The sequence below is a fragment of the Lygodium microphyllum genome, chromosome 27 (genome assembly GCF_053477565.2).
Source record: "Lygodium microphyllum isolate KBCC chromosome 27, Lygodium_microphyllum_v1.1.10, whole genome shotgun sequence".
NCBI lineage: Eukaryota > Viridiplantae > Streptophyta > Polypodiopsida > Schizaeales > Lygodiaceae > Lygodium > Lygodium microphyllum.
This window is the reverse complement of record NC_141161.1, coordinates 7,649,066-7,721,154: the sequence shown is the minus strand read 5'-3', so window position 1 is coordinate 7,721,154 and position 72,089 is coordinate 7,649,066.

Here is a 72,089-nt window from a genome sequence, read left to right as displayed (position 1 = left end):
GAATACCTAGCAGTCTTCAACTACAAAATAATTAAATAGATTGGAACTCTGTCTCCTAACCTTAATTTAATTTGAGTGCATACTTTAAACTTGTAAATGTCCATTAATTTAATATGTATTTTACGAAATCACCCACTATAGAATCATCCACGTGCACATTAAATTAATTTGACACCCGAAAAGGATAGATCTCCCCGTCAGCTTCTCGCACAAGGAGTCCACCTTGTGTATGAGCCCTGGCAATAAATAGTTTTACAGAATCCACCGTGGTCACGGAATCCACCATGAAATATGCCTTTTGGCATCATATCCCTAGTGTGGGATAGCAATTGTCCTCAATTTCTATTAGCTCAATGTGGAGTTTGTAGTGAGGGGTAAGCACTTAGGTTGCAAGCGTGCATCCATTGGGCCTCTTCAACATGATGATTTTTAAACTTAACCAAATACCTAGAATATCTATAGCCATTTCTAGTGGTCATAAAGTCAGTGTCTAGAATAGTTTTAGGTTCAAGGATTTCAATTTGTTCTTCTAATAAAGGAGGGTTTTTATAGACAGGGTGGACAAGTAATTGGCCTCTAAAAGGTTGTAACAAAAAGATATGAAAAGTATTATGGATCTTCCAATGTTTGGGTAGTTCTAATTTAAATGCATTGTTATTTATATTGTGAATTATTTTGAAAGGTCCATTAAACCTAGGTGCTAATTTAACAACAAGGTGTTTCTCAACACTTTTCAATTTTCTCTTTTCAATGCATAACCAAACATAATCACCAACATTGAAACTCATGGCTTTTCTTTTTTTATTAACTTGTTTAGTGTATGATTGCTGGGCTTTCACAATCATATCTTTAACTTGAGCAAAAATAGTGACATGTATATTGGCAATATCATTAGCAGCTTTAACTTTATTCAACAGTGATGTAATAGGTGTAGGCAATCTATGTCCATAAATGATTTCAAAAGGTGCTTTGTGAGTAGCTGTGTGTGGTGTATTATTGTATGAAAATTAAAGTAGATAGAAATGTGTGTCCCATGTTTGTAGTTTTGAAATTGTGTATGTATGCAAAAGATCTATAATTGTACAATTAGTAGCTTTTATTTGCGCACTCGTTTCCAGATGGAATACAAATGAGAAATCAATCTTAGTATCCAAATTAGTAAACAAAGTAGTCCAAAAATTATTACAAAATCTAAAATCACAATAAAAAATAATAACTTATGGCAAACCATGATTAGTGAAAACAATTGTGCAGCTTGAGATGCAATTAATATTTTCTTGCATGGTAGAAAATATGCTTGTTTACTAAATCGATCTACTATAGTCCAAATCATATTATGATTAGCTTGTGTATTAGGAAAACCAATTATAAAATCCATTGAAATATAATGCCATGGACGGTTAGTAATTGGTAAATGCGTTAACAAACCATATTTCTTACCATGGTGTTGCTTGACTCTTTGACAAATTAAACACTCATAAACAAAGTTAGAAACATCAGGTTCCATTTGTGGCTAGTAAAAATATTCAACCAATGTTCTTAAAAGTGGAAATAATACCTCAATGACCTTGATATGAAGGTCAATGAATTTCATGCAACACAATGATCTAAATTGAACAGTGACATACAATCTTTTGTCATAAAACATAAATCCATCAGAATAAGACAAAGAATCAATTAGAATCCAATTATTAGCAACTAATTTGTTCCAATCAGCTTGAAAAATGGGATCATGGTCATAGGTATCATTCATAGGAGTAAGGAAATCAAAGAATAGAATGGAAATATTATGGATACTTGGTCTTATACTCAATGCATTGGCAACAACATTTTCTCTTCCTAGCTGATATTGGATAAGTGGATAAAAACTTTGAATGAAATCAACCCATTTAATATGGCGGTCAGAAATTTGTGGCTGACTAAGGAGATGTTTAATACTTTGCTAGTTAGTTTCAATCATAAAGTCAGATCCCATCAAATAGTGTTTCCATTGACATAAGACTTGAACTACGGCTAACAATTATTTATCATAGTTGGAATACTTCAACTCAGAAAATTTAAGTTTGCAACTAGAATAGGCGATGGGATGTGAATCTTGCATGAGGAGATCTCTTGTTCTTGATCCACTAGCATCAGTGACTACTAGGAAGAATTGTAGATTAAAATCAAGTAATTGTAGAACAGGTGCATGTGTTAAAGCACGTTTCAACAAATCAAAATACTTTTGCAGGTTGTTAGACCAATGATACATAACATGTTTAACAATTTCATCAAAGGCAATGCAAGCAATGAAAAAATTCTCACAAATTTTCTATAAAAGCTGGCAAGGCCTAAGAAAGAACGTAACTCATGCACATTTTTAGGGATTGGCCAATTCAAAATTTCCTCTATCTTTTTAGGATCAATGTGAATACCATTAGAAGAAACAATGTGACCTAAGTATTCATTCTGGGTTTGTAAAAATTCACTCTTGTCAGGGTTACTATACAATTGATTCTCTTTCAACAATTTGAAAACTAAAGATAGATGTTCATAATGCTCATTCTCATCCTTACTGAAAACCAATATATCATCAAAGAAAACAATCACACAATTTTGATACATAAAAAATATACGATTCATCATACGACTAAATGTAGCCGGTGCATTGGTCAACCGAAAGGCATAACAAAAAATTCATAATTACCAAACTGAGTTCTAACTATAGACTTAAAAATGTCAAGTGTATCCAAGCCTACTTGACGATATCTTGACTTGAGATCTATCTTACCAAAAATAGTGGCCCCTTGTAGTTTATCCATGAGGTCTTCTACCCTAGGGATAAGATATCTATTCTTAATAGTGATTTTGTTTAGGATACGATATCGCAACACATAGAGTTAGAGGTCACCACAGGGGTTTGGCAAGAAAACTGGACAAGATAGATAGAGATGTGTCTTCAAGACATAAGTAGATTATAGTGAATGTTTAAAGGTTCAAGAGGTACTTCACGGTCAATCACAGGGGTTTGAGAGAGAAGAATGTATGGGGATTCAAGAGCTTAGACTTTGGAGATGGTAGAGATAAGAGAAGGGTTGAAGGTTTCAAGCCAAGTTCTTAAAGATGTTGATAGAGCTTTCAACTGCATGTTCTTAGCAAAGATCACAAGAGTATTATCTCATAAGTTCTAACTCAAATCAAGCTTGTTTTCTTGACTGTAAGAGCAATCACAAATTATAAAATCAAGTACAATATGCTATCATGTATCATAAACGACTCGGCATCCCATCATTCATACATGATGCCATAGCATGAATCAATTTTGCATGATTACATTCAATGTAGACTGTTAGGGACAAAAGCTTATGAGTCAATTACAAGGCTTGTAGGGCAAAGAGACTTGCTTTAAGAGAGCTTCAAATTGAGTTCCTAATAAGGATAAGTTACCATAGCCAAGAAATAAGAGAAAAAACTCCTCTTAATTCAACTCAAAGCATCTATGAATGATCTACAAACATTGCTGTGCTATAGGGGAACATAATACTTGCATATTTTGACAATATGTCTTCCATAGAGTAAGAAATGAATTAAAAGAATAATGCTGTAGTTGATTCTTTGAATATGGCTAAAGATATCAGCCCAAAATCAGCCCAAATATCTTTCGAAATTCACCTTTGATGATAGCATAAACTTACCCTAACATGATGGTGGAAGAATACTAACAAAGATGAAGCCTGTCAGTTTCTTTCAGCATTATGAGAAGATATACCTCTAATAGACAAAAATGTGTATAAAAAAAAACCTTCCTCTATGCTACTCAGATTGCTAATCCAATGCCTCCATTAGCTCCAAAAGGGGATAAAATACGAGAACACCTGACCAAAATTCCGCCAGATCACTCCTTCTTCATCTCCCACTTTGGAGTGTTGTTCTCACTGCCTGAAAACAGTGATCGTGTGTCGCGCAATTTTTCCAATCTCTCTTTTTACATAAAATCCTCTCAAATTAGCTGAAAGCTACATGTTTTCTTTTACATGTTATCATAATCTAGAAGTTTTCTACAGTTGTATGGATTTTTATAAAAGATAATATCTAAAATATCAAAAATAGGCTAAAATCTAATATTTTTGAACCATGGACACTAACACGAATGTGTAAAATGGCATGGGCTTTCTAAATTAATAAGAAAGCCACACTTTAGATTTTTTTACACGGTGTACAGGTGTACGCGTAGCAGCACGACATCCACCCCCTCCTAACCTGCACATCCTCTGGCATATGCCAAAGTCTTATGGATCTGTAGTGTCAGAAGAAGTATATTCTGCCATGTCAATGTCTTCATCTTTTGCCTCTTCTTCTTCCTCTATGTCTTCATGCTCTTAAATTATATCCAAGTCTTCTAACTCATATGTTGAACTTTCTCTTCGTTTGAAAAGCTTGATTCTTTTTCCAGCTATGGGTATCTTCATGCTTGTTCCATCCAATTCAGCCAATGAATATGTGGCATTGTCATGAACGACCTTTACCGTATACGGGCCAAACCAATGCTTTACCATCTTCCTAGAAGCACTATATTGATTGTCTAGGCTGTTGTCATAGACAAGCACCCAATCATTTTCTCAAATTTCTCTTGGCTGAAGTCAATGTCGCTTATCAAATCTTCTTTTTTTATTTAGTCTTGCTATCTTTAGCTTCTCAATAGTAGCTGCTTGAACATCTTCAAGCCTTCTTTCTAGTTGCCATATGTGCAAAGTCAGTAACTCTTCTCTACTGATGCCTTCCTCCCGAGGTAGAAGACTCCATGTGAGAATAGATTCTTGAATTGGCATAATTGGTTGTTCTCCATGCATAAGTTCAACTCGCATATAGCCACTCACTGTATTGTGAGTAGTCTGGTCAGCCCATAATGCAAAAGATAGCATTTTAGGCCATTCTTTGATCTTTTCTCTACAAGACTTTGCTAGGGCTTTGAGAATAGATTGATGTCCTCTCTCACTCTTTCCATTGCCTTCAATATTGTAGGCTGATGTAAAAGCCAACTTGATACCCAATTGAGTAAAGAAGTTGCGTGCCTCATCGGCATCCAATTCTCCTCTATTTGCAATTACCTTGCCAACACAGCCATATATGCAAAATACTTCTTCAAGCAAAAAGTGACAAAAAAAAACAGCTTGAGTGGTCTTGGTTATTAAAGCTTTATCTTCAACTTGATTGGTTAGATCTTCTCTTGCAAGAATTAAATATCGCATATTCCATGTCCTTGTAGGCATGGTTACAAGATCAATAACCCATCTATAATGTAAAGACAAGGGATAAGTTTGTTGTAACCCATCTCGATGCTTGACCATAGAATACATCTAACACACATAATAGGTTTCAATAAAATGTGCTATGTCCTCTTACATGTTTTGCCACCAATATTTTTCTTTGACTTTACTAAAGGTTCCCCATATGCCTCTATGGCCAACCCACAAGCTTTCATGAAATTCCTTCATTACTTATTATTGCAATATTTTGTTATCTAAAACTCGGACAAGCACTCCTTTCTTTTTCTTTTTGTGCTTCCATAGATGCCCTTCTTTAAGAAAAAAGCCATAAGCTTTCCTCTTAATATGCTTGAACTCTTCATTAGTCCAAGACTCCTCCTTCTTCATTGTGCTCAAATATTGGATGATCTTCAGCCAATCTTCTTCAAGGAAATGAACTAGAACTTGAGCAATGCAATGAGCATGCTAGCTTCTAGTTGACCACCCTTCTTCCATAGATAAATCTTTGCTCTTTGTTGTTATATGTTGATTTAAAGCAGTACTTTTTCCTGTTATTTTTTGTACTTAATGCTATACCATTAAAAAGATTAGCTTCAGCTATTGCAATATTCAGCTTTGGGTTTGTATATGTAGCAACTGAAAAGTTACTTTCAGCAGCCATGGAATGAAATTCAGCAAGTATAGATTCTTTAGCTTCATCTTCTTCCATAAGCTCTTCTTCATTGTCATATCTTGCACATGATAGTGTGTTAGCAACTAGGTTCGCATTTCTTGCAATATGCTTTAATTCAAGGTTGAGAGATTTAATATATGAAATCCATCTTATCATAGCAATGTTGGGTGTAGAGAAGTTGGCAATCATGTCAAGAGTGGAAGACAATCAGTTTCTACCACTACGGAAGTACCTATAAAGTATTCACGATCACATTTTAATGTTGTTATAACTCCCCACAATTCCCTTTTTATTTGTGCATACCTTCTTTGTTGTTCATTGAGAACCTTTGCTCCAAAATGAATTGCATACCTGTTACCTTCAAGGTCTTCTTGGCCAATAGCCCATCCTATCCCAACGGGACTTGTATCCATAGTAAGGGTGATGCATTGACCATTTGAATAATCAGCCCTTTTGAGAGTGGGGGCTGAATTAACAACTTCTTTAGTTTTCATATAGTGAGAGTATGCTCTTTTTCCCAATAGAATCTTTGGCCTTTTCTTAATAATTGATAGAGATTTTCGGCTACATGAGAAAAATGTGGTATCCATATGATATAGAATACACATGCGCCAAGAAATCTTCTCACCTCTGAGATATTTGTGCATTTTTCTTGCATTCTGCTAATGGCATCTATCTTGATTGATGAAGGTTTACATCCATAGGGGCCACATAGATGTCCGACCATTAGGACTTCTTCTACTCCAAAAATCGACTTAGCTTCAGAAATGGTAAGATGTACCTCTTCTAGTCTTGTCAAAATCTTGTTACAAGCATGAATATGTTTAACTACAAATGTCCTGCAGCCATCTTTGTCAAGCTCCTCATTCTTTTCATTGACTTCACATCCCTTGATAAGTTACATCATCAAGAAATGGAAGAGTAAGTTGTGGAATAAAGTCCCCTAAGACTTTGTGCATGGCATTCATCATATGAGCCATGGAGTTTGTTGCACCTTGTGGTAGAGCGAACATGTGGACCAATCCAAGAGGTGTCTTCATTGTGGTAATGTCTCAGCTTTCTAATGAAAGCTAAAATTTTTCATATCTTAAATATAGGCCGCCCATAGAATAAATTGCTCTACATGCAAAAGCTTCAGCAAACTTGTCAACAATTGGACCCAAACCAACATTTCAGATTGTGACACAATTAACAAGCTATAGATCTTGGATGAATCATAAAGATCCATTTTTCTTGGGTAGGTAAACCATCGATTTGAGTAAGATGTTGAAGAAGCTTCTAAAATCTTCATTTTGATCATTTCATTTAGAAGTTCCAGTAATTTGGGCAAATACACCCTTGGAACAGGAATAGGCTTGAGGTTCCAAGGCACATGTGGAACCGTAAAAATGACCATAGGAGCAACAATATTTGGATCCACATAGCCTATTTCACTTGGTTGAAATGCAAAAGCTTTTCCATGTTTCATTAGCATTTGCATAAAGGAGTGTTTTTCAATCGATGAAAGGAAAGAAATTTCACCTATTTTGAGCCCTTTTATTGTGACCAATGTTGAAAGAATCATGAAGACTTGGCTGATTTGTTGCCCTATCAGCTAGCCCTTCTCTTTTAGGAGGTAGTGGGACTACCGCAGGCTTGACTTTCTTATCCACTGTCTTGTATTTTGTCTCCACTTGCACTTCAGCCTTGTTGAGTAAACCAATGCCTTTCTACTCAACAAATAATTGAATTGTTTGATAGAAATCCAATGTACATACTTCTATGGACTGATTTTTAGCTTGATTTTCTATATGATCAGCTGCATATATTTTGGCCAATGTGTTAGTAGTAATCAATCCAAAAAAATTGCCCGAAATATCTTCATTTTCAGCCATCATGTCATAAGTTTTTAGCACCCTTTTTACATGACATAAATATTTTCTTTAAGCTTTAGTCATGGCTACAAGATACTTATAATAGCCCATACTATTGGCTATATATACATATATATTTTCTAGAGACACAGTTCCTATAGCATAAGGAGGTTCAATATTTTTACATGACGCACTGCCATAGCCTCCTTTTATAGCAATGCAGCCCGAAAACTCTTGAATTCTCGGGTATTAGAAGGCACAAGATAATCACACATGGTCGATCTCTGATTTGATGATAGTTAACACACACAGTAAGAAATTTGACAACTCGTTCATTATCCTTGCTTTGGATTTGAGCATATGAAGAACCATCATCAAGAGCTTTTGTTTCCAAGCGGGCTTCAGAAATATAAGGTTGCCCAAGAATGATAGGGTAACTACAAGAGTCTTGAAAAAAAAAAGTGAAATTTTTATTTTATGTCTCCAATAGTTACCTACACATTAGGACATGCAGCATATAACTCTCCAGAAGAGTTCTTTGCAGCTCTCATTCGCCAACCTGGATCAACATCTATGGGCCATTCACCACTTTCATAGAGACACCTTGCCATGACGTTTATCTACGATCCATGGTCTAAGAGTGCAATACATGGTGTTTCTTTTTCTCCAATTTTGACAACTGTCTCCGTTGTTGCTCTTGCCCAATGCATACGGGAGTAGTGACTGCTTGGAATGAACCGAGTCTCTCCTTCACATGCATGTGCTATAGATAGCCTTCTTTTTGAGAGATGGGTTGCCCAACTCGTTTGGACCAGCCAATAATTACATTTTTAGCTTTCACTTCTTTAATTTTTGCATTCATGCTTTCTTTATCTCCAACTTCAATTGTTGTAATTAATTCTTTAACTATTTCAAGATGAATTCCTTGTGAAGTCAGCTTCTCTTCATCTTGCACAAAAACTCGAAGAACTTGCAAAAAAGCATGCATTGTTTCTTCATCTTCATCACCAACATATTGTCTTTTCATTTTAATTACGTTAATAATTACATCATGGAATTCACGTTTGGCAAATTTCAGAATTTTTCCTAAGGCGAATTCAATTTTGCTTCCTAGAATTCGTTCTTCTAGGACTCGTTTGAGATCGATTGCAGATTCTATGTCAGACTGCAATTTGTAGCCTGGCTACTTGCCTTTCTTCTTTCCTTCGGTCTTCTTTGTTTTTGGCACATCTTCCATCTCTTGATCTGGGGTTAGTATTTTCAACAAGATTTGGTTATTCAGGTGTTCTTCTAGTTACCCGTTTCGGAGGGCCAAAAGAGGAAGGCCCTGATTCATCTTCTCTTCTTCTCTTTTCTTCAATCAAGAATTCTTTATGATTGACGTCAGCCAAATGTGCAAAGGCGGAAAAAGAACCTACCAGTTCTTTCCAACCAGTAATTCCTCAAATGCACTGACTGGCATTAGCCAAATCTTCTTTAGCTGCTTTACCACGTTCCATTTGATCTAGTGCATGCATCCATACTTTAGATTGTACATTAACTTTACATGCTTTCAAATTTGATTTAGTTGGTTCAATTTGTAGCCCATAAGTAGTTGCGTCAATTGCTGCGTAGGCATTCTTCATAGCTAAATCTTCTAATCTTTTCTTCATTCCACCATTGCCAAAATTTGGCTCTAGTGGAAGACCAGTTTCAGCTGCATGAATTTTTTAATCTTTCCAAAAGACGAGCTTCTGTGCTTCAACCTCACGCAAGGAAGAACACTCCCTCTTGTCATGTTGTTGGCTATCACACCAAATATAGCCCCTCTTAAAGTCTTCTCTCATGGGTCTTTGAGTTGATGATCGTTCTCGTTCTTCAACTTTGACATCCAACTTCTCCACCTTGGAACTAATTTCTGTAAGATTCAGATGAAGGCTATGCATGCTTTTAATGAATTCATCCATGACATTATTTTTAGAAGGAACAAAAGAAGAAAGAGTTGATTGATTAGTCAAAGGAATAGGGGATTTTGAAAGTGGAACAAGCTCCATCAATGGAGTTGTGGAAGCTAAAGTAGAGCCCAATATTAGTCTCATCCGCTCTCTTTGAGCAATCATGTTAACTGCATCAGTAACATCTGTCCATGTAGTCTTGACTCTTGATTCGAAGGTAGCATCTTCTAGGTGATCAATAAGTTTCTCTTGGAGAGTGGGATCTATAGCCATAAGGAATAATTCAATATTCTGACCTTCCATAATTTATTGGTCTTCAGCATCAAGTTGTCCAAATGTACTTACAAACTCATGGTATAAAGCTATTGCAGCTAAACCTTTGTTGGATTTCTCAACCCAATTAGTGAAACTTTTCTTCGTTATTAGGCCAGAGTCTTCTAAGAAGAATTCTTCACATAGGGCTTTTTTGAATGCAGCCCACAATCCGCATCTTGATGAAAAAGACCATGGATTCTTCCTTGAAGACCATGCTTGGCTAGTCTAGCAAAATAGTGAATCCATGCATGTTGCGGTATACCAAAGAAGAGTATTTTTGTAATATTTCTATTGAAAAATATTACTAGCCCATGTGAGACTCAAGCAAATGACAATTCTGGCATTCAAGTTACCGACGGTACACGATGTATCATGACTCTCCACTGGCCAAACGAGACCAAGGTTTAAAAACCCGCATATCTACATGTGAACCTCCTCTTGGGAGGAGGTTAAAAGGATAATGTGGTGATAAAAATTAAAATTATTTTTATATTATATTACCCCTTCTTTTCCCCCCAGCCGAAGGCCATGCTGGAGGAGAGGGAGTGAGGCGCGGATGTGTAAGCACCATTGCTGGAGGTTGTGGGGGGAATATGGCCATGCAATAGGCCATGTGGGGGAGAGAGGTCTCCTCTCCCTTGTCCTATATAAACCCCCTCTATGGGGTGGAGGAGGAGAGGAGTCAGAGGCTGACAGACTGTGAGAGAGAGAGGAGAGCTATGTCGCTCCAAGTTGCACCATGAGGAGGGAGGAGTTGCCGCAGAAAAGCCGCCGTCTAGATTTGATGCCGCCTGAAGTTTGTGGCCGCCATCAAGCTCCCATCCTCTTCCCTCCATGCCACGTTCGCAGCCTAGAAGCTTCTTGGAAGCTTCTAAGGGGGCTCTCCAAGCCGTCCTTCCCGTGGATTCAAACTAGCCAGTTTTAAACCCCTTTTTTTTCCCACTGAATCTCCTTAAGTCCACTTTACCCCCCCGGTTTTCTTTTAAACCCCTTCCTATGGATTCCCCACACAAGTCCATATTAACCCGGGTTTTTAAAGCCCCTTTTCCATTGCGATTCCCACAAGCACATTTTACCCCCGGGTTTCCCTTAAACCCCCTTCCCATTGCGATTCCCATAAGTCCCTTTAGATTCTCAATAAGCCATCCCGGCTTTGAAGCAAAGGAGAAGTTTATAAATCCCCATTTTCGCAAAGCTATACAAACCTTCCTAGCCGGAATTTCAAGAGAAGAATCTCCCAAGCCTCCGTTTCCACAAGGCTTTTGCAAGAACCCACTCAGGAATCCCTCTTTTTGGAAAGAAAGAAGGCCCAAAGCTCCGAACCCTAAGGCCTTTCAAAGCACGATTCCACAAGTCAGTACTTCAGTCAAGGAGCTGTACCTCAAAGGGATTCGCGCGTACAAGGGAGAACGGGCCAAGGCAAGAAGGTCGAATTCAGGATGGCCCCTAAAAAGGCACAAGGTGCAACCGTAGGAGGATGATCTCCTAACATTCATGTGGACATTTCACCGAACCCACAAGTCCAGGTTTTCTTCCTAATTTTGGTTTATGTCGAAATATTGCCATTGTGCATGGATAATTTATGGAATTAGGATGCACTTTTACGATTAAAATACATTGGCTCTTTTAAAGGAAATAACTCACAAATGAATATTGGTCAATTGCATTTTTTTTAAAGGGAATGAACGAAAGATGTTTATGCATTTTTAGCAAGTGGCTTCTGTGCATTGCAAAGTAACGAATCTAGAACAACAACGATTATCATTACAAAGTCGGAATTATTGTAGTACACCTTCGACTATGCATGGAAAGATTAAATCGCATGTCGCATTATTAGACGAATCTTTCTTAGTAATGATTCATTAAAGAAGATTGCTAACAACCATAGGAATTTGCAAGGCATGGAAATGATTCTAGGGCTGCATGAAGTAGGTTAAACTCTAGTCAATTGGTATAAATCTCAATCAACTATGTAAGTAGTTAGGAAAGGTTGTGTAATGCTCATTCAGCGTACGAATATTTCATTTAGAAATGAAGTTAGGGAAAGGTTGCATGGTTCGTTTTAACATAAAACCCTAAAAGCTTAGTGGCATGAATCTTGAATGCATGTTCTAGAAGGATCAATAGAAGTTATGCCGTAACTTAACATACGCTTTGATCTTAACCAAGAAAGTTAGGGGTTGTAAATCTAATCATACGTAGAGGCAAAAAATCATGTGCTTACGAAAATAGTATCGTAATGCAACCAATTCCCCCCTCTTCGATCAAGACAATATCTTTAGAAATAGTTCATCCTTGTCGTAAGACAAGTAAATTGGCTTACCAAAACACCTAATCCGCAAAGGATTCTCTTAGGATGGTTAAATCGATACAAAGTTCTAAATAGGGTTTAGCACATTAAGAACTTGGCCTAGATGCACTTATTACCAAGATGAAACTCTCATATCCCTATAGTCCTGCCCATATTCACGGAATGTAGGGGCAATAGGACGTACTTGCAAGAAACAACTTAGGGTTTCTACCCTAAGGATCGCTCGTTAAAAGGATGAAACTCGGATTGAGTGGAACCCTAGGACCGATGCTGTTGGCCTAGTGCAATCGGAAGTGGATTGGATATGAAGACACCCTAACCCTGTTTCCTATCTGATCATGATTCTGATGGACTGCTAAGACATGTCCTGAAGGGAATAGGTGCACACGTTATAGTTGGTATCAGAGCAAACCAACAAAGGATTGTTTTTAAGAAATATTAATAGGAAGAAGTAAAGCAAATGTTGTTATTCAGAACATTTCCTTACTTTCGATGCTGTCTTGCAGAATTATGAAGCATGGAACAGGTTCTTAGTGTTCCGAGTCATGTTTATGACCGCGATGCATTCCCCAGATTATCGACAAAGGGTCAATATGATGAGCATCCAAGATCGTATTTATAATCCATCGCCTTTGTACATGGAACGAAGATGGACGGGTGACTCAGAAATCTACTATATAGCTGCCCATCGGTGTACATACCTTCAAACCAACCTAAAGAGGATCAAGTGGTTGGAAGACCTGAAGATCGTGAAGCTGTTCATTTTTGTGGAGGCTCACGTAAACTCAACTTTACATATTCAAGGTTGGAGGGTTGAATTGAACTCATATGTATACAAGGAAGTGACCCGTGTAATCCCCGCCGATAGGATCAAGGTGTTGGGGCGCTATGAGAAGAATGGGTTCCAAAGGAAAGGATACCCTAATCTTCCAATGACTTACCAATTCCTGAAGATCCATGACCCGAAACCATACTATTATCTAGCTCTTATAAATAAATGTAATACAGCATTATTCTCCCCAAACTAAATGTAACAGTTGCTCTCCAAAAGGGCTATGTCCATATAAATGCAATAAGACTTGTTTTTATCAATGTCTGTCTTGTCCATGAGAATTGATAAAAAGTTAAGTGGCTAGGATTCTTGGTTGATAGCTGAATTGGGTATGAAATATAAATCATAACGATTAGCGAGTTATAACGTTAAGAATCCTTTATTCAAGCACAATCCCAGGTATAGATTCCCAGCTCGCCTCCTACATCAAGTACGATCGTGATCCAGGAGAAGAAGTTTCTTCCTAAGTAGATTAAGCCGCTTGAATTTGACGGGAAAGGTAGAACTATCCAAGCGGATGCTGAAATTTGGATAGAGTCCATGGAGGATTTCTTTGAAGCAGCCGGTACTACACCCGCCAACCAGGCTATGCTCGCCAAGCTGAAGCACATCGACAAAGCTAGGCTTTCGCGGAAGCAATGGTGCAGAGATCAAGGGATCGCGGAAGGATCCGTTACCTGGGAAAAGCTGAAGAAAGCTGTGCAAGGAAGATACTTACCACCTACATATCGCACACAGAAAATGAATGAGTTCTACGAGCTAAAACAGCTCGGACTCACTCTTGACGCATATTACTCAAAATTCATCTCACTTCTTAAGTATGCGCCAAAGATGGACATGACACAGCACGTGTCAAAATTTTGTGCTGATTTAAACCCACCAAGTGAATACCCGTCTCGAATCAATGCGCCCAACAGATCTACATAATGCACTCATTCGAGCTGTGCCTATAATTTAGGAGGTGCAGGCTAGGCCAAGAAGTAACAAAACTTGGTCCTATAATGACTCGAACAGAGAAACATATAGGCCTGAAATGAAGAGAGTTCAAGGTCAGAATCAGAAACAAAGAAAGAAAGCAAGGACTAATAATTCCAACAGCTTTGTCCCTACCCAAAGCAATGGTCGAAACCTCCATTGTTTCCACTGCAATGAGCCCGGTCATTTCAAGAGGCAATGTCCCAAGCTTGGCGGAGGACATCACCAAGAACCTTTCCAAGGAACTGGTCATGGCCAGGGATCCGCTACCCGAGGCAGGGGAAGAACGCCTGCGTTGCCAACATGGAAATGTGTGAAGAAGAAGATCCGACCATGGAAGTAGAGTTTGAAAGGGTGATAGTCCATGCCGCTCTTCACAAGAAAGGGCCAAATCTCCAGTTTTCGGTGATTCAGACACCGTCAGACTATCAAGGTAAAGGTTTCAAGACCTTGATTGATTGTGGCAGTACACATTCCTTTATCTCACCAGCTTGTGCAAGAAGATTAGAAATAGCCACAATAGAAGCACCTACCTTACTTGTGGAATTAGCAAATGGTCGTGAGGTCACTTGTACCAGGCAAACTGCTAAGGTGGAATTCTTTCTAGGAGGAAAGATGACTTCGGTCAAATTCTGGTGCACAGATCGGTCATCGTATGCGCGCGTAGTGAGAGTCAGAAGGTCCCCAAGAACACAAGAACTCTACTTTTTACACAAAAACCAATGAAGAAAGCTTGCACGACATGAACAAGAGACCAATTGGGTGCAATCTCCCCCCATGCCTTGTGTGAGCGCTCCACAAAGCATGTATTTTATATATTATTCATCTTCAAGCTCAAATAATAGCCCAATTTACAAAATAGCATGCTTTTGATTTTGAGTTTGCTTTTGTGCCACTTAAAGAATTAAAGCTATTGGGCGCCCAAGAAGTCAGGCGGTACCCAAATACAATATTCAATGCAAATATTTAAATCGTACGTCCATGTGCATACAAAATAATAATAAATAAATATCAAGTGCTTTAATAAATAAGCGCGACAAAATATAGGTGTCATGCCTAATATACGCGCCCATAAAAAATTGATGATAATTTGAATACACGCTATCCTCCAATGCTTCCCAATCCCACCGCTGCTCACTCTACACATCAATTGAAGCATTCACAATTGTTAGAAAAATAATACAATTAAACTGACAAAAGTGAATACCTAACAGTCTTTAGCTACATAAAATAAATTGGTTAGAAATCAATCCTAACCTTAATTTATTACAAGTGCGCACTCTAAACTCATAAACATTTATTAATTTAAATATGTATTTTACGGAATCACCCGCTATGGAATCACCCACTTACACATTAAATTAACAAAACGCCCGAAAAGGATAGGCGTCCCCATCGGCTTTTCGCACAAAGAATCCACTTTGTGTATGAGACCAGATAATAATAAAATTTTACGGAATCCACTGCAAAACCTCACGGAATCCACTGTGGAATATGCGTCCTGGCATCATACCCCCGGGGGTGGGATAGCAATTGTCCTCAATTGCTATTAGCTCAATGTGGAGCTAATAGAGTGGGGAAAGCATTTAAGTCTCTAGCGTGCATCCATTGGGCCTCTTCAACAAGATGATTTTTAAACTTGATCAAATATCTAGAATATCTACTGGCCAGCTCTAGTGGTCATAAAATCAGTAACTATAATAGTTTCAGGCTCAAGGATTTCAGTTTCATCATCTAACAAAGGAGGGTTTTCATAGACAGGGTGTACAGGTAGTTGGCCTCTAAAAGGTCGTAACAAACTGATATGGAAGGTGTTGTGGATTTTCCAATGTTATGGTAATTCTAGTTTAAATGCATTGTCATTGATTTTGTGTATGATCTTGAATGGTCCATAAAATTGTAGTATTCCCACTCGTGAATATTGACTTCCCGCACACTGCGTAAACCTCGTGCAAAGGTTATCTTTCATATTGGAATTGCCGGCAGTGTAATCTGTAACCTGCACGCGAGAAATCGAGACCTCCGCATTGGCAAAGCAAGCCCGAGGGTTCAAATCCGCAAATCACACGTAAACACCCTCTTGGGAGGGGCAAAATGGATATTATTAAAGCAAATTTTTTTATATTTATCCCTTTCCCCCAGCCGATGCACGGCTAGAGGAGAGGGAGTGTGGGGGGATGGGCTTAGTGGAGTTGTGGGCTACATGAGGAGGGGGAAGCCATGCAGTGGCCACGTGGTGGAGCTCTCCTCTCCCCCCCTTAGACTATAAACCCCCCCCCCCCCCCAGGGGGTAAGAGGGAGGGGGGGGAAAGCAGAGGACGCCATGCTGAGGAGGGAGGAGAGGCCAGACGTGCTCGGAGATACTGCCGTGCTTCACAACTTGAAGGAGACGAACGGAGAGAGAAGAGGGAAACGGCTGCTGCCATCGCCGTGCTGAGGAGGAGGAGAGGCGTGGGAGTAGAGGGGCCATGAGGCTGCTGTGCCGAGGTCGTGCTGGAGAAGGCTGTGTGGAGGAAAGGAGGATAGGCTGCCATAGCTGCTGCTGTGCTACATGAGGGCTGCCACCTATCGTGGAGGAGCAACGTGATGCCGTGCTACAGCCGCTAGAAGACGCTACCTTGCCACATCCCACCACGCCTAGACCTGTCGGCCGCTACTGCCATTGCAACTCTGCTACCGCCATTGCAGCATTGCTGACGCTGGGCTCCACGTTGCCCCTATCAAGACAAGTATCATCTCCTCGTCATCTCTCCACCTTATTATTACTCCCGCTCCCTCTTCCACATTGACTTTGATTATAATCAGAAGCTTCTTAAGAAGCTTCTTAGAAGCTTCTTAGGATAAGGGATATAGGCCTTGTTCCTGCGTGCCTTCTCGGGTTATCAATCGAGCTCATAAAAGCTCCTTCTCACAAGCCTATTCGTAATAAGCCAAATCCTACAAGCCTTCTCGTAAAGCTCCATTCCCACAAGCCCTCTCACAAAGCTCCTTCCCACAAGCCCTCCCGTAAGCCCAAATCCCACAAGCCCCAGTATTTTGAAAGATCCACATTCGGTGAAGGAATCTCCGACATACGAGGGGGAAGGCACATCTTGAGGCTGTTTAGAGAACGCGTAGAAGCAAGGGAATCCGCGGAGATCAAGTCCTCAATGATGGCTCCGAAGAAGTCGCAAGGCATGCCTGCGGGAGATTCTTCTCCTAACATTTACGTGGACATCTCCCCGAGCCCACAGGCCCAGGTTTTATGATTTTGATTCTACGCAAAAGTAATGCATTAGGTATGATAACTTTCATGGAATAGAAAGCACCTATGCATGTTCAAATTCACCAAGCCTAATTAAAATGCAATTGAGGAAAATTTGCCTATTTGATCGATTACTAGAATTATTTCATGACATGCAATTGAGTTATTAACATTTTCAATGTGATGAACGCAAATTGTCTATCCATCTTACGACCTTAGTAGTATGTTGCCTTGTCATGCATTTCAAAGTGACGAGCCTAGAACACCTATTGCCTATCATTATAAGGTTGAAGTTATTAAGTGCACTTTTGACTAGACATGGAAAGAATAAGCATATGTCGCATATTAGAAAAAATCTTTATTGTAATGGTTCATGGGAAAAAGTCGTTAACTCCCGTAGGAGGTTAGCCGAAAAGTAATTGTAGAGTATCAAAAATGAATCTATGGATTGGCATGTGGCATGTGCTTGCAAGAAAGAATATACCAACACTAATCCTACAATATTCACTTTGCATGAACCTCATTTAACTACGTTGTAGTTACGAAAGGGTTGCATGTTGCACTTTCATCGTGCATAAAATTCATTCATCAAGAGTTGCATTTGGGAAAGGTTGCATGGTTTATTAAAGCGTGAAATCCTAAAGCTTAGAAAAAGGTTATAGTCCTAGTAGGCTCTATGAAAGTTATTCTGCAAATTATCATGCCTTTGTTTTTAACAAGAAATGTTAGGGTTATTGCGAATCTAGTGGTACATATAGAAGTAATGAATCGCGTTTTTACGTGTATTGTGACATGTTGCAACTAGTTATCTCCTTTAGATCAAGTTTATCATCTCTAGGAATGGCTCGTGCTTGTCGCGAGACAAGCATATTGAATTATCTAAATCACCTAACCCGCAAGGGATTCGTATAGGCATGGTTCAGTCGATACGATAAATACCCCAAGCACTAACTAGGGCTTAGCACGTTAAGGATTCGGCCAAGTTTAACACTTGTTGCTAAGTCGAAACCCTCATACCCAATGGTCCTACCCACATTCCCGAAATGTTGAGTCAATTGGATGCTCATGCAAATAATGATCTAGGGTTTCTACCCTAAGGATCATTCGACCTTATGCTAGAACTTGGATTGAGTTGGAATCCCTAGGACCGAACGTTGTCGGCCTAGTGCAATTAGGATTGGGTTGGGTAAGAAGACACCCTAAACCCTGCTTCTCGGCTGGAGATAATTCCGTGACCAGAAAACGCCATTCAATGGGTGAAATGATCCCGTGGAATAGATGCAACACTTGTGCAAAAAGTTGCAACATCGCATAGACTTGTGATTTGTTCACAAGAGAGTTTTGCCATTTCTTGAAATGAGGTTGGCAAGTTATTGCGCAAATTTAACTTACAAGAGGATGAGTAATCATCCTGTTACATCACCTTTCTTGGGGAATAATTGCCAAGAAAAAGGAGAGTTAAGTATTTGCCTAGAAGCAAATGATCAATCAATAAATTGGAGCGACATGGTCGCCAGGATTTACTATTAATAAAACCTAAGGTATTGGTTAAGTTGGGTTAACAGGGTATGGCCCTAACTCAAGGACAAAAGGGTGAACGAACAAACCCTTGGGGATCTTGCCAAGTCGCAATTGATCCCAGATCGAATGCTGGATGCATTCGGAGAGAAGTATTCACTCCTTAACAGTTGGCCAAATAAATGACCACTGGAATTGATTGTGCTTGTAATAGTTTAGAAAGCACTGTTTGCATTGTTTGCTCAAGGAACTAAAGGATGAAAAGATATCTAAATGCTTCAGGTTGAAGGCCTGAAGGGAGAGGCAGCTTCAGTTACCCCCGACTGCCTGCCTGACCCTAACCAAGGGGGTTGTTGACCGCGCCGGGAACGTGGACCGAACCCGCCGCGAGAGGTCTTTCCGTTGAGCTCTACTTGGAGCAGGAGGACGCTTGGGTGCCAGGGGGGGCTCTGGCCGTAAATCCCTCGCCTTCCGGGTCCTGCACAAGAGGCTAACGTGACTCGGGATTGGATCTCGAGGCCCGCATACTAGTCTACGGGCAGAAGCTTGGAATAGTGATCCCTGGCGGATTACTGGATAGCCTTCGGGCGGATTATGGACAAGCCTACGGGCGGAACTCCTTGTATTTCAAAGATAAAATGATGAAATGATAATAAAGAAGTTGTTTGATATTGTTTTTCTATGTCATGTGATAAGATTACGTGAAGGAACCAGTGCTTAACAGGGTTAATTAAAGAAGCTGATTGTTATATGTCAAATTAATGTGTTAGATAATTACATAACTAAAACAAACCGAGGAAAGTGCAGAGGATGGACCATGGGTCCGTCCTACGGATGGGTGGTCCCGGTTAGCCGGGAAATTTTCTCAAAAATCTCGAAGAATAGCGGGATGATCATCATCATCAAAACGAATAACGAGAACGATGACCTAGAGTTATATCTTACCCAATTTACGTTGTTTTAGGGGAACGGAATGGGACTATGCCTTATGGCAGAGAGGTTGAGCCTTGCATCCCTCTCGTTTCCCATTCTCCTTGAACCAAGTGCAGCGTGAATCCGCTTCGGACCTGGCGTTTCTGCGTAAAGTAGTTCGCTTGGGTCTGACGCTAGTTGCTGTTAGCTAATGACCAATCAGGATAACCCAAATTCCGATCGATCCTAAGTGGGAAACGGCCAGGATACTTCCGCTACGTGGCAGACACGGGAAGACCTAGATTGCAAAACCCGTAACATTCCATGGGAGTGCCGGGTGGAGTTTTCTAGACATCCTTTCCGATGGACTGCTAAGACGTGTCCTGGATGATTCTAGTGGACACGTTACAAAAATCTAGGTGCTAATTTGACAATAGGGTGTTTATCTACACTTTGTAATCTACGTTTTTCAATTCGTAACCAAACATAATCATCAACTTTAAAATTCATAGTCTGTCTTTTCTTGTTTGCTTGTTTTGTGTATGATTGCTGGGCTTTGGCAATCATATCTTTAACTTCATCAAAAATAGTAGCATGCATGTTAGCAATATCATTAGTAGTTTGAATTTTGTTTGATAAGGATGCAACAGGTGTAGGCAATTGATATCCATAAATAACTTCAAATGGTGCTTTCTTTGTAGCTGTATGTGGTGTGTCATTATATGCAAACTGAAGTAAATGTAGATATGTATCCCATGTGTGTGGTTTTGAAATGGTGTAAGCACGCAAAAGATCTAAAATATTACTATTGGTAGCTTTTGTTTGACCATTTGTTTCAGGATGAAATGCAGATGAAAAATCAATCTTTGTTCCTAAGTTAGAAAACAAAGTAATCCAAAAATTATTGCAAAATCTAGAATCACGATCAGAAATAATGACTTTTAGTAAACCATGATTAGTGAAAACATTTTTCAAAAACAATTGAGCAGCTTGAGATGCAGTTAAAGTTTTCTTGCATAAAATAAAATATGCTTGTTTGCTAAACCTATCTACAACAGTCCAAATCATATCATGGTTAGCTTTAGTGTTAGGTAGACCAGTGATAAAATCCATTGAAATCTGTTCCCATGGTCGTGATGGAATAGATAATGGCATTAGTAAACCATATTGTTTACCATGGTGTCTTTTAACTCATTGACAAATTAGGCATTCAAATACAAAGTTAGATACATCAGTGTCCATGTGTGGCCAATAAAAATCTTCAGCCAATGTACGCAAAGTAGATATAATTCCTCTATGACCTTGATATGGAGGACAATGAATTTCATGCAAAACAAATGATCGAAATGGAATAGTCACACATAATCTTTTTTCATAAAACATGAATCCATTAGTATAAGACAATGAATCAATAGGAATCCAATTATTTGCAACTAGTTTATTCCAATCAGCTTGAAAAGTAGGATCCTGATGATAAGTATCTTTCATAGGGATAAGGGAATCAAATGATATCACAAAAACATTTTGAATTATCGGTCTTCTACTTAAAGCATCAGCTACAACATTCTCTTTTCCAGGTTGATATTGTATAAGGGGATGAAAACTTTGAATAAAAGCGGCCCATTTAATGTGTTAGTCAGATATTTGTGGTTGACTAAGGAGATGTCTAATGCTTTGTTGGTCAATTTTGATCACAAATTCAGATTCCATTAAATAATGTTTCCATTGATGTAAGGCTTGTACTACAGCTAACAATTCTTTGTCATAGGTAGAATATTTAAGTTCAAATGGTTTGAGTTTGCAACTAGAGTAGGCTATGGGATGAGAATCTTGCATAAGGACTGCTCCTATTCTAGATCCACTAGCATCAGTAACTACTAAGAAGAATGGTCTATTGAAGTCAGGTAGTTGTAATACAAGAGCATGAGTTAAAGTATGTTTCAACAAATCAAAGGACTTTTGTTGATTGTCAGACCAGTTATAGACAATACCCTTCTTTAAAAGCTTTGTCAAAGGTAATGCAAGTAATGAGAAATTCCTCACAAACTTTCTGTAAAAGCTAGCAAGACCTAGAAAAGAACATAATTCATGCACATTTTTGGGTATGTGCCAATTTAAAATTGCTTCTATCTTTTTAGGGTCGACTTTAATACCTTCTGATGAAATAATATGTTCTAGATATTCAATTTCTGTTTGAAAGAATTCTAACAACTTAAAAACTAAAGACAAATGTTCATAATGCTCATTCTCATTTTTACTGAATACTAATATGTCATCAAAGAAAACAATGACACAATACTGATGTTTCAAAAATATGTGATTCATCATGCGACTGAATGTGGCTGGTGCATTAGTTAGACCGAAAGGCATAACTAGAAATTCATAATGTCCAAATTGTGTTCTAAATGCAGTTTTGAATATATCAGATTTGTCCAATCTTACTTGATGATATCCAGATCTAAGATCTATCTTACTGAATATGGCAGATCCTTGTAGTTTATCCATAAGATCATCTACCCTAGGAATCAGATATCTATTCTTAATAGTAATTTTATTTAGAGCACGATAATCAATGCACATGCGATAGGTATTATTTTTCTTTTCCACTAATAAGACAGGTGCACCAAATGGAGAACTACTAGGTCGAATTAATCCTCTCTTAAGCAAATTTTCTATTTAGATTTGAATTTCTTTCTGTTCAATTTGGTTATGTCTATATGGTGCTTTACATAGTGGTTGTGTTCCAAGAATTAAATATATCTTATGATCTTCAGGACGTGAAGGTGGTAATCTAGGTGGTAAATCAACAGCAAAACAATCTTGAAATTGGGCAACAAATTGTGTATGCCTAGGATGCATCTATTTTTCTTTAGATTGAATTTCATTCACCCATATTAAATAGGATTTGCTACTCTTACGTAATGCACGTTTAGCCTGAGTATAAGTAAGCAATGGAAATTTATTGGAAGCATGCATACCATGCAGTGTGATTTGTTTTCCTTGAAAATAAATTTTAATTGAATGCGTAGAATAATCTATATCAGGATTGTATTGATGACGCCAAGGCATTCCTAAGATAATGTCACTAGACTGCAAAGGTACAACTAAGAAATTTCTTCGTTTAGTATATTCACCAATTTTAATTTCTAAATTATGCACCTTTTGTGTTCCATTATATCTCGTACCTAAGAATACAGCCTTGATGCGATAATGTGTAGAAACAGTTTGTAAATTCAATTCTTTGACCAATTTTGTGGAAATAAAGTCATGTGTGCTGCCATCATTATGTAAAATAGTCTTTTCTTTACCATGCACATAACATTTCATTGTTAATAAAGAATGGGGAGTTGGCATACCTGGCAAAGTATCCGAAGTAGTACCAATGTCATCATCAGCTTCCGTAAAGTTTGGCATTTCCTCACGTTCTTCATCTTCTATTGCTCCCAGATAATTGATATGAACAGATGGCTTTTTGGATTGACAATTGACTGCTAGATGTCCAGGTTGATGGCATTTGTAACAAACTATGGGTTTTTCTTTAGTTACATTATTGGTAATGGCAGGAAGTTTAGGAATGTTGGGATTTGATTGTGGGGATGGCTTAGGGTTTGGATTGGTGTTTGATGGCAAGGCAGGTGGTCGTGTCCAAGATTTACGGAATGAAGGTGGAAGAAAACGAATTTGATTGAATCTTTGAAAATTTGAATTGATCAATTGTTTGGAACCATAGTTACCATTAGTTGGAAATTATTGTGGTCGCTTGTCTCGTCCGCGAATTTTGTCTTCAGTGTCATGGGCCAAGGAAATTGCATCTTCAAGTGTTGTTGGCTTGAACATATTGACTTCCACATAGAAATGTCCAAGTAGGCCAGACATAAACTTGCATTTATGAGTTGCTTTAGGTACATCTTCGAGCATTCGTAATTGTAGTAGAGCATTCTAGAAACGTTCAGTGTATTGAGAAATAGGTTCACGATCCCTTTGTTGTAGAAAATCCCATTGCTTGATGGCTTTTTCATGGAATTGAGGAGGAAGGAAATTCTGCAAAAATTTCTTTTGGAAAGTCTCCCAGGTAGTGGGACAATCAACACTCTTGTGGACCACAGTCCACCATAAGGATGCTCAGTTAGTGACACATTTAATTTTGTCTTTCTCAGCATATGTTTCTTCATGGAAGTAATCATCAAATTGACTGATAAAAGCAAGTACAGTATTTCCATCGCGTGATCCATTGAAAGTACAAAATTTGAAGTTTCTTTTACTTATCTTTGTTTCTTTGCAAATGGATTGGGCTTCAAGTATTGCATCGATGGTACGTCCTATAAGATCTTCGAGTTGCGATCCATCTTGGTTGGTGGTAGATCGTTGCAGATTGGCCAATTGAACTTGCAAAGCTTGTTGGGCTCTTCATTCCTCTTAAAGCTGCATCATAATCAAATCCAACTTTTGCTCCATTGTTGGTTTGGGTAGATCACCTTCAACCATAAGATCGTCCATGTTTTGATCGGTCATCTTGCAAAATCCCAAAAGACCTCACACACTCGAAACCTTGTTAGTGGGATGAGCGTAGCTCAAAGGCAGGTGGCTTGTATATTTTGGTTTCACTTTTGTAGTATCTCTCCTTTACGATTGCAGAATTCGTTGTCACAACTGTCTTTCAAGAGAATAGTGTTGTGTATAGACTGCATATCAACTGCGTATAGCCTGCGTATGAACTTTTGTTTTTGCTGAAACTAGTTTAGCAAGTCTGCAAGTGTGAACAGGGACTTCTTGAAAGTAGTACGGTGAATCGTATGCTTCTAAGTATGAACTGCCTCTTAAGTAGTTGTTGAAGAAGACTTTAGTGACTTTGGTGACTTGAATTGCTTAGAAGACTTGGAGTACTTGGAATCTTTAGTGGTTAAAACTAATCGTGATTTTGAGGACCTCAGTAGCTTTTTGGCAGAATCGACGGTAGCCAATATATACTCCCACCGCAGGCATAATAAATCGATTAAAGAAGCTTTTTATAAGCTTATTATAAAGCTTAATAAGCTTAATCTTAAAGCTTTGAGAGATACGGAGGACTTCTTATCTGTATATTTCACAACTTGATGAAGAAGCTTTGTCACTGGTCCTTCGCCTATTGAGAGAGGTCCTTTGCGATCAGAGGGTACAGAAGGGGGTTCTTGACTACCAGGAACTCACTGGTATCGACAGTTCGCCACGAGATTGACTGTAGAGCTCGATCATTCCAAGAGCTCCGCCTTCGCGTGAGATGGTAAGCGATTGGAAGCTCTCGATCTCAGCTTCACTTTGATACCACTGGTGCAAATATCGGTCGCTGTATGCGCGTGTAATGAGCGTCAAAAGGTCCCCAATAACAAAAGAACTCTACTTTTTACACAAAAACCAATGAAGAAAGCTTGCACGACATGAACAAGAGACCAATTGGGTGCAATCTCCCCCCATGCCTTGTGTGAGCGCTCCACAAAGCATGTATTTTATATATTATTCATCTTCAAGCTCAAATAATAGCCCAATTTACAAAATAGCACGCTTTTGCTTTTGAGTTTACTTTTGTGCCACTTAAAGAATTAAAGCTATTGGGTGCCCAAGAAGTCAAGAGGTACCCAAATACAATATCCAATACAACTATTTAAATCGTGTGCCCATGTGCATACAAAATAATAATAAATAAATATCAAGAACTTTAATAAATAAGTGCGAAAAAATATAGGCGACATGCCTAAGATACACGCCCATCAAAAATTGATGAAAATTTGAATACATGCTATCCTCCAATTCTTCCCAATGCCATCGCTCCTCACTCTACACATCAACTGAAGCATTCACAATTGTTAGAAAAATAATACAATTAAACCGACAAAAGTGAATACCTAGTAGTCTTCAGCTACATAAAATAAATTGGTTAGAAATCAATCCTAACCTTAATTTATTACGAGTGCGCACTCTAAACTCATAAACGTTTATTAATTTCAATATGTATTTTACGGAATCACCCGCTATGGAATCACCCACTTACACATTAAATTAACAAAATGCCTGAAAAGGATAGGCATCCCCATCGACTTTTCGCACAAAGAATCCACTTTGTGTATGAGCCCCGGTAATAATAAAATTTTACGGAATCCACCGCAAAACCTCACTGAATCCACCGTGGAATATGCCTCCTAGCATCATAATTCAGAGTCATGAACCTAGATATCCATGAGTGTCTACTTGGAATGGATTGGCTTAAACTTAATGATGCCCACATTCATTGTGGAAAGGGCCAAATTTCCTTTTGAAACTCTGAAGGGGAATTGTTCATGACTCAAGGTGAGGCTGGAAAGCTGAAAATTCAATTGGCCAAAGCATCTCGGATTATAAAGGGAGTTAGAAAGGGACTACCTGTCTACTTGATCAAGCTCAATAAGTTAGATCAGAAGCAGGAGTCTAGTGAAGGAACTTCATGGCTAAAGGAGTACATGGACGTATTTCCTAAAGAGGTGACAAAACTCCCGCCTCAAAGAGAAGTGGATCATGAGATCAAGCTAGTGCTAGGAGCTGTGCCAATTGCAAAGAGACCTTATAGAATGTCCATCCCGAAAGCAATTGAGCTAAAGAAACAACTCAAGCAACTCCTAGATCAGGGCTACATCCGTCCTAACATTTCACCATGGGGAGCTCCAGTACTGTTCCAGAAAAAGAAAGATGGAACACTTCGACTATGTATTGATTATAGAGGGTTGAATCAATCAACTATCAAGAACAATGTAACGTTCTAAAAAAATATTTTTCGCGTGGACTACCTCTTGTTAGGAAATAAGGATAATGAAATTTTTTTAATTCCCCTTATCCCCCCCAGCCGACTGACGAGCTGGAGGGAGAGGGGAATAGAAGGAGTAATTAAGCTCCTTGGTGGAGCTTGGAGAGAAGGGGAAGGCATGCGTGATGCCACGCAGGGAGGAAGGATCCACCTCCCCTCCCCTATTTAAATCAGGGGCAGCAGGAATGTAAAGGGCCCACGGTAGATGAAGAGGACGCTGTTAGCCATGAGGGAGAGGGGAAGGAGATACGTGAGGACGAGGGAAGAGGGCGCTGCCGCTTGAAGACTGAGAAGGGACGAATCATTGTTGCTGGCCGCCTGGGGCTTGAAGATAAAAGATAGGGAAGGAAAGTAGAGGATAAGGAAGTGAAGTAAAATATAAGGAAGGGAAGTAAGGAGGAGTGAAGGAAAAAAGGGAGTAGTGTGAAAGAAGTAGAGGGTGAGGAAAAGATAAAGAAGAGAAAAAAAAAAGGAGTAAAAGAGTTAGAAAAGAGAAGGAATAGAGGAAGGGCAAGGAAGGAGAATAAGTGCCTTCTATTCCTTTTACCCCAAGTCTAAGTCCTCCAAGGGTTCTTGTGGTTGCAAAACCACACTCACCCATAAACTTTTTTTTCCAAAGAGACGGTGGAATTCCAAAAGAAAGAGGAAAAGGCTATCTCACATTCGAACTACGATGCCGCCTAAGAAAGTCCAAGGTGTAGCCGCGGGAGGGTCATCTCCCAGTATCCATGTGGATATCTCACCCCAAAACCAGGTTTTTCTTCTTGGCTTTAATTCGGTTTTAAGTCGATCATGCAAAGAGAAATTGTTAGGAATAGTATATATTTGTCCGAGTTATTTGTAATAAAGAAGTTTAGCTTATTTGAATGAATGATAATGAATAGAACTTAGTTTCCTTCGAGTTGCGTCAAGCATTATAAATTACGAGCGAGATTATCCATTTACTATAGTAGTATATTTTAGTTAAATCCTAAAGGTGTAGAAATTATATCTTGCACCATTAGTCTTATTCCTTTCGCAACGAATCATTGTAAATGGTTAAATTCATGAAAGGTTTCTTTCGATGCTCAAATTACTAGGAAGCTATCTTTGCTAATTGCACATCTTAGCAAGGCAAATGTTGTTATTTGGCATGAGTTCATCTGTAAGGAAAATGGAAGTTAAAATTAAACTGTATTGACTGGAAAGTAAATTGTCACAAGGATAGCAAAACCATGTACAAGACGATTAATATTACCTTCCAAAAGATAACTAAACCAATCTAAACATAGAAACATTCATACCCTAAGCACTTGACTACTTTCCTTACTGTAGGGACAATAAATTCATAAAGATAAGGAACTAGGGTTTGTCCCTAAGGTTCTTTAAAAAAAAAGAAACCCTAGGCCTGACATACGTAAGCTTAAAGGATCTAAAACGGATTACTCCATCGCAGGACTTGCGCAGCAAGTACGAAATCATTTAGTCTTGTGATTGATTCACAAGGAGAAAGGGTAAAAACCCTCAACAAGGATGGCAGATCTCTACGCAAGTTATCTTGCAAAAGGACGTAACTTTTGGATATCCTTCTAAATAAGGAAAGTTGTAAACCGGAAACGAGCATATCCAAGGAACGTTAGGGTTGACCAAGTTGGGTTAATAAGGTACGCCCTACACTGGAATGTAAATGATCTTGCCAAATTACAAGACACCTTGGGAACGAGTGCTGATACACTCAAAAGGAAAGAACACTTCCTTAGCAGTTTGCCAAACAACACGATTGATTAATAGAAATGTTTTTGCTTGATAGAGATTTTAGGTCTCTATTTGAATTATGAATTACAAATTAAATGAGTACCTATACTTCAGGTTAAAGGCCTGAAGGAAGAGGCAGTTTCAGTTACCCTTGACTACCTGCCTAACCCTAACCAAGGGGGTTGTTCGCCGCGTCGGGAACGTGGACCGAATCCACCGCGAGAGGTCTCTCCGTTGAGCTCTACTTGGAGTAGGAGGACGCTTGGGTGCCAGGGGGGGCTCTGGCCGTAAATCCCTCTCCTTCCGGGTCCTACACAAGAGGCTAACGTGACTCGGGATTGGATCTCGAGGCCCGCATACTAGTTTATGGGCGGAAGCTTGGAATAGTGATCCCTGAGGATCACTGGATAGCCTTCGGGCGGATTATGGACAAGCCTACGGGCGGAACTCCTTGTATTTCAAAGATAAAATGTTGAAAAGAACTTGCTTGATATTGTTTTTCTATGTCACGTGATAAGATTACGTGAAGGAACCAGTGCTTAACAGGATTAATTAAAGAAGCTGATTGTTATATGTCAAATTAATGTGTTAGATAATTACATAACTAAAACAAACCGAGGAAAGTGCGGAGGATGGGCCATGGGTCTGTCCTACGGTTGGGTGGTCCCAGTTAGCCGGGAACTTTTCTCAAAAATCTCGAAGAACAGCGGGATGATGATCATCATCAAAACGAATAACGAGAACGATGACCTAGAGTTACGTCTTACCTAATCTATGCTGTTTAAGGGGAACGGAATGGGACTATGCCTTATGGCAGAGAGGTTGAGCTTTGCATCCCTCTCGTTTCCCATTCTCCTTGAACCAAGTGCAGCGTGAATCCGCTTCGGACCTGGCGTTTCTGCATAAAGTAGTTCGCTGGGGTCTGACGCTAGTTGCTGTTAGCTAATGACCAATCAGGAAAACCCTAATTCCGATCGATCCTAAGTGGGAACGGCCAGGATATTCTGCTACATGGCAGACGCGGAAAGACCTAGATCGCAAAACCTGTAGCATTCGATGGGAGTGTCGGGCAGAGTTTTCTAGACATCCTTTCCGATGGACTGCTAAGACGTGTCCTGGATGATACTAGGGGACACGTTACAAACAAGTACCCTATTCCTAGAATAGATGAGCTTCTTGATCGTCTTCAGGATGCGAAGATCTTCTCGAAGATTCATCTCAGGTCTGGTTACTATTAGATAAGGATCAAGGAAGAAGATATCCCAAAGATGGCCTTCAACACAAGATATGGACACTTTGAGTTCCTAGTTATGTCATTTTTTTGGCTGCTGCATTGTTAATTGGTTTTTTTTTTTGAAAGTTGGTCATTTTAGCCTTATTTTTGAAAGTTATTATTAATGTGCCTTCTTCGTTGAGGCTCATCTTCTGCTCCACTCTACCTCTCTCTCTCTCTTCCAACATGGTATCAAAGCCTGAACGATTCCGGCTCACGAATGCACCTACCACCTTCAACAGGTTAATGTAGGATATCTTTAGGCCATATCTTGATGACTTCGTGCGCGTCTTCTTCGACAACACTTTAGTCTATTCTAAACAAGAAGAAGATCATGAGCCCCAACTTCGGATTGTCCTTGAGACAATGAGAGCACATAAGCTCTATGCTAAGATGAAGAAGTATGCATTCTTCAAGCATTAGATTGAATATCTAGGATTCATCGTATCAGCGCAAGGAATCTCAGTGGATCCGGTAGAGATGTTCTACAATGGCCAATACCAACAACTATCAAAAAAATACACAGTTTTCTTGGATTGACAGTATGGTATAGGGTCTTCATAAAAAAATATGCTTTGATTGCAGCACCTCCGACGTATCTACTGAAGAAGCAAACATCCATTGCATGGTAAACTACCGAACAAACCAGCTTTGATAGATTGAAGCAAAGTTTGGTATCAGCACCTATCCTAAAACTTCCAGACCTCAGTAAGGAGTTCGAGGTAGTAACTGATGCTAGCACGCTTGCCTTAGGATGTGTGCTCATGCAAGTAGGTCATCCTATAGCATACTCTTCAAGGAAACTGAAGAGCCATGAGAAGAATAATGCTACCCATGATCTAGAACTGTTAGCTGTCATCCATGCTTTAAAGCTTTGGAGACACTACCTGTTAGGTAACAAGTTTACTCTAATGATTGATCATAGAAGTCTCAAGTGGATCTTTACCCAGAACGAGCTCAACATGAGGCAAAGTCGGTGGATTGAAGTGCTGGAGGAGTATGATTTTGAAATCAAGTACCGACCAGGAAAGGAAAATGTAGTTGCTGATACACTCAATCGCAAGGCATTCTTTAATTCTCTAATCTTGCAAAATCCATCAATAGCTAGATCTCTAGCCACAAAGGTGTCCATGCCAAACAACCCAATACTTGAATTAGCTAGAGAAGAAGCATTCCATGATCCAGCCTATCAAAAGAAGCTAAGGGATATCCCTATCAAGGACCAGGACCAACAACTACAGGCTAAGTATCATGAATTCTCTATCAATAGTGGACTTGTCTATTATAGAATGAGATTATGTATAGAGGCAAGCCAGTCACTTAAGCAGAAGATACTATGGGAAGCTCATGATTCCCCTTTATCAGGACATCCTGGCTATGCTAAGACTCTCAATGCAGTTAGGAAGAGCTACTATTGGAAGAGGCTTAAAGGTGACATTCTCAAATATGTCACTAAGTGTTTGTCTTGTCAGCGTATCAAAGCCGAACATTCCTATTTTTGGTTACATTTTGTGCATTGCCTCTTTCATTGATTTTGTGTCTTTCATTATTTGGCTATGTGTTTTTCTCTTCTAAAAGCTTATTCTTTTTTCTTCCGTGGAAAAAGGAAATGAAATTTTGGCTTTAGTCTTGCCTACCCACACCCTCTTTTCAAATTTATTGGAAATCATTTTTTTTCCGTATCCTTAAATATTTTTTTGTCATGCTAAACCTTAATATAAAAACACAAATTATACTTAGGAAACAAAGAAAAAATCCCCTTTGATTAATCATTAAATAAAGACAAATTCTCCCACTCGAAAATTATCTAATTGTTGAGAGGAGATTACTCTGGAAAGAGTCACGCTAGTCCACTTCTTCAGGGGACCCTATGGCTATGCTCTCTAGCAACAGCACACTAATTCTATTCATCAATGCATTGTAGCTCTCTCATGAGAAGAGGGCATGGGAAATCTTCGCTTGCATCCTTACTTCTCAGTTTGGGATGTCTGCCAAACTTATCCCATCCACCATCTGCACATCGTGCTTGTTCACTCCTAGCATGGCATATGCATCTCTTCGAGGGAAGTTTTCTTTTTGGGGGGCCAAGCCTAGGGCCTTCTCCACCATTACAACACTTATGGGTACCTCCACTTTGCATTCTTCTTCTCCTATCATGACTCTTACTATGCTGCAGTTTCTTTATCATCAAAGCTTCTTAGGAACTCTGCCCACATGTTGTAGTCAAATGCTTGCCCTAATTTCTCTGTGTACTTTCGGAGGGCACATTTTTCCACCAGCTACTTTACAGTCGGCTCCTCCAAGATGGCTTCATCCAAGTTCAATGTGTGTTTGAAGGTGAAATGGCTAAAGCCCCTTATCTCGACACTCAAGCCATACCTAGTTTGCTCTTCTTCTGTGAAAGGGAGCTTGCCACCTTTATCTTGCCTTGCCATTGTGGGTACCTATCATTCATCATAATCTAACATTATTATTCCTTAGATGACTTTTCGATAAATAGGAAATTGATTTTTTTTCCATGAAGAGAATGAACAAGTTGAATTAAAGACATGAAATTTTTGAACATCAATCTACTCATTCCAAAACATTTTTTACATTTTCCTTCGAACCCCCTTTTTTCTATTCTTTCCTGCTTTTAACTTTGATTAAGGATTTTTGTTTCCTGCTTGCCTATGTTTTCTTAATCACCGTATCCCCTCCCCCCTCGGGAAGTAATGAGAATCCTTCCTGGGACTGGACATGGGAGAGGTAAGGCATTTGAGCACAATCTGGTGCTATCTACTTTGGCATAAGCCAATCGTAGAAATCAGGGTTGTATTCCAAGTGGGCATGACAATCGAGATTACGAGGGCTAAGGCATACTTGGGTAATGTAAGTTAGGAAATCGATTAGAAAATCACCCGAGTTAATGTGGCTAGCCACATGTAGCTCCTCTTCCGTAATGATGCGATCAATGTAAGGGTGGGCCAAGACTTGGTCATCTAGGTGTTTGTTTCAAGTGATGGCCAAGACCTTGAAAGAGGTTAGTGCTACATAAGTTTGGTCATACTCAGTTGTTTTAATCTCACATCGCTACTCGGCATTAGTCATTACTTGGCAACCCTATTTCTCCCATTGGAGACGTAGGTTATACCATTTTCGTAAGAATGATGAGTCAGAGTCAGCAAGGTGAGTGAGTTCCTCAAGCTCAATGGGTGATGTAGGACTTTGGGGCTTGCACTATGATGTTATTAGCTGTCTAATGAGCATGTGCTCTTTTGAGATTTCACCATTATCGATCAACTCCTTTGCAACCTTGGGGAATTTTATGGTCATGAACTAGTATTCTTCCCAAGTGCAAGATAAAGAATGAACATCAGAGGCAAGGGGTTCATCAAGCAAGCTGGGGTCAAGGATTTCATAGCTCTTAGCGAACATGTTGAAAGTGTTGTCCAAGAGCTTAATGCAAGTCACCAAGTCATATCCCATTTTCTCAGCAAGGTCCTTGGCAACTAATAGAAATGAACTTCGCTCATAGGAAGGCCTAAGACTTGCTGGTTGTTGCGGGTGGAATTGGACTAGACAGTGATGGTTCTAGGGGTAGCGGCCCAGACAGTGGCGTTTCTAAGGGAAGCTCCATAGTCTGATCCGTGTGTCTAGTGTTGATTTGGGGTATTGAGGGTGGCTCTAGTGGCATAGACGATGCATTTTCCTCCTCTTCCATAGCCGCTGGGGTGATAAGGTCTTTGGACTTAGATGATTTTGAGGTATCAAGCTGCTATTTTGGTTGATATATTAGTTGGGGTTTGATGGCTGCAACTGTCGTGGGTTCTATGGGTCTTGCAGCTTGGGTTTCCTAGGTCATCACTGCCTTAGTGGGAGTGGGGCTTCCTAGAGATGGGGTAGCAAGCAATGGTCGTGGTTGGGCTATGCTTCTAGGATTTCCCTTCTTGGGCACCCATATCTAGGTTTTTCCCTTGTAGTATCCTTGGGCTCACAACGGATCTTTGGGGATCCATAGCGACTTGATTGTGTGACTATGTCGATAGCTTCAAGGTTTTCTCTCAGGTTTTGAATGATAGTTGCTAGCCTTGCGGGGTTGTGTTTGCTTGCGGAGTAGGTCACTTTTGGTGCCTTAGCACCCATTTAAGCATGGGCCTTGTGGCTTTGGTGATGGCCTTAGTTGGCGGTGGTTTTGTAGTCTGGGTGGATTGTGGGATGACTCACAACCCCCCTCCTTAGGCTTGGACTTAGGTAGCTCTATTGGTAGCATAGCAAGCATTGGTGAAGTCTTGTTTCCCTTGTTGGAAGCTATCACGACTCGAACGTTGCTAATGGCAAGGTGAATACACTATAGCTCATAATCTATGTTACAGTGTGCTTGCTTCTTGAAAGTGTGTACTAACATCGATTCTTGACCTACATCCTTCGTATTCGGCAATACATAGAAGAGGACTGGTAGGCTCTTCGACTCAATATAGGCTGCAATCTTGCACTTCCCTAAGAGAGCATATGACTTGCCCCCAAATAGGCTGAGTTTAGCCTTGGTGGGTTGTAACTTTGGTTGATCAATGAGGGTCCAATGAGCGTAAGTCAAGACATTGAAGTCAACTCCCTCATTGATCAAGGCATCAAATGCGTGTGTGCAGTGAGAAGTGGCCATGATGTGTAGGTATGCTAATGCTACTACCTCCTTATCCTCCTCCTCTAATTCGATGATGGTGGATACACAAAAATTCACAGGGGCTTTTAGCATAGCGGGCTCATGCAGTGGATGTGTGGGAGGATAGTACTTCTTCATGTGATTGCCATTAAAGAAGCTTATGCTCTCAACTTCAAGGGTTTTAAGTTCTACATTTCCCGTCGTCCTACTAATGGTGCGTACTCGAAAAGGTCCTAATCCTCGAAATTTCATTTTCTACTTATGGCCCTTTACCGAGTAGAGCAAAAAAAGGTCTCCTCGCTCAAGGTTGCATTGCTTGACGTGCTTGTCAAAGCACATCTTCCATCATGGTTTCTCACAAATTAGGGCATGGGTGGCAGTAGCCGAGTCTCAGTGAATCATTCCAATTCCATGAGATAGTCGGATCCAAGCTTCCTTCCCTTCCCATCTTTCCTATACTCCTATCCTCAAGCTAGGGACAAATAATTCTAGTTGCAAAATTGCCTCAGTCCCGTAGGTCAGCCTAAAGGGTGTCTATTCTACAACCATTTTACAGGCTATTTTGTAAGCCCATATAATGCTACCATAAGTTTGATGTCCCAGTCACTTTGTGAGGTGGAAACTACCTTCGTAAGGGCATTGATTAAAGATCTTGTTCGTGGATTCTACTTGATCATTAGCTTGAGGATAATCAAGTGAGGATTTCCTATGGATGATTAATAAGGTTGAGAGCAGGGGGGCAATCACCTCATTGATGAAGTGAGTGCCTTGGTCACTTACTAATTTAATAGGGCAACCAAATTGTGAGACAACTTGCTCCCATAAAAACTTCACTGTGGTCTTAACATCGTTCTTCCTGGTGGCTCGTGCCTTGTAACATGTCCACCTGTTATCTTCAGGACACATCTTAGTAGTCCATTGGAAAGGATGTCTAGAAAGCTCCGCTTGGCACTCCCATGGAATGTTACAGGGTTTGCAATCTAGGACTCTCCGCGTCTACCATGTAGCGGAAGTATTCCGGCCATTCCCACTTAGGACCAACCTGAATTAGGGTTTTTCCTATTGGTCATTTCCTAACGGCAACTAGCGTCGAACCCAAGCGAACTACTTTACGCAAAAACGCTAGGTTCGAAGTGGATTCATGCTGTACTTGGTTCAAGGAGAATGGGAAACGAGAGGGATGCGAAGCTCAACCTCTCTACCATAAGGCATAGTCCCATTCCGTTCCCCTAAAACAATGTAAATCGGGATCATTTATAATCTAAACTCTAGGTCAGCGCCCTTATTCTGTTCATATCCTTTGAACGATCTTCTCGCTGTCCATCATCATTGAGAAAAGTTCCCGGCCAACCGAGACCACCCATCCGTAGGACGGACCTATGGCCACATCCTCCACACTTTCCTTAGGTTGTTTTAGTTATTTAATTACCTAACACATTTAGTTGTACATGTAACAATCAACTTCCTTAATTAGCCCGTTAGGCACTGGTTCCTTCACATAATCGTAGCACTTGATATAGAAAAACAATGTCAAACAAGTTTCTTTTCAACAGGTTATCATATTTATCTTTGAAATACATAATTTCCAGCCCGTAGGCTTATCCATAATCCGCCCGAAGGCTATCCAGCAATCCACAAGGATCACTAATCCAAGATTCCACCCGTAGACTAGTATGCGGGCCTCGAGATCCAATCCCGAGTCACGTTAGCCTCTTTTGCAGGGCCCGGAAGATGAGGGATTTATGGCCAGAGTCCCCCCTTGGCACCCAAGCATCCTCCTGCTCCAAGTAGCGCTCAACGAAGAGACCTCTCGTGGCGCATTCAGTCCACCTTCCCGGTGCGGTTAACAACAGGCAGTTAGGGGTAACTGAAGCTGCCTCTCCCTTCACGCCTTCAACCTGAAGCATTAGATATCCATTTATCCTTTAATTCCTTGATTAAACAAATCAAAACAGTGCTCTTAAAATGGTTACAAGCACAATCATTACCATTGGTCGTTATTTTTGGCCAACTGCTAAGGAGCGAATCCTTCTTTCTAAATGCATCCAACACTCGATCCGAGATCAATTGCGACTTGGCAAGATCCCCTATATCCTGGGTTAGGGTCGTACCCTATTAACCCGACTTGATCAATACCTTAAGTTCATATGTTATTCCAATTTATTGATTGGTCTTTTGCTTCCAAGCAATTATCTTTACCCAAGAAAGATACTATATCAGGATGATTATTCATCCTCTTGCAAGATAAACTTGCGTAAGAATCTGCCAATCTCATTCCGAGGAATTGGCCATTTCCTTGTGATCAAATCACAATATCATGCGACTCAGCAACATCGAACTATGGGACTATTTACCCATCGAATAGAGTCTTATAATCATGAAATCATGATTAGATAATCCATTTCCGATTGCATTAAGCCGACATTGTTGGTCCTAGGGTTCCGAGTTTCATCTTTTAAGTGAGAAATTCTTAGGAAAAACCCCTAGATCACTTCTCGCAAGTATGTTTCAATGTCCCTACATTACGTGAATGTGGGCAAGTCTTTAGGGTATCGGAGTTTTAGCTTTGGTAAAATGAGTGACTAGGTAATGTCCCCAACGTGCTAACCCTTGTTAACTCTTTGGGATATGTTGCATTGAATTAACCCTTTCTAAATAAGTACTTCGCGGTTTTAGGAGTTTAGGTTTGAACTAGTTTAACTTGTCTGGTCTTAAACATGATTCATGGTCTATGTATAAGTTAAATTACAAACCCTAACTTTTTGGTTTAAGGTCAAAGCATAGTTTTAGTTATAGCCTAATTCTAATTGATCATCCTATAACATGCAAACAAGATTCATGCTTAAAACATGTAACCTTTTTCTACTTTCTTTTTCGAATGAATTTGTCATATGCTAAACTTACACGTCCTTTTGTTGAATTAAGTTTTTAGGCCACTTGCCTAGAGTTAAATCTTATTCATGCATCCCTAGCAATTTCCTATGGTTGCTAGCAACTTTCTTTAGGAATCATTTCAAAACAGATGTTCAATAATGCAATATGCGGTTTATTTCTTCCATGCTTAATCAACGTGTACTATCATAATTCCCTTTTGTAAAAATGGACATTAATCTAATTTCAATTCATTGCAATGCATAAAAATTACTTGCTAGAAATGCATAGCAATCTTTTGCTCACTTTATTTGGTTTGTTTTATTGAAAATACTAATGACCGAATTCTTTCGTCGTGAGCTATTTCTTTTAAATTAGTCAAGGTATGTAAAACAAAAGATGCATCCTATTTCCAAAAATGATTCATGCATGATTGGATTATAACGACATAAATAAAAATTTAGAAAAAACTTGGACTTGTGGTGAAATGTCCACATGGATGTTAGGAGACGATCCTCCTGTGGTTGCGCCTTGTGCCTTCTTAGGGGCCATCGCGAATTCTTCCTTTTCGCCTTAGACGCAGAGTAATAATCTTGTCCGTCTCTTCATACGCGAAACTCCCTTTGTGAATCGGCTTTAGAAGGCTTTAAAGAATTATGGGAGTTTCAATAGGAAAGATGGTTTTTTTTAATCCAATGGATAAACTGAACTTGAGGAGAATCACTTGGAAAGAAACGAGTTTAAAACTTTGTTGGGATGCTATGAAAATGGGTTATTTAAAAAAATCCCGTTATGGTAAGCTTTATGGGAGATGTAGGGAAAGGAAAATCCACGGAAATGGAGTTTAAAAAATGGCTCTGTGGAATACAGGGTCCTAAATTCCGGAGTGAGATTGGGGGAAAGGAAGTGTAAGGGCCCGCTTGTGAAGGGGTTAAATCCCGGGGAGGGGGTTTTAAAACCTTTCAAGGTAAGGCTTAGCAAAGCCACGAGAAGGAGCTTAGTGGTTTTTTACAAGGTCTGCCGAGACCCCACGGAAAATAGGGGGGGAAACAAGGGTGTATAAGCCCCTTTTTTTAAAAAATGGAATTTTATGTGGGGGGGTTTACCAACCCCACATGGACAAGGGCTAAGAGGACCCACAAAGAGGAATGGGAGTGTAATGTGGAAGGGGGATTAGGAGACCCACCCTTCAAAGCTTCCAAGAAGCTTCCAAAGCTTCTAGAGAATTCAAAATCCTACGTGGAAGGAGGCTGAATGGGGCTCGATTGGTGGGTGCAGCGGTAGCATGCTGCACTACTGGTGATCCTTCATCATCTCGATGCCCTCCTCTCTCATCTCGACATAGTGTAGTGGTTCCTCCTCTGGCTCTCGACAGCAGCTCAGTGTCCACTCCTCTCTCTCTCACGACAGCGCCCACTTCTTACTCCACGGCAGCACCCCCCTGGCTATGTCCCATAGCATTTATATAGGTGAGGGGAGGGGGATCCTCCCTCCCCCACGTGGCATCTCGCATGCTTTCCTCCTTGAGCAAGCTCTAGCAAGGAGCTTGCTCGCCCCTTGCTATTCCCTTCTCCTCCAGCACGACAGTTGGCTGAAGGAGAGAGGGATTTAAAAAAATATTGCCATTAATCAATTATCCTCACGACTTAAAGAGGCAGTTCATGCATGTTTTCTTGGAAAATCAGAATATTACATTCTCTCCCCCTTGGAGGAATCGAGATGTCCTCATCTCGAGATAAACTGGGGATATTGATGGTTGAGAGAGCTTTCATCTATCCAAGTGGCATCCTCCTCAGGATAATCTTTCCACTAGACGAGGTATTCTCTCAAGGTTCTAGATCTCAGTTGTCTCTCCCTATCATCTAAGATCCTGTCACGCCTTAGTTCAAGGACTCCTTGACTAAGAATTACAACTTGTTGGTCATCGAGTACATGGTTAGGATTAGGTACATACTTTTTCAATAGGCTGATATGGAATACATTATGAACCTTTAGGTTCTCCGGGAGTTGCAATCTATAAGCATTAGATCCTAGGCACTTGAGGATCTTGTATGGTCCACAATACCTTGGACTTAGCTTCTTGCAATCTCCTAAGGATAGGGAACTCTTCTTTGGACGTACGCGAATGAAGACCATGTCTCCTTCCTCGAAGATTCTATCTTGATGCTTCAAATCCGTGTATGCCTTTTGTCTATCCTTGGCAGCTTGGATGTCCTGTCTTATTGACTTTATTTGGTCATCCATCTCTTCCAACATCTACCTTGAAGCTTCAACCCTCAAGGTTGGATCTCAGAAGTTTAGGGGACTTTGACATTCATGACCGTACAATACTTGGAAAGGGGTCATCTGGATGCTTTGTTGGTAAGAAGCATTGTAGGAAAATTCAACCAAAGGCAAGTATTGAATCCACCTTTTCGGCTCACGACAGCAGTATGCCCTAAGCATATCCTCGATGACTTGATTAACTCGCTCTATTTGGCCATCCCTTTGGGGATGGTAAGGTGTGCTAAAGCAGAGTTGAGTCCCAATGGCTTCAAAGATAGCTCTCCAGAAGTGCGATGTGAAGAGAGAATCACGATCACTTATGATTCTTCTGGGTAGCCCATGTAGCTTGAATAACTCCTTGATAAACAATCTTGCAATATCTGAGGCTTTATAGTTTGTCTTTACTAGAATAAGGTGTGCAACCTTAGTAAGCATGTCAACCACAACCATGATGGAGTTGTATCCTCCCTAAACTTGGGATAGGCCAACAACAAAGTCCATACTGATGAATTCCCATTTCATTTGGGGAATGTCAAGTGGTTATAACTTCCCTAGCATTTTGACATGTTCAGCTTTGATACGTTGACAAGACAAACACTCGGTGACATATTTGAGAATGTCACCTTTAAGCCTCTCCCAATGGTAGCTCTTCCTAACTACATTGAGAGTCTTGGGATAGCCAAGATGTCCTGAGAAAGGGGAATCATGAGCTTCCTACAATATCTTCTGCTTAAGTGAGTGGCTTGCCAGTATGCATAGCCTCGTTCTATGGTAGACAAGTCCACTATTGATAGAGAATTCATGATACTTAGCCTGCAGCTTTTGGTCCTGATCCTTGATAGATATTTCCCTTAGCATCTTCTGATATGCTGGATCATGGCATGCTTCCTCTCCAGCTAACTCAAGTATTGGATTGTTTGGCATGGACACCTTGGTGGCTAGAGATCTAGTTATTGATGGATTTTGCAAGATTAGAGAATTAAGGAATGCCTTCCGACTGAGTGCATCGGCAACTACATTCTCTTTTCCGGGTCGGTACTTGATTTCAAAGTCATACTCCTCCAACACTTCAATCCACCGACGTTGCCTCATGTTGAGCTCGTTCTGGGTAAAGATCCACTTGAGACTCTTATTATCAGTCACTAGAGTAAACTTGTTACCCAATAGGTAGTGTCTCCAAAGCTTTAGAGCATGGATGACAACTAACAATTCCAGATCATACGTAGCATAATTCTTCTCATGACTCTTCAATTTCCTTGAAGAGTATGCTACAGGATGATCTTCCTGCATGAGCACACAACCTAAGGCAAGCAGGCTAGCATCTGTTACTACCTCGAACTGCTTATTGAGGTCTGGAAGTTTTAGGATAGGTGCTGATACCAAACTTTGCTTTAATCTATCGAAGCTAGTTTGTTCGGGAGTTGACCATGCAATGGAAGTTTGCTTCTTCAGTAAGTCTATCAGAGGTGTTGCAATCAAAGCATAGTTTTTGATGAAGACCCTATACCATCCTGTCAATACAAGAAAGCTACGTATTTCTTTGACAGTTGTTGGTATTGGCCATTCTAGCACATCTCTGACCTTGGTTGGGTCCACTGAGATTCCTTCTACTGATACAATGGATCCCAGATATTCAATCTGACGTTTGAAGGATACACACTTCTTCATCTTAGCATACAGCTTATGTGACCTCATTGTCTCAAGGACAATCCGAAGTTGGGGTTCATGATATTCTTCCTGTTTAGAATAGACTAAAGTGTCGTCGAAGAAGACGAGCACAAAATCACCAAGATATGGCCTAAAGATATCCTGCATTAACCTGTTGAAGGTGGCAAGTGCATTCGTAAGCCGGAATGACATAACTAGGAACTCAAAGTGCTCATATCTTGTGTTGAAGGCCGTCTTTGGGATATCTTCTTCCTTGATCCTTATCTGATAGTAACCAGACCTGAGATCAATCTTGGAGAAGATCTTCGCACCCTGAAGACGATCAAGAAGCTCATCTATTCTAGGAATAGGGTACTTGTTCTTGATAGTTGATTGATTCAACCCTTTGTAATGAATACATAGTCGAAGTGTTCCATCTTTCTTTTTCTGGAATAGTAGTGGAGCTCCCCATGGTGAAATGCTAGGACAGATGTAGCCCTGATCTAGCATTTTCTTGAGTTGTTCCTTAACATCAATTGCTTCCGGGATAGAAATTCTATAAGGTCTCTTTGCAATTGGCGTAGCTCCTGGTACTAGCTTGATCTCATGATCCACTTCTTTTTGAGGCGGGAGTTCTGTCAACTCTTCAGGAAATACGTTTGCGTATTCCTTTAGCCAAGAAGGTCCTTCACTAGACTCCTATTTCTGATCTAACTTATTGAGCTTAATCAAGTAGACATGTAGTCCTTTTTTGACTCCTTTATAATCCGAGATGCCTTGGCCAATTGAATTTTGGGCTTCCTTGCTTCTCCTTGAGTTGTGACCAATTCCCCTTCAAATTTTTGAAAGGAAATTTGGCCCTTCCCATAATGAATATGGGTGTCATGAGGCTTAAGCCAATCCATTCCGAGTAGACACTCATGGATACCTAAATTCATGACTCTGAATTTGACCAAAGTCTTCTTTCCTCCCAGAAAGAATTCCACCTTAGCAGTTTGCCTAGTACAAGTAACCTCATGACCATTTGCCAATTCCACAAGCAAGATAGGTGCTTGTATTGTGGCTATTCCTAATCTTTTTGCACAAGCTGGTGAGATAAAGGAATGTGTACTGCCACAATCAATCAAGGTTTTAAAACCTTTACCTTGGTAGTCCGACGGTGTCTGAATCACCAAGAACTGGCGATTCGGCAATTTCTTATGAAGAGCGGCATGGACTGTCGCCCTTTCAAACTCTGCTTCCATGGTTGGATCTTCTTCTTCTTCGCACATTTGCCTATTGGCAACGCAGGCGGTTCTTCCTTTGCCTCAGCTAGCGGCTTCCTGACCACAGCCAGTTCCTTGGAAAGGTGCTTGGCGATGTCCTCCTCCAAGCTTGTGACATTGCCTCTTGAAATGACCGTGCTCATTGCAGTGGAAATAGCGGGGGTTTCGGCCATTGCTTTGAGTAGGAACAAAGTTGTTTACATTGTTAGTTCTTGCATTCTTTCTTTGTCCCTAATTTTGACCTTGAACTCTCTTCATTTGAGGCTTGAATGCTCCTCTATTCGGGTCATTATAAGACCAAGTTTTGTTACCTCTTGGTCTAGCCTGCACCTCCTGAATTATAGGGGCAGCTCGAATGAGTGCGTCCTGTAGATCCGATGAGCACATAGATTCGAGAAGGGTATTCACTAGTGGGTTTAACCCAACACAAAATTTTGACACCTGCTATGTCATGTCCATCTGTGGCGCATACTTAAGAAATGAAACAAATTTAGAGTAGTATGCATCAAGAGTGAGTCCGAGCTGTTTTAGCTCGTAGAACTCGTTCATTTTCTGCGTGCGATACGCAGGTGGTAAGTATCTTCCTTGCACAGCCTTCTTCAGCTTCTCCCAGGTAACGGATCCTTCCGCGATCCCTTGATCTCTGCACCATTGCTTCCACCAAAGCCTGGCTTCACCAGTGAACTTTAGCTTGGTGAGCACAGCTTGGTTGGTGGGTGCAGTCCTGGCTGCTTCAAAGTAATCCTTCATGGATTCAATCCAAATTTCAGCATCTGCTTGGACGGATTTGCCTCTCCCGTCAAATTCGGGTGGCTTAATCTGCTTGAGAAGAAACTTCTTCTCCTAGATTACAACACTACTTGATGTAGTAGGCAAACTGGGATTCTGTACCTGGGGTTGTGCCTGGACAAAGATTTATTAACGTTATTACTCGTTAAATGCTGTGATTTATATTTTGTTTCCATTTCAGCTATCAATCAAGTAATCTAACCACTTAACTTCTTATCAATTCTCATGCACAAACAGACATTGATAAAAAGAAGTTTTATTGTATTTATATGGGCATAGCCCTTTTGGAATACAACATTTCTTGCAATGATAAGCCAACTGTTTACATTTAGTTTGAGGAGAATAATGTTGTATTACATTTATCTACAGGAGCTAGATAATAGTATGGTTTGGGGTCATGGATCTTCAGGAATCGGGAAGTCATTGGAAGATCAAGATATCCATTCCTTTGGAATCCATTCTTCTCATGGCGCCCCAATACTTTGATCCTGTCAACGGGGATTACACGGGTCACTTCCTCATATACATATGAGTTCAGCTCAACCTTTCGACCTCAAATATGTAAAGTTGAGTTTACGTGAGCCTCCACAAAAATGAACAGCTTCATGACTTTCAGGTCTTCCAACCACTTGATCCTCTTTAGGTTGGTTTGTAGGTATGCAAACCACTGGCCAACTATATAGTAGATTCCTGAGGCACTCGTCCATCTTCATTCCATGTACAAAGGCGATGGATTATAGATACGCTCTAGGATGTTCATCATCCCAACACTTTGTTGATAATCCGGGGAATGCATCGCAGTCATAAACATGACACAGAACACTAAGAACCTGTTCCATGCTTCATAATTATGCAAGACAGCATTGAAAGTAAGGAAATGTTTGGAACAACAACATTTTCTTTACTTCATCTTATTAATATTTCATAAAAATAAATCCTTTGTTGGTTTGCTCTAATACCAACTGTAACGTGTCCACCTGTTATCTTCTCAGGACACGTCTTAGCAGTCCATCAGAAAGGATGTCTAGAAAGCTCCGCACGGCACTCCCATGGAATGTTACGGGGTTTGCGATCTAGGACTCTCTACATTTGCCACACGTAGCGGAAGTATTCCGACCGTTCCCACTTAGGACTGACATGAATTAGGGTTTTTCCTATTGGTCATTTCCTAATGGCAACTAGCGTCGAACCCAAGTGAACTACTTTACGTAGAAACGCTAGGTCCGAAGTGGATTCACGCTGCACTTGGTTCAAATAGAATGGAAAACGAGAGGGATATGAAGCTCAACCTCTCTGCCATAAGGCATAGTCCTATTTTGTTTCCCTAAAACAGTGTAAATCGGGATCATTTATAATCTAAACTGTAGGTCAGCACCCTTTTTCTATTCGTATCCTTTGAACGATCTTCTCGCTGTCCATCACGATTGAGAAAAGTTCTCGGCCAACCAGGACCACCCATCCATAGGATGGACCTATGGCCACATCCTCCGCACTTTCCTTTGGTTTTTTTAGTTATTTAATTACCTAACACATTTAGTTGTACATGTAACAATCAGCTTCCTTAATTGGCCCATTAGGCACAAGTTCCTTCACATAATCGTAGCACTTGACATAGAAAAACAATGTCAAACAAGTTCCTTTTCAACAAGTTATCATATTTATCTTTGAAATACATAAATTCCAGCCCATAGGCTTATCCATAATTCGCTCGAAGACCACCCGAAGGCTATCCAACAATCCACAGGGATCACTAATCCAAGATTCTGCCCGTAGACTAGTATGCGGGCCTCGAGATCCAATCCCGAGTCACGTTAGCCTCTTATGCAGGGCCCGGAAGGCGAGGGATTTATGGCTAGAGCCCCCCCCTAGCACCCAAGCATCCTCCTGCTCCAAGTAGTGCTCAATGGAGAGACCTCTCGTGGCGGGTTCGGTCCACCTTCCTAGCGTGGTTAACAACCCCCTTGGTTAGGGTCAGGCAAGCAGTCGAGGGTAGCTGAAGCTGCCTCTTCCTTCAGGCCTTCAACCTGAAGCATTAGATATCCATTTATCCTTTAATTCCTTGAGCAAACAAAGCAAAACAGTGCTCTTAAAACTGTTACAAGCGCAATCATTACCATTGGTCGTTATTGTTGACCGACTGCTAAGGAATGAATCCTTCTTTCTGAATGCATCCACCACTTGATCCGGGATCAATTGTGACTTAGCAAGTTCCCCTATATCCCGGGTTAGGGTCGTACCCTATTAACCCGACTTGATCAATACCTTAAGTTCATATGTTATTCCAATTTATTGATTGGTCTTTTTCTTCCAAGCAATTATCTTTACCCAAGAAAGGTACTATATCAGGACGATTATTCATCCTCTTGAAAGATAAACTTGCGTAAGAATCTGCCAATCTTATTTCGAGGAATTGGCCATTTCCTTGTGATCAAATCACAAGATCATGCGACTCTGCAACTTGTTGCACAAGTATCGCGCATCGAACTATGGGACTATTTACATATCAAATAGAGTTTTATAATCATGAAATCATGATTAGATAATCCATTCCCGATTGCATTAAGCTGACATTGTCGGTCCTAGGGTTCGGAGTTTCATCTTCTAAGCGAGAAATTCTTAGGAAAAACCCCTAGATCACTTTTCGCAAGTATGTTCCAATGTCCCTACATTACGTGAATGTGGGCAAGTATTTAGGGTATCGGAGTTTCAGCTTTGGTAAAATGAGTGACTAGGTAATGTCCCCAACGTGCTAACCCTAGTTAGCTCTTTGGGATATGTTGCATTGAATTAACCCTTTCTAAACGAGTCCTTCACGGTTTTAGGAGTTTAGGTTTAAACTAGTTTAACTTGTCTGGTATTAAACATGATTCATGGTCTACGTATAAGTTAAATTGCAAACCCTAACTTTTCGATTTAAGGTCAAAGCATAGTTTTAGTTATAGCCTAATTCTACTTGATCATCCTATAACATGCAAACAAGATTCATGCTTAAAACATGCAGCCTTTTTCTACTTTCTTTTCCGAATGAATTTGTTGTATGCTCAACTTACACGCCCTTTTGTTGATTTAAGTTTTTAGGCCACTTGCCTAGAGTTAAATCTTCTTCATGCATCCCTAGCAATTTCCTACGGTTGCTAGCAACTTTCTTTAGGAATCATTTCGAAAAAGATGTTCAATAATGCAATATGCGGTTTATTTCTTCCATGCTTAATCAACATGTACTATCATAATTCTCTTTTGTAAAAATGGACATTAAACTAATTTCAATTCATTGCAACGCATAAAAATTACTTGCTAGAAATGCATAGCAATCTTCTGCTCACTTTATTTTGTTCGTTTTATTGAAAATACTAATGACCGAATTCTTTCGTTGTGAGCTATTTCTTTTAAATTAGTCAAGGTATTTAAAATGAAAGATGCATCCTATTTCCAAAAATGATCCATGCATGATTGGATTATAGCGACGTAAATCAAAAATTAGAAAAAACCTAGACTTGTGGTGAAATGTCCACATGGATGTTAGGAGACGATCCTCCTACGGTTGCACCTTGTGCCTTCTTAGCGGCCATCGCGAATTTTGCCTTTTCGCCTTGGATGCAGAGTTATGATATTGTCTGTCTCTTTGTACGCGAAACTCCCTTTGTGAATTGGCTTTAGAAGGCTTTAAAGACTTGTGGGAGTTGTAATAGGAAAGATGGTTTTTTTTAAATCCAATGGATAAACTGAACTTGAGGAGAATCACTTGGAAAGAAACGGGTTTAAAACTTTGTGGGGATGCTATGAAAATGGGTTATTAAAAAAAAGCCAGTTATGGTAAGCTTTATGGTGGGGGAAAGGAAGCGTAAGGGCCCACTTGTGAAGGGGTTAAATCCCAGGGAGGGGGTTTTAAAACCTTTCGAGGTAAGGCTTAGCAAAGCCACGGGAAGGAGCTTAGTGGCTTTTTACAAGGTCTGCTGACACCCCACGGAAAGTAGGGGGGAAACAAGGGTGTATAAGCCCCTTTTTTAAAAAAAGAATTTTATGTGGGGGGGGGTTTACCAACCCCACATGGACAAGGGCTAAGAGGACCCACAAAGAGAAATGGGGGTGTAATGTGGAAGGGGGCTTAGGAGGCCCACCCTTGGAAGCTTCCAAGAAGCTTCCAAAGCTTCTAGAGAATTCAGAATCCTACGTGGAAGGAGGCCGAATGAGGCTCGATTGGGCGCAGCGGTAGCATGCTGCACTACTGGCGATCCTTCAGCATCTCGATGCCCTCCTCTCTCCTCTCGACATAGCGTAGCAGCTCTTCCTCTGGCTCTCGACAGCAGCTCAGTGTCCACTCCTCTCTCTCACGACGGCACCCACTTCATGCTCCACGGCAGCACCCCCTCACTATGTCCCATAGCATTTATATAGGTGAGGGGAGGGGGATCCTCCCTCCCCCACGTGGCATCTCGCATGCTTTCCTCCTTGAGCAAGCTCCAGCAAAGGAGCTTCCTCACCCCTTGCTATTTGTTTCTCCTCTAGCACGACAGTCGGCTAGAGAAGAGAGGGATTTTTTAAAAAAAATTCCATTAATCAATTATCCTCACGACTTAAAGAGGCGGTTCATGCGCGTTTTCTTGGAAAATCAGAATATTACATGCCTCGACCCATTTCATAAGATTGTCAATTGCTACGATGATGTATCTAGCCTTTGAGTATTGTGCTACAGGACTAATGGGTCCAATGAAGTCGATTCCCCATTTCTCAAAGGGTTTTCATACAATGACAGGGGTCAACTCCATCTTATCCTTTCGTGTAGGAGCTTTAGTCCATTGGCACCCATCGTAGTGCTTTACGAACTGAGCAACATCGCGGAATAGGGTGGGCCACCATAACTGAGATTGCAGCACCTTATGGGCCGTTGTATCCTTGCTGAAGTGCCCTCCAGAAATCCAACCATGCACTTCGCTCAACATGTCATGCATCTCATGCTCACACACACATTTTCCTAGCAACCCATCTTGCCCTAACCTATAAATTTGACCGGCTATCAATCGGTAAGAATGGATTTTCAGGATGAGGCGCCTAAACATGGCCTTCTTTATGGGTCACTCGGCTAGACCATGCTCTAGTACTTAGACTATATCATCTGGCTAGTACAATGTTAGATTGGCTTTAAACAAATCTTTCACACTAGACAGGCCAAAGAGGTGAGCGTCTGGTAATTTGTCAGCATTGCCTTGTCCAACGGCTTCTCCTATGGGTATTCGGGACATGTGATCATCCATGTAGTACTACTTACCCTTGTGCACCACCACAGAGAAATCAAATTCTAGAAAAAGAAGAAACCATCTAGCAATGTGTCCCATAGCGCACATGGCTTATTCACAAGATACAACAAGGCTTGATGGTCCATAAAAAAGATGAAAGGCGTGGCCAAGAGGTAGTGCTCTAGTACCTGGACTATATCATTGGCCCAGTCTGCTGTTATATCGGCTTTAAACAAATCTTTCTCACTAGACATGCCAAAGAGGTGAGCATCTGGCAAATTCTCAATGATGCCTTGTCTAGCGACTTCTCCTATAGGTATTCGGGACATGTGATCAGCCATGTAGTGCTGCTTTCCCTTCCGTACCACCATAGAGAAATCAAATTCTAGAAGAAGAAGCAACCATCTAGCAATCTGTCCTATGTCGCATGGTTTATTCACAATATACAACAAGACTTGATGGTCCATGATGACTCTCAAAAGAATCATAAAAAAAAGGCACAAAAGAATCCAATCATGCATCATATTTTCATTTTTTCTCAAGAGAATAATACTACATTGTTACAAAATCACTAAAATAATATCCTACATAAAGGGGAGGGGGGCCACATCTATTAAAGTCAATGGTATGCTTTACGTGCATGCATTTTTAAAGGGTAGGAATACTCAAAATTAAAGGACAAAGGCCTTATAATATCAAATGTATCAAAGTTTCAAAGAAATGATAAAATATGAAGGGGTGTGCTTTTTGGGGAAGAGGTGGGGTGGAGTGCATGAGTGGTTATGTGCTTCTTTCCCCCCCTCTCTTCTCCAATCGCATATTCTCCTTTTTGGTGGTGCAAAAATTTTTCCTCTCTCCCTCTTCCCTCTGTACAAAAGTTTTTCTTACCCTTTCCCCCTCCTTTCTTTCTTTCTTGTGAGTGATGGAAATGGTAATATCTAATGAAGATGATGAAGACAATGTTTCTATTTATCAATAAGAGAGAGATTTCAGGTTCTGTTGTGGTTTTGAGATTAATGGCAAAGCCATACACATAGATTTTGTGTGCTTTGTCCCTGGTTTTGTGGTTGATTATGTTCATGACAGGGTTGCTGTCAGGAGATGTGAAGGACCCGCAGAGTTGAAGCGATTGTGAAAGATTAGTTTACCTCTGATAAAGCCGCATAGCCATTTATTTTGAAAACCAATATTTTATTGGGTTTGAGACTTCAAAAACACCATCACACATGAATGAAGGGTTTTGCCTTGCTACACGACCATTGGGGCTTTGGCAGTGCTTTTGTCTTCCTACTCATTCCTCATCATTCTTGTCTTCAATTTTATCTCTCTTTTTTCTAACTTCAAGGACACAACGGATGATGTCACTATGAAGCCCTTGTGGCAGTACTTGTGATGCATGGTAAACGCGATTTTCTCCTTTGCTTCTTCTTGCATTCTTCGTGTTCATCTTGATTCATCCTATAGCCTTATGTGCTTTGCTCAAGCACCTGTGCTCCACAAGGAGGGACCTCATCTTGTTTCTCCCAAAGTAGTTTATGGGATCTGGGCTTCTCCATTCAGCTGCTTATCCATCATATTCCCTTCCTTCTTCTTCTTCTCCATCCCCTACAAGGAGTCTTATTGTTCACATCTCGTTTCTCCCTGATTTTCCTTATGTGTCGTAATAGTTTGTTCTATCAATGAAGAGAAAGGGACTAGCACTCTCTCTCTCTCTAATGATGGAGGCACAGTGTTTGGCAGTTTGACGTCTCATCGAAGCATGTAGCAACATGAAACATCAAAATTCTGAGATGGAGAAAATCTTTCATGTCTGCTTCTTTGTCCCGTTCATGTTTCACCACTTGCGTTGATGTTTGCCATAGTGGAAAAGAATTTGTAGCCATTGCTTCTTCTAATTCCTTTCTTGCCTCTTCTCCTTCTTCATTTTTGGTGTATGTGTCCTCTTTTTCTCTAATATCACCATCGCTTCCTCTCTTTCTTTCTCTCAAACCAAAATATTTTCATATTTTGTTTCGATGTTAGACAACCTTTCCCAATGGGGATTGGTGGGAACCCTCATGCTGCTGTAGATTATTCTATTTGCCTCTCTCTCTCTCTCTCTCTCTCTCTCTCTCTCTCTCTCTCTCTCTCTCTCTCTCTCTCTCTCTCTCAGAAGTGTGTGTGTGTGTTTTCAGAACCAAATGTGGCGTGGTTTCATTTACTGGAGTTTTGGGGCCCATGATGACCTTAAGAGTGTCCACTTGTGAGTGGCCATGCCTCCTGCTCTCTCTCTAGCTATTTCTCCTAGGGGGGGATACTTGGGGATCTTGAAAAGGAGCCAAACATATGAGTTCAAGCACTAATCTCTCTCTTTTTGACCAAGAAGTTAGGGCTTGATGGTGAAAGATGACCCAGGGATTCTTAGGATAGCGATGGAAGGTCGTCCTTTCTCTCTGCAGCCCTAATTCTTCTTCTTCTTCTCAAGATATGGAAGCGAGTACCAATAAGGATCCATGGCCTACTCATTATTTTCTCTATTATACTCTTCTTTCTTCCTATTCTTAGCCGAACTCCTCAAAACCCTCATCGCCCTCCCCCTTTGCTTGTTGTCTTTGCCCTTTTGATGTCTTCTTTAGAGGAGATGGCAACCACTTCTATTGTGTTGCAATGGAACGCTGTTGGTGATGATCAATGTGAGGAAGGAGATAAGCATAACTAGGAAGAAACCCTCCTATTGCTGCCAAAGATTCTCGTTCTCTTATCTTTTCTTGTCTCTAGATGTTCTAATTCTGTGCCTAGGCTTTGAGCCATGCTCTTCTTTCAACAAGTTTCATGCTCCCGGTCAGCATCTTAGGATGGAGCATGCTATCTTCATCTTTGAGGAGATGGTGGAGCTTCTATCGATGTTCAAAGAGTGCTTGCTCTTGCTATGCTCAGATGGCCTCCAATTTCTCACTGAGGGAGTGATGGTCAGTCCGGGGTTCATTTAACCTCTTGAATTGGGCATAGTGCATGAGACTCTCATATTTGTGGACGAAATTGATTTTGTCCTATAAGGAATTCTCATATTGGTGTTGCTTGAAGATGAGGTCTTCATTTGCAACAACCTTATTGGGATGATAATACATGGTGACAAAGGATTTGAGAATAATCTTCTTCTTCTTTAGAAAAAAAGTGCCTCCTCCACCTCTAAAAAACTTGAATCATTTTCTTCTTATTCCATCAAATCTGATAAATATCCAGTTATGGTAGGAGGATTTCTTCGCCATCGACTTCTCATTCCAGGGCTGCATTAGCATTGCTTGTTAATGTATAATCCCGATCAAATAGTTGTTGAGATCATGGCTGCGCACCAAAATGATAGCAACCCTCCAACGAACATAATCAACCACAAAACCAAGGAAAAAGCACACAAAATCTATGTGTATGGCTCTGCCATTAATCTCAAAACCCCAACAGAACCTGAAATCTCTCTCTTATTGATAAATAGAAACATTGTCTTCATCATCTTCATTAGATATTACCATTTCCATCACTCACAAGAAAGAAAGAAAGGAGGGGGAAAGGGTAAGAAAAACTTTTGTACAGAGGGAAGAGGGAGAGAGGACAAATTTTTGCACCACCAAAAAGGAGAATATGCAATTGGAGAAGAGAGGAGGGGAAAGAGGCACATAACCACTCGTGCACTCGACCCCACCTCTTCCCCAAAAAGCACGCCCCTTTGTATTTTATCATTTCTTTGAAACTTTGATACATTTGATATTATAAGGCATTTGGCCTTTAATTTTGAGTATTCCTACCCTTTAAAAGTGCATGCACGTAGCACTTGAAAGCATACCATTGACTTTAATAGATGTCGCCCCCCTCCACCTTATGTAGGATATTATTTTAGTGATTTTGTAACAATGTAGTATTATTCTCTTGACAAAAAATGAAAATATGATGCATGATTGGATTCTTTTGTGCCTTTTTTTAATGCTTTTTTTGAGTGTCATCATCTCCAAGTCGCCCTTTTCTTTCTCATCGATAGCCCTCCCTCTTCATCCTTATCCAAAACGGTCCTCTTCTTCTCCATCCCACCCTCATCTTCCTCAAAAGACGTTGCTTTCCCTCTTTTCTACATCCCTTCGTCCTATCTTCCAAAACAACCTAAATATGAATAAAGGGGTAATTAATTCAAGAAAGACATTTTAAAAACAAAAAAATAGCAAATAAAAAGCATTTAGGTGAAATTTTCATATACACACCCTTTTGAACTGGATGGCACCAAATCAATCCACCTTTCCACTATACCTTATGCCTCTACTTAAGCACTACTATAATCCTCCTATTTCTCATAGTACAATGGTATTTTTTCCCTTCACCTTCTAAATTCTTAGATCTCTTTCCTCCCTCCATTATCCCTTACTGGGGGGGGGGAGTCCTTGTGATCATTTTCCTATGTAGCTCCAATCCTTCTTTTCCCTTGAGAGGACATACAAACAACCACATTAAAAAACAAACCAATTTAAATATAAATATTAGAATAATTAATATTTTATCCTTTTTAGAAAACCCTTAAACAAAAACAAAACAAACAAAATAACTAATATAATATCAAACTTAAACACATACATTACAACCTTTCTAAGCATGATGTTCATAATTAACATTCAAAATGAACACTCCTTTTCTATTGAAGTTTAATCCTCATAGCTAACAATGCTAACAAAACCTCAAGTGTGTTTGGAGCTACATGATGATAGAAGTCATTCTTCTTTCCCCATTGGACACATAAGTTATTCTCATGATGCCATGTTGAAGATTAAATCCTATCCTTTGAAAAGTATACAAGTTTTTTAGTGTGGGAGTATGATTGAGGCACGAGTTCCCTTACTGTGGTGGTCGTGGATCTAGAGTCCCATACCCTACCATGGCTAGGCCTCATCCTTGTGATCGAAGTTGTTTTACTAGAAAAAAATTTGGAGTTTTTTATGTTAGATAGTGGTTCTTCTTTGACAAGGTTCGCAAGGACGCTTCACGTTTCAGTCCACAAAAAAGGTGAAAGGTGTGGCCATGAGGTAGTGTCGAAACTTCTTTACAGTGAATACCATGGCCAACCCCTACCTTTTTGTGGTAGAGTATTTCATATCTGTGTTAGTGATCTACCTACTAGCAAAACTCACAGGGTAATCCTAGTTTTGCTCACCAAGCTGACACAAGTTAGCTCCAATAGCAAATTTAGACGCGTCTATATGCACGTAGAAGGTGATGTTCCAGTTTGGGGCTCGTAAGATTGGTGCAGTCTTCGTAAGAGCCATCTTCAATTCCTCATATGTTCATTGGCACTCATCAATCCACTTAAATACATTCATGAACTTATACAACGGCCTTGCAATCAATGCATAATTTCGTTGGAAGATAGTGAGAGAGATAGAATGGAGCGGAAGATGAGCCTCAACTCATTGTTGTTCTTCTTCCATTATTATTCCATCATAATAACTGAAAGAGACTTACACACATAAGTATGACTAACCAAGACTAACTGTGGTTAAGTCACTAACTACACTAACTTATTGAATGTCACACACGTGTACAGATGTATCCAGCTAATGTCGGTCACATACATAAAGATAGACTGATTGACTGAAGAGTAATGAGAGCTTGATATTTTAACACTCCCCCTCAAGCTCAAACCATCTTAGAAACTCCAAGTAGTTGTCTGAAATATATGAACTTTTCTTTACCAAGAGACTTGGTAAATATATCTACTAGCTGGTCTTCAATCTTCACATGAATCAAGTCAATCTGCCATGTAAGAACCATTTCTCTAATGAAATGGTAGTGAACCTTAATATGTTTGAACCTAACATGGTAGATAGGATTGCTAACCAACATAACACTACTGAGGTTATCACAATGCAATCTCACTACGCTTTCTAGTTGTATTCCCAAGTCTCTCAGCAATTTCATCAACCAAACTGCTTCGCAAGCCGCTAAGGCAGCTCCTCTGTACTCAGCTTCTGTACTAGACAATGCAACAATACAATGTTTCTTACTCTACTAACTAATCATAATGTTGCCCAATCCAAATGCATAACCACTAGTTGACCTCCTGTCATAGGCACAACCAACCCAATCAACATTAGTAAACCCTGTCAAGTCAAGAGATCTGCCATATGCATAAAACAACCCATAATCTGTAGTATTCTTTACATATCTCATGATCCTCCTGACTGCATCTAAATGTGGCTTGTGAGGCTTTTGTGCATGAATTGACTAATCAGACCCCACTACATAACATAAGTCAGGATAAGTAATAGTCAAGTATATCAAGCTATCCACCATCTGTCGATACATGGTCACATTCTCTATGTCATTCCCAACATCAATCTGCAGCTTGACATTCGGATCAAGAGGTGTTTCCATAGACTTGCATTTAGCTATACCATACTTCTGTAACATGTCATGAGCATACTGCTTCTGTAGCAGCTATATACCTTGAGGCATAGAGACTACCTCAATCCCAAGAAAATACTTTAGTTCACCAAGGTCTTTGACTCTGAATTCATCTTGTAAACATGATTTAACTTTAGCAATGCCCTCTTCATCATCTCCAGTGATGATAAGATCATCTACATAAACCACTAGAAACACATATCCATGATCTATCTTCTTCGTGAACAAAATGTGATCTACATCATCCACGTTGCTCTAAATAACTGTTGATCTGAGAATTCCATGCTTTAGGTGCCTATTTCAGTCCATATAAATCCTTTTTCATCTTACATAAATGTGTAGGAAAGTTCGGGGGAACATAGCCTTCCGGATACTCCATATAAACTTCCTCAACCAAATCCCCATTCAAGAAAGCATTCATGACGTCCATTTTCCATAATTTCCAACCTTTGCATGCTACCAAAGCAATGACAATTCTGACTGTTGCCATTTTAGCCACCAAACTAAAAGTATCCTCATAGTCAAGGCCATATTGCTATGCATACCCATTTGCAACCAATCTGGACTTATAACATTCTAACAAACCATCTGACTTGCACTTGACCTTGTACACCCATTTGTAGCCAATGGGGACTTTTCCTTCAGGCAAAACAACCAATTCCGATGTCTCATTTTTATCCAGGGCGGCATACTCCTCATCCATGGTAGCACACTAGTTATCATATGTAACTGCATCATCAAACTTTGTAGGTTCTTTGTAACCTCTCACACTAGCCATATAGGCATAATGGCGGGCTGAATAACTAGTGTATGCAAACCTGTCAACTAGTTTTCTAACTCCCTCATATCTCTGTAACTGTGGCTCACTTTGAGCTTGCCTCTCATGAGGCGGTACATAACGAGTATGTCTTGTTCCAAGCATCATAATAGATGGAATGCCCAACTCACTATCCAAACTATCGCTGTTAGATGACTCATAACCTGTCGTAAGTGGACCTGTCACATCCTCAAGAATCTTTTCTTTTCTCTTATTCAATCTCCCCCTCATTGACATATCCATGTTAGTGGACGTAGGAGTAAAACTTCGCAAGCGTCCTGACCAATGACTTATTTTAGGTGACCCATCACCTATAGGACCACTCATAGATGTACTTACTATAGGTGTATTTTCAGCATTACTGGTGCTGGCTCATCCATCTGTAGCCACTACAATAGGATTACCATACCATGATGCTAGCTCATTAAAAAAAACATATGTGCTAATCAATGTCTCATGTGTAGACGCTACATAACACTTGTAAGCTTTCCGGACTTGTGCATAACCAAGGAACACACTCTTGATAGCTTTAGGATCCAATTTCTTCTTCTTTTCATCAAGAACATGCACATATGCAATGCTGCCAAATACCTTCAAATGTGAAATGTCAGGCTTATGACCATACAACCTCTCATATGGAGTTACATCATGAATCCTTGTTGTAGGGGTTCTATTCAACACATAGACAGCAGTCACTACTGCTTCAACCCAATAACCATTTGGCAAACTCTTCTCATTCAGCATAGCTCTTGCCGATTCCATCAGTACCCTAATTTTTCTTTTTGCTACACCATTTTGCGGCGGTGTATAGCTACATGTTAACTATCTTCTGATCCCATGTTTAGCAAGGTACCTGTCAAAGTACTTAGAGACATATTCTCCACCTCCATTTGATCTAAGACATGAAATTTTACAGCTCAACTCATTTTTAGCATGCTTCTTGAAGTCCTTGAATGCATCAAACACATCATCCTTATGTTTTAGTATGTAAAGCCCAGTATATCTGCTTGCTAAAATCATCAATGAAGGATACATAGTAACGAGCACCACCAAACGAAGCATTATGAGACAGACCCCATACATCTGAATGTACCGACTGCAAGGGTCGTGAGCTATTCCGTACATGTCTCATAAATGGAAACCTTGTCTGCTTTCCAAATTGATATGCATCACATACATGTCCAAAGTCATGATACTTGAACTTAGGCAGTCCAAGCACAATCACCTTCTGCTGCATAGATTTCAGCTTTTGTACATTCACATGGCCAATCTGCTTATGTCATATCTCAACATCCCGTATAGCACCATCATTATGTGAAAACATTGTTGAGATATCGAGCTCCACTCGTGATATGCCAGGGTGACCGTTGTGCATTTATGTCACCGATGTGTCAGTTGTTGCAGATGCGGTTGGTACACCACCCATGAATAATAGCTACATGACAGCTATCCTTATCTACTCTAGTTCGTGGCTCAGTTAGTATGCCACCTTAGTTATTTGAGTTTGGTTTAAGACCCATATATAGGGTTCTTCTATTTCTTTGTATAAGACTTCTTTTTGGCTTACACAACTAAGAAGAGAAAAATAGTTTTCAGCCTCCACCTTTGTGTGTATTCCCCCATTGTGCAAGCAAGAAAGCTACAAGTGAGATTCCTTCCTTCTCTCCCACAATCTTGACATGGTATCAGAGCCTTGTTCGTGGTAAGGAGCTCAAGAAAGCAAGCCAAGCTCGCGGCGTTCTGGTAAGAGGAGCAGTGTTGCTTTCATTTTCTGTTTTGGGAGCAGATCTTTGCAGGTAGCACAGCCGGAAAGTGCAGGAGTGCATTGTCTCAGGGTGAGACGCCCTTCGCGACCCTATTTTTTTGATTTGAGGCCATTTCGGGGCCTACCTTGGAGGCGGAAGTTTTCTGCACGCACTCAGGAAAAGACCCTATTTTATGCTGTGCGACCACTGTTCTACAGGTCGGTGAAAAGTTACTGTAGAAATTGCATCGTATGCTTGTGCGCAAAGACATTGGGAGTTACAGAATCATCCTTGGTTCCTGTTTATGCAAAATCATCACTAGGAAGTGACTGTGTGGTCAAATACCACTTTCGCTAGTTTTGCAGATTTGCCCTTGTGAGGGTGAAGTTGTGTTCTTTGCAGTGACAGAATTTTTTACTGTGTTCTGTAATGGTGTCTGACTCTCTTTCACAAATTGTCACTGAAAAGCTTGACAAGAACAACTTCCAAGCATGGAAGTTTAGAATGAAGAATTTCCTTATGGGAAAAGGATATTGGGAATTTGTTGCAGGAAATGAAGATGAACCCGTTCTTCCTGATGTTCCCAATCAACAGCAAATGCAGGCATTTAAAGCATGGCATGAGAGAGCCAGGAAAGTTATATACTGGCTGTCTATCAGTATTTCAGACTCTATGATTGTGCATATTCACGATGCAAGTACGCCAAAGGAGGCATGGGATACTTTGTCAAAAATGTATAGCACAAATACTCAAGCCAGGAAAATGCAGCTCAAGCAAGAGTTGCATAATGTGCAAAGAAAAAATATGAGCATCAATGACTACCACATGAAGGTGAAGAAGATTGCAGATGCACTTGCTTCCATTGGGTCGCCAGTGGAAGATGATGATTTAGTTTCTGTGACCTTGAATGGTCTAGGAAAGGATTATGCACAGTTTTGAACATCCATTTCCGTCCGTGAAAGATTTCCTGATTTTGAGGAGTTGATTGCTCTTCTAATTTCTGAGGAGTAGAGAAATGGTGGTGCATCTTCTTCAGGAGGAACTTCAAAAGAAGCTGTCTTCTACTCAAATGCTGGAAGAGGTAGAGGCAGAGGTAGAGGAGGCCGATTTGGAGGCCGTGGTAGAAATCAGAATATGCAGCAAACTCAAGAAAACCAGTCCTATGGAGGAGGACGCGGTAACTCTAGAGGTAGGGGGAGCCAAAGAGGTCGTGGTGGATGGCAAAGAGGTCAAAATGCAAACAGTAATGTTGAATGCTACTACTGTGGTAAAATGGGTCATATGGCTAAAGACTGCTATAAAAAGCAGAATGACATTATGAATGGAAAACTGCAACAAGGGAATTATGCATCTTCTAGTAGATAGGGTGATGATAGAAATGAGCATTTGTTCATGGTGCAGCACATGAACAATTCTGTGACAAGTACAGAAGAAAGCAATGATGTATGGTATGTTGACTCAGGTGCATCAAACCACATGACAGGTCATGCAGAATGGATGGAGGATGCAAGGAAAATGGAAAAACCAGGATTTGTGGAGACTGGTGATGATACTGCACATCCTATTGTGCAGATTGGAAAAATTCCTTTGTCTATGCAGGATGGGAAAAAGAAATACCTGTCCGATGTATTTCATGTCTCGAATATCACCAAGAATCTGGTTTCTGTTGGTCAAATGGTTGAACAGGGCTTGCAGGTCAGATTTAATCCTCATGGATGCTTTGTTGAGAATATGAAAAATAAAGGTCGCTTGATAGCAAAAGGAAAGAAGAAGGGCAGAATGTTTATGTTGGATGCAGACATGTCTGAATTGAGTGCAGCAATGTTTGCACATGGGACCGGTGTAGTTGCAGATATTGATATCTAGCATAAACGCATTGGTCATGTTAATGTACAGCGACTTAAATCAATGCAGGCCCAAAATATTGTTGCAGGATTGCCCAAATTCAAGGTTGCAGAAATGCATAAGATATGTGAAGCCTGTCAATTTGGAAAACAGGCAAGGAAACCATTTCCTAGACATGTTCAAGAGAGTAAGAAGCCATTGGAATTAATCCACTCTGATGTGTAGACTACTAAAGCTGCATCTCTTGGAGGCTGTCATTATTTTGTCACTTTTATTGATGACTATAGCAGAAAAGTTTGGGTGTATTTTATGAAAAAGAAAAGTGAAGTTTTTGGGCATTTCAAAACTCTTAAAGCTATGGTTGAAAAAGAAACAGGTCTGCAAATAAAATGCCTAAGGTCAGATGGAGGGGGAGAGTACCTCTCAAATGAGTTTGCAAGGTTCCTGCAGGAGCATGGCATAAAGCAGCAATATTCATGCAGTCATACCCCACAACAAAATGGAATTGCAGAAAGGAAAAACAGGCATATTGGAGAGGTATCTCGTGCCATGCTCAATGAAAAAGACATGCCAGATTTTTATTGGGCTGAAGCAGTTGCTACAGCAGTCTACATAATGAACAGGACTCCCACTGTAGCAATACATGGGATGACTCCAGAGGAGAGGTATACTGGTAGGAAACCAGATATTTCTCATTTGAAAATTTTTGGTTGCATTGCCTATGTACATGTGCCAGATGAGTTGAGATCCAAATTGGATCCAAAAGCTGAGAAGTGCATCTTTATTAGTTACTCTCTGCAGCAAAAAGGGTATAGATGCTATAACCCTTCTACTTGTAAGTTTACAGTGAGCAGAGATGTTGTTTTTGATGAGATGAGTAGCTGGTATAAACCAGTTAATGTGATTGATGATGTAGATGCACAAAATGGTAATGCTGCACAGAATTCACAGCAGCAGTCACAAAATATTAGTGGACCTGGAGTGGCATCTAGCAGTGGTTCATATTCTTCGCCATGGACAGGTAGATTGAGATCAGGAGAATCTTCTCAAAGCAATGCAGATAGTGGTATGCAGGTATCACAAAAAGGAAAAGAGAAGGTTGATCAGCCCATGTTTGATGTGAATGCAGGTCACTCTTATGTGGATGGTGAATCCAGTGGCTCAGAACAGAGCATTGATGATGAGTTGGGTATTCCTTCTATTGTTACACCTGGAGTAAGGAAGACCAGGGATGTTTTGAGAGCACCTGGGAGTGAACCTACTTTGCGCAGGTCTACGAGAGCTAGGTATCCAGTGGATAGGCTGAAATATGATGGATTTACAGCCATTCACTATGCATATATGGTCAAAGTGATACAGGAACCAGAACCCACTTCTTTTGAGCAAGCCACTTCTTTTGAGCAAGCCATGGGAAAAGAAAAATGGGAGAAAGCCATGGATGAAGAAATGGATGCCTTGGAAGCAAATGCTACATGGGAATTGGTACCTTTGCCTAAAGGTAAGAATGCAATTGGCTGTAAGTGGGTTTATAAGGTGAAGCACAATGCAGATGGTTCTGTGAACAGATACAAGGCAAGATTAGTAGTCAAGGGGTATGCACAAACATATGGCATTGACTATGAAGAAACATTCAGTCCGGTTACAAGGATAGCAACCGTAAGAGCAGTCATTGCTATGGCTGCATCAAAGGGATGGTCTTTACATCAGATGGATGTAAAGAATGCCTTCTTGCATGGTGATTTGCAAGAAGAGGTCTATATGGAGCAGCCACCAGGTTATGTGCATGCTGTTCATCCTGAGTTTGTTTGCAGGTTGAAGAAAGCCTTGTATGGCTTGAAGCAAGCACCTAGAGCATGGTCTGACAAGATATGACAGTATCTTGTCACTATTGGCTTTCAGATTTCCAAGGCAGATTTCTCACTTTATGTGAGAAAAACAGAGAAAGGTATAATGCTACTTGTCATTTATGTTGATGATTTGATTATGACAGGTGACAGTGATGAAGATATCCTTCATGTGAAAATGCTATTGAAGCAGAAGTTTGAGATGAAGGATTTGGGAGAGCTGCGTTATTTCTTGGGCATTGAGGTGATTAGATCACCAAGTGGGATACAGCTCTTGCAGAGGCAGTATGGATTGGACATGCTGTCCAAATATGGAATGATAGGCTGTAAGCCTATTTCAGTTCCTTTGGAGCAGAATGTGAAGCTGAGCGCAGATGTAGGTGAGCTTTTGGAAGACCCTACTATGTACAGACGCATTGTAGGAAGTTTGATTTATATGACTATTACCAGGCCAGATTTGAGCTATGCTGTTGGATTGGTAAGTCAGTTTATGCAGGCTCCAAGGAAACCGCATTTGGATGCGGCTAGACGCATACTCAGGTATGTGAAGTCCACATTGCAGTATGGACTATTTTATGAGACTGGGGTTCCGATACAATTGCATGGATACACTGATGCTGATTGGGCTGGTAGCATTTCTGATAGACGATCTACCAGTGGATATGTGTTCTCTTTTGGGAGTGCTGCAGTCACTTGGAGCAGCAAGAAATAGCCTACAGTTGCCTTGTCGAGCACAGAGGCTGAGTACAGGGGTGCAGCAATGGCTGCATGTGAGGTAGCTTGGTTGCATAAGCTACTTTATGACATGCATCAGCCTACAGATGGGCCAGTTGTCATTTATTGTGACAACATGAGCAATATACACTTGGCAAATAACCCAATCTATCATGCTAGAACAAAGCACATTGAGGTGCATTATCACTATGTGCGGGAGAGGGTTTTACTAGGTCTTATTGATCTAGTTTATGTCAACACAGAGGATCAGGTAGCTGACATATTTATGAAGGCATTGGGCGCAGAGAAGCTGCGCAAGTTCAGAGACCTGCTTGGTGTGCAGGAATTGGGATTGAGCTCGAGGGGGAGTGTTGAGATATCGAGCTCCACTCGTGATATGCCAGGGTGACCGTTGTGCATTTATGTCACCGACGTGTCAGTTGCAGATGCGGTTGGTACACCACCCATGAATAATAGCTACATGACAGCTATCCTTATCTACTCTAGTTCGTGGCTCAGTTAGTATGCCACCTTAGTTATTTGAGTTTGGTTTAAGACCCATATATAGGGTTCTTCTATTTCTTTGTATAAGACTTCTTTTTGGCTTACACAACTAAGAAGAGAAAAACAGTTTTCAGCCTCCACCTTTGTGTGTATTCCCCCATTGTGCAAGCAAGAAAGCTATAAGTGAGACTCCTTCCTTCTCTCCCACAATCTTGACAAACATGGCTACTTTCAATTCTGGAATTGACGCATCAAGAGTAAACATTCTGCCATCTCTTCAGCCTCTAGCAATCAATTTGCAGCCACTACCATATTCTTCAACAAAGCATCCATCTCTATTAAATCTCACCTGCAGGTTCTGTTCAGCCATCTGTCAAACTGACAAAAGATTATTGGTTATTGTAGGTACATATAGTACATCATGCAGGCTCTTTTTCTTGCCATTAGGCATCAACAACAGAAAAATTCCTGTGTGTTGGGTGTCATCCCTAGTATACACATAACCATGTGAACCTACAACCATCTTATCAAACCATTCTCCATGGGGTGTCATATGATTTGAAGCCCCTTAATCAATGTACAGTCTCTCATCTTTGTTCTGCCTGGATGCATTCTTAGACACATGCTGCATGGCAAATAATCTGTCAACCTGCTCATCATGAGCACCGCTACAAGATGCATAGTGCCCATGATGTTTGCCCTTTGCCTTCATATCTCCCTGATTCTTATAATAATCCTTTGCAATGTGTCCATATCTGCCACAGTAATGACAAAACTTATCTCTCTTTGACTGATCATTTGACTATCATAAACTAGATCCACCACCTCTACCATGGGGTGATCTCCCCCTGCCTCTAAAGCTACCAAATCCATGTTGGCCCTGTGTATTTATGCCATGCCAAGCATTCTGCTAGTGTTATCCATAAGTGTTTCGAGTGTCTCCTTGACCTCGAAAACAACCATGGCCTCTGCCGCCTCTACTACAGTGGCTAGAGTAAAGAAAAGTGTCTCTGCTTTGAGACGTACTAGAACTTGTATTCAACCCAAGCTTAACTTCCTCATGCAGCAGCAAAGTCAGCTCATCCCATTCAAGTAATTCAGCTCTCACAAAAATAGACATATCAAATTATTTACACTCTTTGCCAAGTCCATTCAATGTCACTGCAATAATATCATCCTCTCAGACACTGAAGATCCAATGGTGGCAAGTTGATCCGCTATGTTCTTGATCTATGTAGTGTAGGCCTAAATGCTTTTGCCATTCCTAGACATGTTATTGAACTATTTATTTAGTTGAATCTTTCTTGCATGTGTTATATTTCCATAATTCTTCATGAGTATGTCCCATGCATCCTTTGGGGAACTAGATCCAGTAATCTGTATAACCATAGCATCTGATATACATAAGGAAAATGTGGGAGCTTTCACTCAACCGCCAAGACCCACGGACCGCTTATTGTTTCAAGCGTTCCAAGCCGAGCACTAATGGCTACCTCTCACATAGCCGACACGCCATCCATATCTACGGGTGTAGTGACCTTACCTCCATGCCATTCAAGTTACCTCCTCTCCCGCGCACTCTGGTTGCTCCACGATCCAAGTGCAAGCCTCAAGCAAGCTCCATCCTCAAGCTCCACGCGCCAAGCTCCATCACCTCGAGCAAGAGAAGAGAAGAGAAGAGAAGAGAAGAAGAGAGGAGAAGTTGGAGAGCTTCTCCACACCATGGTCCCTCACCCTCACACTCTTACACCCTCACACTCCCTCTCTCAAGCACAAGCTCAAGCAAGCAAGAACAAGAAGAAGAAAAAGAAGAGGAGAGCCACTTTTTGCCACACACAAGAATGAGCTTCTCATTCACTTTTCAACTTTATATACAAAACCCTAAATCCCTTTTGGGCGATCATCCCCTTTTCCCCTTTTTTACATGGCTGGAGGCCCTTTTTTTCATTGTCCTTCTATCTTCCTAGCTTCCTTTCCACCGCTCGTCTACATTTACAAATTGCACGGGTGAGAGCCCGGTGCTCCTTGAATTAAACCATGATGCACTTGCGCTCTTTCACAAAAGTTTTGACTTGCGCTTTTCCTTGTACGCCTTTGTCTTCCGTTTCTCTTTGCCTTGGCCTTTGTCTTTGTCTTCAGTTTTAGCTTTCCGGATTTTCCACCGCCTGGCACTCTTGTACAAGATTTCAGGGTGCGCCTTTGTATTTTAAAATGCACCTTTCCTCTTTTTGCAACTGCCTTGGACTTTTAAGGTTGCCCTCGCGCTTTTGGCCTTTTCTCCTCTTCTTTCTTCAGTCAAGCTACCTTTTTTCTGCCTTTGCCCTGCATCTTTTTTATTTCCTTTTGCTTTCTTCGTGTTGGGGTTAACATGAGTGCTATTATTTAGCAAGCTCTTCATTTGGAGCTTTTTAAGTGCTTCTTGAAGCTTTTTGGTCATCACTTGGATTTTTTTGGTTATTTTATAGAGCTTTTTGTTTGATTATGTTATCGCTTTGAATTTAATTATTTTTCAATTGCAAACTAATTAGATCAATTATATTAGGATGTTGAATTGCAAACTAATCGCAAACTATTGAATGCTTTGATATCTAACAAAAAATAGGTATGCAACTACTTCTAAAGCATGAAGTTTTAGCATAATTTTATAAGTTTATGAAGTAGTCCCAATTTAAGTGAGATCCAAAATCCATAGAGTCATACATAATTTCCGAGCATCATCAAGCCCCATGGCATGCACTACTAATACAAGGCATCATATTAAAAATAATGCAACTACAAATCATGTGAAATCATCATCGTCACTAGGATGAGGTCCACATGCCACATTAACCAAGCACTGGTTGTAGAGGCTAAAATCACCCTCAAGACACATGCAAAAACGATGCATCTCTGTGCATGCTCTACCAATGCCGCCACAACCTGAAAAAATATCCAACACATAGTCGAGATCCTCTGTGAACATAGCAAGGAGCCACCTACAAAAGAAACTATTTAGTAACATCCATAACAAAAGCATGACATATCTCAATGCAAAGTATAAACCAGTCTAAGAGTGTATAACGCACCTATAAAAAACTAGTGATCTTTTTGCACCCCCTCGAACCTCTACACCATCCACATAAGTGTGCTCAAATGATGTGCCCTGGAGGTTTGTCTCGAAGAGGAAGCTATGAGAGGCAGGAAACCTGTATGGGCTAATCCTCTCGCTAGCCTCTCTATCATATGAAGGGACATGCATCCCTCGATAAAACAAGACAATAGTAAGGTCCATGACCTAGCAATGCAGAATCATCTTGTTAGCTTCTTAAACTTTTATTTTAAAAAGTTACTAGTTTATCTTCAACACACTTACCTCCTCTCGAGTATCAAGGTGTCTATATCCACCCTCACACACGAGAGTCCATGTGTGATGGAGCTTCAATCCAATGGCATGAGCTCCTCTAAGCACTTTTCCAAAGTGTTGTGCAAGTCCCAAAGTCACCAAGAACCCCTCATCTGCCAAGAATCTATGGGCTAGGTCCACGACACCTTTGACAAGTGCACTAGAAAATGTATTCCATTCGGGAATCCCTTTCAAATGTAAAGATATATAAGACCATGTAATATCACATGAGTTTATAAACTAAACTAATGCAAGCACATATACCTTTGCCTCAAGGCCAACAACAAGAAAAGATGTAGGAAAATCTGCAAGCAACAACTTAGCAACCTCATATGATGGGACACCATTACACTGGTAAGAGTTGATAGTATTTCCCTCCATGAAGCGCTTAATGCTAAAATTGAAAACACAATAACAAAGCATAAGTAACCATTACAATAGATGTGTATATAGAGAATGGTGATAAAATATACCCATCCAATGCAAAATCGTTGATCGATGTTATATCTACCAACAGAGCATCTACGATAGTTTGGTATTGAAATCCTATCATCAAAATAAAGTTTACTTACAAATATTGATGTTGACTAAATGTTAAGACTCAGAATGTAAAGCTAGAAATCTACATACCTGTCTTGCGTATAGCGGGACGTCTACAAGACTCTTGTATAGGCTCTGATGACTGAGTCATGAACGACATAGCCCGAGAACGTGTAGTATGTTGCAAAGATCCCTCAAAGTGACCCTTACTTTTTTCCTTTTCTTTCCAAATGCTATGCATGTCAAAACCATCTTTTTTGCCTAAATTTGTAAAGAAAAATAGGAAGGAAAGAAAATTATTTAGTGTTTAATGTTTAGATTTTATATTATCTTCAAAAAATATAAAAATGTACTTTTAACATGACTCCAATAATCCAAAAAATGATACTTGATTCACCTTCTAATTCTTCATCCAATGAAACAACTTTCTCTTTGTGTCTAGACATTCGCTTTGTTGTACCAACCTCATTTGATTCACTTATATTACCTACGCAATATAAAGACAACAAAATAATACTTTAATAAATTGACTCGTCAAATGAAAATCCTAAACTCTATCATTCATGCAAATTGGCTTACCCTTGCTATGCTTCAATGCATCATCTATCGTGGGGATATTCTTTCGTTTTCCCATGGACTTTTTCTTCATTGTAGTATCAACAGTTGCATCACTAATGGCACCTAAGTAGTGTGAAGTCAACACAATATACTATCATATTCATGCAAATTAGAAACAAGGCTACTTGGATCAAACTAAAAATTTGCATTCCATCCAATATACCCTTTGCCATGCTACCACCACAAGTCGCCTTTATCCCCACAACATGAGGGACCATGTCTATTGTATTGGACATTTCTAATTTGCAAAAACAACAAAGTTAAGAAAACACAAAAGTCTAAAAATTTATGATAAGTTTCACGTTAAACAAATACATTTTTAGAAAGTACCATTTCCTTCATCCTCTTCTTTGTGCATAGAAATTACTCTATTTTGTTCCAAAAATCCTGCATATAAGGCAAGTATTACTAAAACAAATAGCTAAGAGCAAGAGTTACCACATATTTACTATGTTTGGCTCTCAAAGTACTTACTCTCTCTTAATTCAACATAGTAAATATGTGGTAACTCTTGCTATTCAACATAGTACCTCCTGGAATCTCAGTGCCATCAACTTGTGAGCTCCTGATCAATAAGGAGCATTCTCCAATCATATGAAACCAATACACCTCTTGCTTCATGTAGCTACGAAATCTCCTTACATCCGCAAAGTGTGACATAGTGGAGTCCTTTGCCTTTGTGACAGTCATGAGAAGTAAAATCTCCATTTTTCTAATATATTGGTTATTGAACAAAACATAACTTCAATATTGTTGAACCAAATTATGTTCAATTCCAAAAAATAAGAGAACATTAGTCCATGAGGAAAACATACCTCTCTGCAGCAATATTAGCACTACAAATGGCATACAATTTGTCCTTCATAATAGCCATCATGTTCTTTTCATCCCAATTCAATGCAAACAAAACAGAAAAGAAATCCTCTCCATGCGCAGGATTAGCTATTCCAAGGTACTTGTATCCTTTGTCCCTCAATTTATCTTGCGCTTTGTTTATGAATTGTTTTCTTTTTGCCTCATAATTTGCCTCTGGCTATGCAAGCTCCTTGAGGCGGGCCTCCTCTTTGAGTATGGTAGAGTTATAGTCATCCTAAATAGAAAAACCAATACACTATTCTTAGTTATGGTTAAATTCAAGATACCACAATTTGTTATGCTAAAAACTAAAATACTATACCAAACTTTTTACCTTCCACACCAAAAGCAATATTAGCAAACATGGGTTCTTGTACCATGGATCATTGCCATGGTTACTTTTTCCCTCAATTTCATACTCTATTTCAGCCCACCGTCTTTGAGAAGGGCTCATCCTTTCCAAAATGCTTTGTTTATCAGCGATGCCAAACTTTTGGAACATAAAAATTTCATGGCCTAGGTTGGGTTTGCCATGTGCTCTTGTTACACTAGAACATTGAAAATTGTCTTTAAATTTTAAGATTCACACATAAATAAAACCTATTCACATTCACATAACTAATAAATGAAACCTATTGGCATTCACACGTAAATGAAACCTATTGGTATAAATAAAATATCTTGATATTCACACGTAAATTATCTTTATATTTTGATATTCACACATAAATAAAAACTATTGACAATATTCACACACAATTGATGACCTATTAACCCATTTGAAAAAGTTAATAGTGATAAGTATACTTACGCATTTGATGTATCCAATGCTAACAATAGTTCTCCTTCTTTCTTCTTCTCCACTTGAATGAATTGACATAGAACTCTAACATCTCGCGAAATATCTTCATTATAAACTACATACATCAAATAATAAAATAAATAATTAGTCAAAGAAGGAAGTATCATCACAATAAACAAGAGAAAGCAAGACAATGCATAGTTGCCTTCCTTTATCCTCTTCATCCATGTCTTCAACCTATGATTACCGTCCCATACCAAAAGCTTGCGCCCTCTTAAATCAGCCCACTCATCAGTCAATTCATCTTCAAACCTTTGGTTAACTTCTCTCCAAAGAGGGCCCCACTCTTCCAAATTTTGGGGAGATACATCCATTAGCTCACCAGTGGGCCTTCTCAAAGAAACCAAAAATTTCCCCATTGTTTCCATATACGAAGCATTATCGAAAGATGAAATCAACCATGTAGCAGAACTAGATGCAAGCCTTATAGCCTCATAGGGCACAAGTCTACACAAAGGGATAGGAGGAGAAGTAGACCTCGTTACAAAAAATGAGGCCAACACATCTAACATAAGCCCAAACTTGACATTCTCTCCAATGTGTCTATCATGCTCACTGACCTCTTTCTTTTCTTCATTAGCAACATCCTCATTCACCTCTTCATTTTCCTCATGTACAGTTTGCAAATCTAAAGACCTCCCCTGTGTTGTTTCACCACACTCCGTGGTGGTAGTGTGGGTGCTCATAGGATCAGCATGAATGTCATTGCTTGCTTCATCCATGCTATCCTCAAGCGCTTCATCATCAATGAAAGGACATTTTTTCCTTGGTTTTCTACCCTTGTTATTTGGAGATTCAGAGAATGCATGAGAGGATGCTTCTTGACCGATACTTACTAGTCTATTGCATAGACTGGATCTTAACCTTGTAATTGGAGTATCTACAAAAATAATTTGAAAATAGAATATAACATTTATATGGAACTTTAAAAGAGTTGCTTAACCATTAAGAATAGAATATGTAAATTTAAAAGAGTGATTGAATGACTTACTTGGACGGCCCCTTTTGCTTTGACCTCTCCTACCACCACCACGCCCACCTCTAGCCATGCTCAGAAGCACTAAAACAAACCACAAATCATTTTAAAAATGAAGACAACTCAACTAAATCACATGTTCTATTAATTAATCTCCACCAAAATATGACCATTTGACGCAGACAACACACTTTAATATCATTTGTTATTTGGTTTTAATAAATGTACTAAATTTTCTTAATCATTTGAACCTCCTGACCTACTACTGTCGCCGGGGGGTTCCAAGGGGGGCCTTTACCCCCAACATGTGCTTTTACCCCCAACAAATCATTTTATCAATGAATGATAAAATTTAATTATTGTAGACATGTGTATTATGGAATATTGATTATAAATTTTTGATTGTATTTATCGTATACAATGCACTGCATGTACAGTGTATAATGTACAATACTTCACATGTATTGATTATAACTTATGTAGATTTGTGTGATATGTGTATCAATTATAAAATTTCATTGTGATCATCATGCAATCTCTTGGCCTTAAACCTCTTCTATAGCCAAAAATTGTAGGTAACTTGGCTATAGAAGAGGTTTAAGGGGCGGTTTAGGGAGGAGCAGTGGTTTAAGGATGAGGGGCTCAGAGGGGATTGGTTTAGGGAGCAGGGACTGAGAGGGGAGTGGTTTAAGGAGGAGAGGCTGAGAGGGGGGCGGCTGTGCACTACCCGCCCCATTTCATAAGGTACCCCGCCCCTCCACTAGGTCGTCTGCATTGACGTAGATAGTGGGCAGAAGTGAGGGTTCCCCCTCCTTGCCTTCTCCCTCTCCTCCTCCTCCCTCCAAAGGGGGCTGCACCCAACCCCCGAGAGTTGTCTGCGTTGACGCAGATAGCCCCGGGTGTCCCAAAGGTTGCAACAGTGAACAGATAGTGCAATAGTACTCTTCTGATCTGGGACAGTGAAAGCCATGGCTGGCTCAGACTCAAGAAATTAATGGAGCAACGACAGAAGTGCTATCTGGAGATTTTGAGTAGGGGCCCATCTTTATTTATGGAAAGTCGGGCATCAATTTGATCTGGAGCATCAATTTTATCAAGTCTAGCAGTGAGGCAGGCTGCAACGGCTTCTTCTTCCTCCTCTTCCTCTTCTTTTCCTTCTTCGGCTACCTCTTCTTCTTACGTTGTGAGAGCAGACCCATCGTCGTCTGCAACAATGGAAATTTGATTTGCCTTCTTCATCTTAAACCATAGGAATATCACGGTTGACATCCATCATTGCAATATGGGTGGGCATCAAAGGTGCTGCCCCTGTGGAGTTTGTTCCTCTTGTGATCAACTATAGAAAGGCCATTTTCCTTTGTCAGCATGTCGATAGAACTAAAATCTCCAGTTTCTTTCATCGGCAGTGCTGGGAATGAGATAGGTGGCCTGTATAAAGTGAAGTTAAGGAGGCAAATTATGTTCTGGCCTCACAGCAGAACTGAGGCACATTTGACATACTATCCTGCAGAAGAGAAGGCCCTCATGGTGTATGCGAAGGGGAAGGCACTGAAGTAATTTTACCCAGGGATTCATTCCGCTTAAATCATGAATCAATAATTCTGTACCACCACATCCACTCAGGCTGCATCATATTCTGCCAAAGAGGCTAGTGAGACGCAAGCCTCGTACGGCCATGCAGAATTACAAGTGCTTGCACAGGAGCTGCCTCGCCCTGCTAGTGCTGCTGGTGCTGCTATAGGTAGCTGCTCAGACTCAGGTGGAGGTGGTAGCCTGGATGCCACGGCTGCCAGGTAGGTGTCTACATCCGCCGTGAAGTGGGATGCCGCGAAGGCGAGGGTGGCATGTGCGTGCTCATCACTGGATGAGGTGAGCAGGCGGTCCTCGCACACGCAGAAGATGGTGACGGCAGCGGCCAAGAGCACGTTAGAGGTGCCCTCAGTGAAGAGGATGTCCTAGAGGCGGAGGGTGGTCTTTGGCAGGTGGGAGGTGGTGAAAAGGGTCATGAGCCACTGGGTGGGCAAGAGGGTGGGGTCGTACAGCAAGTGCTCGGTGAGGTGCTCGTAGATGCAAGGGTAGGTGTCGCGGAGGCGTGTGAGGAAGGCGGCCCTGGCGTGCTCTGCTGCAGTGTCCAAGAGGAGCTCGCTGTAGGTGTGGGGGGATAAGATGTGCTCCACTAGGATGGTGAGGAGCTAGAAGGCATCTTCCTTACTGTGCTGGGTTACCAAGAGAAATGTGGCAGGGAGGAAGTTGAGGCCCTGGCAGTAGCGCACCTTGGAGTTGCGCAGGGCATAGGCGGTGAGGACGTTCTCGAGGGCGAGGCAGCCCTCCTCGCTCTGAAAACAGGGGTGAGAGGGGAATGTGCCTGGGATGTCAAGGGCAATCTGCCGCAGCGCCCCTTGCACGCCTGGCACTACTACTACAGACGGGCTATTGTGACACAACCATAGGAGGTCGCTGTAGTAGGTGGTGGGCGTGCGGGAGCGTGCACGTTGGGCTTCGGAGAGGGCAAGCCACACACGGGCTCGAAAGGAGGGGGGCACAACCTGTGTGCGGATGATCTTCCTCACAAATATGGCCAGCACATCACCTGCACGGCCCACAGTGGTGGTGGTGGTGGTGCCGG